The 72089-nt window shown below is 39.7% G+C and overlaps 2 protein-coding genes and 2 long non-coding RNA genes across 5 annotated transcripts; 2 read left to right on the top strand and 2 right to left on the bottom strand.

Moving 5' to 3' along the window:
* The first annotated feature begins 23186 nt into the window (after nucleotides 1-23186).
* LOC133830890 (uncharacterized) lies at nucleotides 23187-27836 on the top strand. 2 transcript variants are annotated; one of them, XM_062260997.1, is made up of 5 exons: nucleotides 23187-23306; nucleotides 23599-23817; nucleotides 23898-24738; nucleotides 25029-25195; nucleotides 27321-27836. In XM_062260997.1, exons 2-5 carry the CDS (start codon nucleotides 23627-23629, stop codon nucleotides 27526-27528), a joined length of 1407 nt encoding a protein of 468 aa, XP_062116981.1. In that variant the 5' UTR covers nucleotides 23187-23306; nucleotides 23599-23626; the 3' UTR covers nucleotides 27529-27836. The 2 variants fall into 2 exon arrangements, with proteins under 2 accessions (XP_062116981.1, XP_062116980.1); XM_062260996.1 differs by lacking the exon at nucleotides 23187-23306 and having other exon boundaries at nucleotides 23418-23817.
* LOC133830893 (uncharacterized) lies at nucleotides 25202-26518 on the top strand. The gene is made up of 2 exons (XR_009892266.1): nucleotides 25202-25433; nucleotides 25512-26518. It is a non-coding gene; the product is annotated as an uncharacterized LOC133830893 (long non-coding RNA).
* An 875-nt stretch (nucleotides 27837-28711) lies between the features above and the next one.
* On the bottom strand, nucleotides 28712-29983 carry LOC133830892 (NDR1/HIN1-like protein 6). The gene has a single exon (XM_062260998.1). The coding sequence runs from the start codon at nucleotides 29631-29633 to the stop codon at nucleotides 28890-28892; it is 744 nt and encodes a 247-aa protein (XP_062116982.1). The 5' UTR covers nucleotides 29634-29983; the 3' UTR covers nucleotides 28712-28889.
* Nucleotides 29984-30472: 489 nt separating this feature from the next.
* Nucleotides 30473-32253, bottom strand: LOC133829217 (uncharacterized). Its single transcript, XR_009891623.1, has 4 exons — nucleotides 32075-32253; nucleotides 31904-31971; nucleotides 30886-31308; nucleotides 30473-30769 (listed from the first exon to the last, which is right to left on the bottom strand). It is a non-coding gene; the product is annotated as an uncharacterized LOC133829217 (long non-coding RNA).
* Between the last annotated feature and the right edge of the window lie 39836 nt (nucleotides 32254-72089).

The following is a 72089-nucleotide window of genomic DNA, read 5'->3' as shown; positions in this document are numbered from 1 at the left end:
CTTAGGCTGTTCCAGAGGGGAGAATGGCACCTTACCCCAGCTGTTAAGGCCATCATTTTTCCCTCATCGCGCACTGTTTTAGCTCCAGCAGTTGCTCGCATAAAACGTTGGACGTATTCCTTTAAGGGCTCTCCATCCTTTTGTCATATCTCGACCAGCTGGTTGGCCTCAGTGGGGTGTACGCGACCTGCATAGAATTTTCCATAAAATTCCTTTACGAACATTTCCCACAATATTATACTAGCAGGAGAGGAACTTAAAGAACCACTCCTGAGCAGTGTCAGATAGGGTGGCAGGGAAGATCCTATAGCGGGCATCATCTGACACTTTCTGAATATTCATTTGTATCTCAAACTTGTTTACATGAGATACTGGGTCCCCGTACCCATCAAAGTTTGGTAGTACTGGCATTTTGAACTTGCTGGGGCTTTTGCCACAGCAATCCTCTGCACAAACGAAGTGCCTCTCCTCCGATCGTATTCAATGTGGGACGTCCGGCTCCCGACCAGCTGTTGTACTTCCTGATTTAGAACATCAATTTGAGCCTGAACTGCATCTGGGATTGCTGGGGCGACTGGTGCCGGAGGACTCATCGTGCCTCTCGCGCCTGTCATTGAGCATGTCCCTTAGGTCATCATCTCTGCACCTTTGTTCGCTAGCGCCTAGTCGATCGAAGATATTATGCTGTCGGGGCTACCCCCCAACATTATGGCTCGCAAGCCTATTTTCTCTCGGTGGGGGGTTTCTATCTCCACTTCTTTCCTCACGCCCTTGACCAGCATTCCTCTTGCCGGAATCGACCTCATTGTAGTCACGACCATCCCTAAACTGCAGTTGACTTTGGCATGACCGGCTAGTCACACTATTTCCTCTTCTGGCTGGGATCTCCCGAGCGTCAGGGGGAGGCCTGCGTTGGTCGGTTGGTCCCCGTGCATTATTATGTCGTGGGGGGCCCCTGATCGCAGAGCTTGACTCATTGTGTCTTCTATTAGCAGAAGGACGCTACCCCCTACTCTGTGTGTAATGACCCACTAATCTAGACTAATTGGACCATTATCGAAACTATACATAAAAACTTACATTTTACGAAAATACCATAATTTATTGAGTAACTTGAAAATAAGAGTTATTTACAAAGAAACAGAATACTAAGAAGGATTTTGGGATCCCATTGTCTTTAAAACAAAACAAGATTTAAAATAAAAGACATTACATAATAATGCGGAAAATACATGTAAAACCATAAAAAACATAAAAGGAGACTACATCCTCGAATCGATAACGCTCGGCCCCTTGACTCCATTCATCATCGATACACATCCTCCCAAGCATCACGAATCTTACCGCCTCTAAGCTTATTTTCCTGCACATAAACAGAAAGGAGTGAGCCTAATGCCCAGCAAGGAAAAACCTAACACATAGTCATATACACAATTTCATAAGAAAACATAAAGACTTAACATAATACATATAACATACACTTATTATAATGGCCATTATTACTTGGGGTCCCATAGACTAAACAAGCATATGCCCATGGGGTTAATGGGGTCCTACTAGCTAAGTAGGTCATATGCCCATAACCCATTTGGGGTCTTGTTAGTCATATGGGTCATATGCCCAAGCCTACATACACATATACATATCATAACACTTTTAATAACATAAACATATAGATAACATAAGCACATAACATATTAATTCTAGCCTATTTTCCTTACCAAAGTTACCGGGATAAAATGGACTGAGTTAGGACTTTTGGAACACTCCTAAAACCACAATGAACAAGGGTGAGTCTAAAGAAAGGAGATGAAATGAAAGAGAATAGGAAGACTAAACCATTAAACGAAAATATGCTTACCACCACTTAAGTGCTTAAGAACTTGGATTCCCTAACCAAAAATAAGAATAAGGTTAGGGGACTGAGTAGAAGGTTTTGAGAAAAGAAATAACATAGAATGCAGAAAGGACTAGAGTTTTGGGTTTACCTCAAAGATTGCAAGATCAATCTAACATCCACCGAAATACTATAGCACTCACTTACTTCCCAAGTGTTTGATAAGCTTATGATGTTTAAGCTTATAGTTTTTCCCCAAACCAAGTGTTTACACTCTCTCACTCACTTAACACTAGCAGCCTCTGAACTTAGAGCAAATGGTGAATAATGGCTGGGTACTAGGTCCTATTTATAGAGTTTGGGAATGAAAATATCTTGATTTTACTTGAATAAAAATAATGGCTTTTTAGGTGAAAATCATTTGAATAATCGTTCAGCAGAGGCTGAAGACTCGTTCAGAAGATGCTGGACTGTTGAAGGAGTTTGAATGGCTGAAGGGAAAAGAATTCAAATGTATTTGAATTCATGCTGGTGGAGGCGATATATCGCCCCCTATAGGCGATATATCGCCTGGACCTTTGTTCCCGAGGCGACCGTGCATCGATTCGTGTTTTCCGTATCTACGTGCTGCGACATATCGCCCCCTATAGCTGCGATATATCGGCATACGCTGAACATTTAAACACGAATTTACACATTTTTAGCTGAGTTTGAATGGAGTAAACAGCCTTGACTAAGCCCTCAACGTGCTCAAAGCTGCTGACTGACCCTATACATTCAAACTTTTACCCTTATTTAATTTAATCCTCAAAAATATTAAATCCTTAATTACCATTCAAAACATGTGCTTAAAATCCTATTGGTTGATGTCTAAACCTTATAATATAATAATATATTCCTTAATATCAGACACATTAATCAAACCTTAGGTTATACTTAATATTCTTAAACTATAGGTTAAACTTAGAAAATCTATAAGTACTACTATGAGTGTCCAAATAACTCCCGGTCTGAACCAAAAATCCAAAGTAACAATGATAACACTAAACATACTATAATACTACTAAACAATTAGCTAAGTAAAGTTCTTGGACTCTACACTGTGGATTTGGTTCATCGTCCCCTGGGCGTCTAGGGCTTCGGGGAGGTTGCCCGGCCCTATTCTGCCTCTAGCGCTGGGGATTGCCGCGACTAGCTTGAGAGGGTGGCTATTGCTCAGGATCCTGAATGGGGACATCTTCTTGAGCAACAAGCGGTTGCTCCGGCCTTTGAGGGCTCGCTGGCTGAATAGGAGGATTCAGATTTTGGGTCCGTTGCGGTGGTGCATTTGGTAGTTGATCGGGTTAAGAGGCCAGCGCAGCTTGTCCTCGGGCCAACTGAATGGCTGCTTCAAGAGCAGCCGTGGCATCTCTCTATCGATGGTCCATGTCTGTTTGCCGCTTGTTTAGCTCCTGACGCTGGCGCTCAATCTCCCTCTGCTGCAGCGCCAAGGTCTCTGCTGCATTTTCCTGATTGGCCCTCAGATTGGTCAACTCGTCCTGCAACACACTCAATGTTGTCCTCAGTGTCTCATAATCCATTTCTTCCTCCTCAAAATCCAAGTGGGGCTCATTTTTAGCCACATTTGGAGGATGAGGTTGAGAGGATGCAGCGCCAGTAGTCTGTCCATCTTTCTTGAATGTCTTCGCCATCTGATCTTCTTGAAGTCCTTAAGTTCAACTCTCAATGAAAGAACCAAAATGTTTACCCTTGATTTGGTCAACGACATGGAGTCAAATAAACGACAAAGAACAAAAAAGGAAATCAAGAAAAGAATCAAATGCGAAGAAAGTGACACAAGCAATTTATAGTGGTTTGGCTCCAACTAGATGGTAATGTCCCACGTCCACTTAGTGTTCTTGTTGATATTGAATCCCAATACTGTGATCAAAGAACTAGGGTTCTTGAGTTTGACAAGCCTTAGGAGAATTACAATTTTTTATGGATAATCACACTATGCTTTACTCTCTGAATACAAAGATTAAAAGTGAAAAAGTCAAAAGTCCTCCCTTCCTTGAGCCCTTTCATTCTTCTTTATAGGCTCAAGAAGGTTACATGGGCCAATGATCTTTAATTATAATTAAGATCAGCATATCAAGGTAATAAAAGGAAATATAATAAATATACTTATTACAAGATTGCGAATCTCAAAGGAAGTAAATGGAAGCGTGCGACCAGACTGGTCGCACCTAACCGGAAGACTTGACAAACCAACAATTATCTGGTTTATGACCGAACAGGATCCCCTCATTCAGAACTACCACGTGCCAACCACGTGTAAGAAATCCTTGCCACATCATCAAGAGCCATTTTTGGGTAAACAAGGCTGATACATTGAAGTAGTTCCAATGGAGTTCTTGAAAAGCCCGAGTATAATTGGAGAAATTGTGGAGGTCAGAATGATTGACATAAAATCGACTTGGATGACTCCTATAATGGAGTACCTCACGCAAGAAAGCTACCTGATGACAGAAAAGACGTGAGAAAGTTGCTTTATCAAGCTCCGCGGTATGTAATTGTTGAGGGAATCCTATATTGGCGAGGGCATTCGTTGCCCTTCCTGTGATGTGTTCTGCCCGAGGAAGAAAAAACTATTTTACAAGAGATACACGAAGGCTTCTGCGGATATCATGCTGAGGGGAAAAACCTAGCTCTAAAGGTATTGAGACAGGGCTATTTTTGGCCTACTTTAACAAAGGGCTCAATCTCATATGTGCAAAAGTGCGACAAATGCCAGCATTTCGCCATAGTTTCCTGAGCTGCTCCAATCGAGCTAACCATGATTTCATCCCCTTGGCCATTTGTAGCATGAGGAATTGACTTGATAGGCTCCCTACCAATGGGAAAAGGAGGGGTTCGTTATGTAGTAGTGGCGATCGATTATTTCACGAAGTGGGTAGAGGCTGAACCTTTGGCAACCATCACCTCGAAGAGAGTCCTGGATTTTGTTGTAAAGAATATCATATGTCGATTTGGACTCCGTAAAAAGATCGTGTCAGACAACGGAACGCAGTTCGATAGTGATCTCTTCACAGACTTTTGTGAAAAATATGGCATAACCAAGAGTTTCTCATTGGTAGCATACCCACAAGCCAATGGGCACTTCGAGGCTGTAAATAAGACCCTAAAGGCAAGCCTGAGGAAAAAATTAGATGAAGCCAAGGGATTATGGCCTGAGCAGCTCCTACAAGTACTCTTGGCCTACCGGACCTCGCATAGAACCTCCATGGGACATACCCCATTTTCCTTAACCTTTGGAAGCGAGGTTATGCTTCCAATTGAGGCAATGGTAACGACTCATAGAAAAAGGACATTTGATCAAGATCATAACAGCAAGCTACTTAGTGCATCCCTCGATCTGATTGAAGAAAAACGAGAGGCATCGCAATTAGAACTCGCCCATTATCAACAAAAGATCACTTGTTATTTCAATTCAAAGGTCAAGGGATGCAGACTCGGATTAGGCGATCTGGTTCTCTGAAGGGTCTTTTTGTTAAATAAAGATCCCAAGGATGGTGTGTTAGGCTTGAACTGGGAAGGACCGTATCAGATCATAGAGGTCCTGTGCGAAGGAACTTTTAAGCTAGCCCTACTAAGTGGGGAAATAGTGCCACGGACCTGGAATGCCCTACATTTAAAAAAGGTATTAGCAATAGTATTACCATTTATGTAAGGCTTATTTATAAAAGCCATTTTCATTCAATAACTTGGATTATTAAATAACCACTTCTTTTTTAAAAGTAACCAAGAACGTTTATACGTTATGGTTCCTTAGGGGGCACATAACCGATGAGAGTTTTTGAGAAAGTTCGGCTTACTCGGATAAGGCTTAAAAACTTAGAATTTGGAGAAATTGATTATTCAATGGCTTTAAAAAAAAGCTCGAATTTTCAATAAACCTAACGCAAACTAAGCTTGAGAAATCTCTAAAACCCTTGGATATAACCAGGTTCGAGGCTTGATTCCTAACAGGTTTAAAGCTATTAAGCCTATTAAAAACCCTGGATATAACCAAGTCCGAGGTCTGATTCCTAACAGGTATAAAGCTATTAAGCCTATTAAAAACCTTGGACATAACCAGGTTCGAGGCCTGATTCTTAACAGGTATGACGCAAATAAGCAAGCAAAATATTAGATACAACTAAGATATCGATAAAATCTATCTCGATCTAAAAGTCAACCCCTAAGATTTTGAATGTACAAGAATCTAAGGATTCATAAACATGAAAAAATAATATACTAAGGGAAACACAAATAGATCACAATTTATGTAACGACCCAAAAACGCTAATAGGGCATAATTGGATGTGTAATGACCCAAAATTGCTAATAGGGCTTAGTGCCTTGGTTGGCGTGCCAGGAGGGCATATTGAATATATGTATGTTTAATTGGTTAAATGTGTGATTATGTGGCATGCATGATTAATATAATTATATAAATGTATTATATGCATGTGTTATGAGTAATAGATAGGCATGTGAGCCCTTTATAACCTATAAGAGCATATTTATAATTTTGACCCGTTGAGGGCATAAATGTGATTTTACGTGATATATGGTTGAGACCACATTATTATGTGGATATATTTGCACCACATGGCTCGAGACGGTCCTAGTGAGCGGATTAGTGAAATAGTCACAGCGGGGTTTAATACCCGGCTCGGGGGGAGCCTAGGGGTATTTTGGGAATTTAGAGAATATTTTGGGATTAATTGGGTAATGAATAAATAATTGGTAATGAATTGGACACGACATAATTAATTGGTAAATGGTAGGAACACTTGAGGAATTATCAGGAATCGGAAAATGACTATTTTACCTCTAGAAGCAATTAGAGGCTGGGAAAGCTTGAGGGTAGTTTGGTCTTTTTGGATTAAGGATATACACATAAAAAGTCTTAGGAAATGATGAGAAACATTATTAGGAATGCTCTCAAACCCTCCTTTTCCCTTACACTCACGTACTCTCTCTCTCTCTCTCTCTTCCTCTCCTTGTATCTTGAAGTTGAAGGAAAAACTAAAGGAAAGTTTAAGGTGATCAAGCTAAGAATTAAGCTGGAAATCAGAGGGAATTCAAGCTGGGAATAATCAGAGAAATTGCTGAGGAATTAGGCTGCCACTTGAGGTAAGAATTCAGGATAGAATCTCTAAATTATGTTGATACTATGTTAAAAGTTAGAGTTTGCATGAGTTTTGGTTTGCTAGCTGATTTTAGGTGTTTGATAGTGTAAGAAAATTGTTATTGGTTAGTTGTGATGGTTGGGACAAAAGGATAGATTTTCTGAGCTCAGTTTTGAAATTCGCTGAGGATTTAGGGTGTGAATTTGAGATTAGGTTCATGGAAAACGTTGAGAAAAAGGTGGTTTTCTGGGTATAGAGGCTCGGGTCGTAGCCCTGTTCTTTAGGCATCGCGACCCGCATGAGTATTTGGATGCTAGGAGCCTCTGTTCGCTAGGCTCGTCGCAACTCGATGAGGGCAAGTCATGACCCATGTCCCCCATCAGGGGGGAAATAAGCCTCTGTCCAAGGGGCGGACCGCGGCCCTCAAGGGCAAGTCGCAACCCTAATTAGAGAATTAAGGGGAAAAGAGGTTTAAGGCTCGAGAATTCAAACCTAGGCCCTCAAGATGATTTTTACCACCCGGTTTGGTAAAAATCGAGGTCACGAAGGCTAGCTATTGTTTTCTAAGTATTTATTTGGATTAGAAATTGATGGTTACCCATTGACACTGTGACTAGGATTATCGCCAAGGCTCAAGACTGAGGATCGTGCTCGGGACCGTTCTGTATTCTTTGCTCGGGATTCGAGGAAAGAAAACTGCACCCATGTGGTTGTGTTTGGGACTAAGGTTCCCTATATCTAGATATATATGTTATGTAACTTCTTTATTTGCACTATAAAGCTGACCTATAACCACTGAGAGACTAACCTTGGCCTCTACCTGGGTCAAGGTGAACACCCGAGCTGGCGTCAAGTTGTCCACCTTCTTGGGCTCTTCCTTTCTGACTTTCGGGCAGTCCTTCTTCAAGTGTCCCACACTCCCGTAGATGAAGCAGGCCTTCCCCCGACATTCCCCAATATGGCGCCTTCTGCACTGAGTACATTCTGGGAATGCTTTCCAGGTTTCACCACCACCCTGGCGGCCTATTTGTATGCCCCGTGGCCTTCTATCTGTCCCTGGAGCTGAAAGTATATCTAGAGTCTTTCTCTTTTGGTCACTAGGGCCTCCGCCAATATCAAAGCCTACAAATGAAGGTCTCGACCTCCTAGAATCCCTTCTGACCGCATTCTCACGCTAGATCTTGTTCTCTATGCTCTCAGTTGTAAGCGTCTTCTCCACAACCTGTGCATAGGTAGTCACTCCCGGCACAGTAGTAATACGAACATCCCGGGCTATCATAGGTTGTAGCCCCTGAAGAAACCTCTCTCTTTTGGTCCCATCACTGGGCACCAGATCCCCGGAAAACTTTGCCAATTTTTAAAACTTCAGAGCATAATCAATCACTGTCATGTTGCCCTTAAGTAACTTACTGAACTCTTTAGGCTTTGCAGCTTTAACTGCGTCATTGTAGTATTTCTCATTGAACAAAGTTCTGAATTCCTCCCATTCCATAATATTTACTGCCCTGGTCTGGGATACCACCTCCCACTATATTCGGGCATCCTCCCAAAACATGTAAGTGGAGCATGCCACTCTCGCATTACTACCTACCCTCATGAAATCCAGGATGGTGGTTATCATAGTCATCCACTGTTCAGCCTTCAGTGGGTCTGAGCTGCCCTAAAAAACTGGAGGGTGTTGTTTTCTAAACCTCTCATATAGGGGTTCCCATCTATCTCCCCCTGCCTGGGGCTGTACTACCACTGGTACCTCTGGCTGTAACACTGCTGGTACCGTGGACTGTAGGTTCCCTCCTGGAACATGTTGCTATCTCAAGAGGCGAATCTCATCTTCCAACCTCTGCAACCTGACTTGCATATCAGCAAGCACCTGTTTCTAGTTCTTTGGAGGTGGCGGCAGGGCTTGGCCCTGGTCATTCTCTTCCCTGGCACCTGCTTCTAACCTTCAAGGAAGCTAACTGATAACTATTCCACTCTGCAGTGATCAAATCGGTCGTTAGGTAAGTAATAACTATACCTCTTGTCGCCTGACGGTCCAAGACCAAACAAACAAACATATGCAATGCTAATAAGCATGCCAACACGTAATACATTCAATCATGGTGATAATAAGCACTTCCTGATATTCATCAACAAATAACAATGCTTATAAGCATTTCTGGCATTCATAAGAAATTAACGATGCAAACAAACATGTTCAAGCATTTATACATGTATAGCAATGCTAATAAGCATGTTCTTTAATCTCTTCCAGTATTAACAATGCTAATAAGAATTTGCCTATATGTAATAACAATGCTAATGAGCGTGTCTTAACCTACATGTCCATATAACAACGCTAATAAGCGGTTCCTTTGCATTCACAGGCAATAACGATGCTAATAAGCATGTTCTTTATCATTCATGCAACAATCAAGGGCCAGACCCTATCAGAATATCTCATGCTCCCTAATCAGGCATGCAGATAAGGCATATACATTTATTTAAACATTTAAACACTTAATCACATAAGTAGTTACCAAACCCTGAGTCGAGCTTGTCTTTGGTGGTGAGTGTACATACCCGACCAGTCTTTAGGAACCCTTAAACCTTGGCAGCTCTGATACCAAGTTGTAACGACCTCCTAATCCAGAACTGTTACACTGTGTACTTTAAATAGTGTTAGACTTGCTAATCAAGTCATTTGGTTATAAACCTGTAACTATGGTTAATGTCAAGGGTTAGGGTTGAAAATTTTGGTCAAAGGAACCGTTGACATTTCATTTAAAAATTTAAAACATACATGGGATCCCAAAATGTTACAAACAGATGTTTAAAAAGGTATATACAAATCAAAAGTTACAACCAGCCGGCCTAAGTGGGAAAATAAGGGATACAACCCTAGTTCCTTTGAGATATCCTCGGCCGTGGTGGACGAGCAGTCGCATATGTACATGACGCCACCGAAGCTCTTCAACTCATAGCTGGTCTAGCTTTCCTTTTCCCTTAACTGCACCACATAACACCCATGAGCCAAGGCTCAGCAAGAAAACCTAAACATGTGCATGAACAGTAAATACATATCTAGCATGCCCAACAGTAATAATCTAGTCATGCATGCATACAATTACAAATAAATGATCATTGGATCCTTTTGGGGCTCGCTACCAAGAATAGATGACCATAGAGTCCACCCAGGGCCTTATGCCCTAGCTATGTGACCATAGAGTCACCTGGGGCTCTTGCCCTTAGCTCTGAGTAGCTAGCCATAAAGCTAGCCAAGTGCTTTTTTTTTTCAACGACCATAGGGTCGGCCAACGTAATAGTACGTCCCTGATTGGGCCTAAGCCTCTCGACCAACGAGCTATTGCTGCCCTTGACTAATAATCAGATACAGATACAGATAAGCATACTTCAAACAATACAAGTATGCATACATATAAATCATGGTATCTTAACCAATCAAGCTCAAACATAGTAATAACCATGTTCCTTAACGGGGCTGAGCCCTACCTATGCAAGCATTCATTAAACAATTATCCAGATATAGAGCATTCAAGCATAACATAATTCACATTCATTCTCAGGGGCCGAGCCCTATTCATAGTTATAATCAACAATTGGGCCAAGCCCTAATCACATATATCACGTATTGGGTGCAGTTTTCTTACCTTAGGTCTGAGTGCAACGTGTATTAAGAACGACCCTCGAGCACAATCCTAGTTCAAAGCCCCTAGCGGTAACCTAGTCACAACCAATAGAGAATCTCATCAAAACGAGCGAATAAAGGCTTTTGGACCGAGTCCTAGCCTCCGGGACGTCGAATTCTACTAAACCAGGTAGTAGGATCGACCTCGAGCCCTTAGGTTTGAGTTTCCGCACTCAAAAACCCTCCCGGGGCTCAAAACCCTTCAAGCACCGCGACTCAAAACATAGGAGTCATGACCCGCCCAATTCAGAGAGCCCAAGGCTCTCCTCTATTCCGACACGTGCCGCAGCGCGCCCCTACTGGCGCCGCGGCTCAAATGGAGGTTCGACACCTCCTTCTGCTTCCTGTTCATGAGAGTCGCGGCGCCCCAAGAACAGGGCCGCAGCTCGCCATGAAAACTCAAAATTTCCTCGTTTTCTTCAAGCAAAAACCCACCAAAAATCTATCCCAACATAGCTAAAACTAAAATCCCAAATCAATTTAGTAGCTCAAAACCATCAAAACCCAAGCTAAAGCTTGGCCAAAACCCCATCATATTCCCAACTCATAACTGAGTTTCTAAAACTCCAAAAACTTAAGTAAAACCATAAACATAAAAAGGGCTAGAAATCATTACCTATGTTGCCCCAATCGATGGTAAGTCTTTCCCCAAGCTATCCAGAGCCTAAGCTAATCTCGATTCACTTTAAACCGTGAGAATTCCCAAGGAATTTGAGGGAGAGAGTGTGTAGCCGAGAGAAAGAGAGAGAGAGAAGGGGAACATGTTTTTTCTTCTGTTTGAGTGTTTGTGAGGTTTACTTAGATTCTAAGTAACCTTAAGCGAATCCCGATGCTCAGGGTACCAAAAACGTCCCCGAGGGAAAAATAGTCAAAACTCTCGGAATTCCCTCCTAATCTCACTAATACCAAATATATCCTCAAATATTCATCCCCATTACTTGATAACCTGGTAATGTACTAGATACCCAAATACCCATTGACTCGCCCCGAGTCGGGTATTAGGTCCCTGTAACGCCCTGGATAGCCAAGACCGCTACACTGTGTATTTATAAAGGTGTGAGACTTGCTAATCAAGTCGTTTAATCAAAACATGTCATTAGCTAAAGTGTTCTAGGGCTAAAAGACATTTTGGCCTCAAAAGATACATTTTATAAGTTATAAACAGTTTACAGAAGGGATCCCCAAAATTTGCAATGTTTAAAAGTTGGTTTACAAAATTCAACAGTTAAGAGTAAACGCCATACTAAGGCAAAATACAAGGTTCTGGTCCTCTTGTCCCTGTAATCTCCTCAACCGTGGCGGTTAAGCGGCCTGACATGTCCATTCACCCTGCAGAGCTCTCCAATCAAGGTTGATCGATCTTTCCCTTGCCTTTACCTGCACCACGCAGCACCCGTGAGCCAAGGCCCAGCAAGAAAACAACATACACAGCATAAACAATATTATAAAACAGACATTCCAATAAGCATGTTCAGATATTCAATCCACAACATATAAGCACACTTCAAGGTACAAATAACCTCGTCTATACTCAGATTATTCAACAATCTCATTAATCACATTCATAGCCAAATATAATAGTCAATTAACACAAATACTAGGGTCGGCACCTTAGGTCGCACCCTCTGTTTAACCCACTGACTCCGGCCCGCTTAAACCGAGCTCAATGCATAATAAGCTGTCCTCGGACACCAGTGTCTGAGCCATGCCAAATGCACAAGTTAACCGTGGCACGCTTAGGCTGTTGGTTTACAATTTACATGGCTTAATACCATTCTTTCAATCATGAATATCAGGGAGCCCTTAGTCCCGTTCAAATATTCAACCGGATGTAGTTTTCTTACCTTTAGCTTCTAGATGAATTAGCTACTGGCGATACTCCTTGAGCGCGATCCGATCCCCGAGCCCTAGCTTAACACCTAGTCACAACCATGATGAAAGATACCACTAACAATCTTAAATGAGTTTCCAAACCAAGTTCTAGTCACCGGATCATTGAATTTCACCAAATATGGTAAAAGATTCAATCCCGAGCACCCTAGGTTAAATTCCCAAGCCTAAAATCTCAAAATCCCAAAATCCCTTAAGTGCCCCGGCATAGGCCACCCATGCCGCGGCATGGCCCCCAAACAGAACCATCTAAGGCACAAAAACAGGTAAGGGTCGCGGCATTGCTTGGGCCATGCCGTGGCCCGCCCTCCTTCCTCAGCATGCAACAGCCTCGAAGGGTCGCGGCTTACCAAGAACCATGCCGCGGCCCGACCCTTCGAACCCAGAAAAATCCACCATTTTCAATCTCTAAACCTCACCTTAAGCCATCCCATAGCCCCCAACTCAAAACCAATTAATAACAACATCATTAGAATGATTTAAACAACACAATCCAACCAGCCATGAAAACTCTCAAATTCACCCATCAAACTTTAAATTAAACCTTACCTCAGTTGTAGAATCGTTTCTCCAAGGATCCCCTGGCCTATCTTCAGAGTTTTAAGCCTCAACTCCACCTTGAATGTCCAAACCACAACTATTAAAAACTCAGCCATTTTTCCTTAAATTTCTAACCTCAGAAACGAAAATGAATGCTTACCTTGGCTCTAATTCAACCCTTGATTAGTTCCTTGAGCTAATCCTCTGGTTCAGCCCTTCAATTCCCCCAAGTTTCAGTCAATTTCCCTCTTGAAAATCAAGGTTTTGCCTTTGCTAAGAGAGAGAACAGAAAGAAGGAGAGAAAGGTCGGTTTAAACTTGTTTCTACTGTTTTCTAACATATTCCTTAAGTCTATCCTTAAGTTATCAAACTAATCCCAAGGCTCGAGTTACCGAAAACATCCCCGAGGGCAAAACGGTAAAATCCCCCAATAACCCCGCCTAGACATCCTAACCTCAAATATATCTCAAATTATTTAGTTTCATCACCCGATAGTCTAAATCACTACCCAATACCTAAAATACTCCTTGACTTGTCCAAAGTCAATTATAATGTCTCGTTGTGACTTTTCCCGCTATCTAGCCCTAAGATCGCCTCGAGTCGCCGGCTGCAGAATTATCCACATAATAATGTGGTTCTCGCATATATCTCATACATATATATCACATCATCATATAATATCATCAATTATCATAAGCACATTATTAATCATATAACTACACATTCAAATAAATACTATTCACTCAAATCTCATTTATGCCCTCCTGGCACACTAATCAAGGCCCTTAAGCCTTATTAGCGAATTTGGGTCGTTACAAACCCGATGTGACTTTCCAGCTAACTTGCTCCCTAGGATCGTCTCATGCCGAGTAATCCAAATATATCCACATAATAATGTGGTATCACACATATATTCCAAATATACTCATAATAGGTTAAATTACAAAAATTACTCTTCTAATAAGAAACATGCCCACATGCATATCTAGTCATATTATCATATAACTCACATAATCACATAATTACATGCATATATATATATATATCACATAAACATATAATTTTCATAAATTGCCATCATGACCCCCTAATCAAGGCCATAAGCTTTATTAGGAAATTTGGGACGTTACAATACCTCTAAGCTCACCCCGAGCTGGGTATTTGACCCCGTTATGACTTTACCATTAATTTGCTCACTAGGATCGCCTCGAGCCAAATATCACAAATTTATCCACATAATAAAGTGGTCTCAATCACATAACACACATAATTACAATTATACCATCAATGGGTCAAAATTACAAAAATGCCATTTTTAACGAAAACGAGCACACATGCATATTTAATACACATAAACATGCATAAGTATTCATATCACAATATAATTCATATATGCCACATAATCACACATATATTAATTTAATTTCACATAATTCGCATATAAATCCAATTATGCCATCTCGACATACTAATCAAGGCACGAAGCCTTATCAGCAAATTTTAGGATGTTACAAATAAATTATTCGCTAGTGAATTAATGATACTTAAGGATCAAGAGGTAATTAGAAGGGTAAAACGATAATTTTGACCAGCTCTAATTAACTAACCAATATATGGAGGATAAAGCTACATTTATTTATTACATCAATGAACTACAAGAGAAAACTCTGTAAATATAATTCTATAAATACTTATAGTGCAATTCCATATTTATAGTGGAGTAATAATGGAATTAATAAATAAGATTATTAGATTAAAAATTTTAATTAATAATTTGGCCTATTAGAGCTTCGTATTATAGGTTCATAGTCCCTAAGTCACCACTGTCCTATACTGTTAGGGTAAGAATGCCTAAAGGAAGATTTTTAGAGAGAAAAACTTATTTGCAAATGAATTAATTTTTCTGGGCATGTAAATAATTATGTAATAGGCAATTGATTAATTAATTATTTAACTATATAATTTTTATTTTGAAAATTTTTATATTAATCATGTTTGGATTAATATAGAGAGATTAATAATTATCTTATTTATAATAAAACATTTATTTAAAATTAATATTTTATGATAAAATTAATTTTGAATGAGTGATATTTATTTTGGGATAAATATTATCTTAAATATATTTATTTTGGGATAAATATATTATCTATATCAATTAAGGAAAAAATCAGTATAACCGTAGTGGCTCACGCCACAGCGTACAATGAGTGAGTTAGCACCCATGGATATTTTATTTTAAAAAAGTACTTTCAATTAAGTTAAAAAAAAAAGTTTTGATTATCGTACACTCTCTCAATATATAAATGATAGAATACAATCTCCCAATACATAAATGATAGAATTTCCTTCGCATGAAGTCCTAGAAATTTCTATAGATAATTATCTTTATAATCCTGGAATAAGCAATACTTTCAGATTATGCAACAGTGTTTTTACCATGTCTTCGTACTTGCAATCTATGAGTATCAATTCTCCATTGACTTCAAGATCAATATAATTTTTATTTTCATTCCAATGACCGTTGCTCTTTATCATGATGGAGATTGACTCCATTTAATGAAAGTAAACAAAATAATTATTTGTAATGGTTATATCTCAGTTTCTCAAAACGTCACAACAATGCAACAACAATATCATCGCAACCCTAGAGCAATAGTGAATATATTACATATTTTTAACACCATTATTGTTGATATAAGGGAATACTACCCAGAATGCCAACTTATTTTATAAGATTTCTGTTAAAGAGACTACTTAAGAGCATGCTAATTAGTGTTTATTTTCTGTAATATGAGATTACTCTTCAGTTGTATTGTGTGCAGAGGACACGTGCTGTGTGTGGTCCCTCACAATCTCTCTATATATATGCTATTGTACTCTTCTTTTCTTTTTCAAGGAATATACAACTTTATTCAATTCCTTCTCAACATTTATCATGGTATCAGGCCTTTAACAGCTCTAAATGGCCTCTGCAAATAGCCCTCCCGATTCCTCTTCTGCCTCCCATGGAGAGACCACCCCTACCCCACCTGTTTCAGATGTTTCCCCACAAACGACCATGGCCACGGTTTCTGCCCTTTCCCCACAACCCTTACCCTCTCTTCCTTCTGTCAATCAACCCATTGCTGTCAAACTAGATGAGCACAACTTTGTTGTTTGGCAAACCCAAATGCTCAATATTATCATTGCTAATGGCCTCGAGGACTTTGTCAATGGCAATCGTCCCTGCCCCGTCTCTAACCCAAACAACCCAGCTGACCCAGTAAATCTGGAGGTTCAAACTTGGCACAGGTATAATCGGCTAGTGATGAGCTGGATCTATGCCTCCATCAATGAATCCATGCTTGGCCAAATCGTTGGCTATCATACGGCAGCTGAGATTTGGCTTGCCCTTGAACATATCTATGCTGCTGCTTCCATTTCCAGGATATCTGAGATACGTACCCAGCTTCAGAATCTCAAGAAGGATGGACTTACTGCCTTCGCCTACATTCAGAAGTTCTGCGGTCTCTGCAACATCTTAGCTTCGACGGGTGAACCTGTCTCTTACACGGATCAACTGATTTATTTTCTCAACGGTCTGGGTCGTGAATATAATGCGTATGTCTCTCCGATTCAAGCTCGGTCTGATAAGCCTACCATGGAGGAGGTCTTTAGCTTCTTGCTAAACTTTGAGGCTCGTCTGAATCGGCAAAATGCGGTGGATACCCTCAGCTCCCTTCAAGCCAACTTTACCAATTTAGCCTTTGATAAACACAAACCCAGATCTCCCACACAACATCTGTAACGCCCTACTACCTTAGAGCCATTACTAAGTGAGTTTAAAATAGAAATTGTGCATTTAATTGACTCAAAGTGGTTTCTAAAACCAAAAGTGTGATTAAACCAGAGTTTAAGGCTGTGTTCTTTTAAAATGGTCAACTTCATTGAAAACGTTAAATATAAAACATCTGGGATCCCAAAATAAGGTTTACAAAATGTTTACAACACAAAAATAGATTTACACTTGATCAGCTATCAAAAGAATGGTTAAATACAGCCATATACAAAATGCCCCCAACCAAAGCAGTCGGGCAGGCCGAACATGTACGCGCCGCCCCTACGCTCTCCATACTCATGGCCGGTTGACTGACTCCTTGCTTTTACCTGCCACACGGAGCACCCGTGAGCCGAAGCCCAGCAAGAAAACCCAAATAACACATAACATATGCAAAACAAATAGCTGGCAATAATTCACTGACACAAAGGAAAACCATCATAATAAACAAGTACGGCCATGCCGCTCCCAAGACCTTACCAAAGCCTGGAGTTTCGGTTCTCACCGCGAGGATAACTCATGTATCCCTTGGGTCCCACCCTGAATATAAGCATCCCATGTGCTGTGTGTTACTTTCGGCCCCACGGCCGCCCCGGCTTACGCCGTACCCGGCCTTTGCCGTTCGTTTCATCATAATCACACATATAGTACATCCAAAATAAACATTCACACACATCACGGTTCATTTAAGGTTAAGCATTTGCGCGTAATACAATCCGGGGCCATGCCCTACAATCACACAGTGGGGCCATGCCCTAAACTCGGGTGTTACGGTTTTCTTACCTGTATCCCGTGCTTTCCAAAGTACCACGATCACGAGCACGGTCCACAAGCACGAGCCTCTCCCAAAATCCTAGTCACAAAACACAAAAGACACTTTTAACAACCTTAAATGAACTTCCAGGCCAAGTTCTAGTACTCGAAACGTTGAAATTCACCAAACATGGTAAAAGACTCAACCCCGAGCACCCTAGGTTAAATTCCCAAGCCTAAAATCCTAAAATCCCAAAATCCCTTAAGCGCCGCGGCATAGGCCACTCATGCCGCGGCATGGCCCCCAAACAGAACCCTCAAAGGCCCAAAAACAGGTAAGGGCCGCGGCATTGCTTGGGCCATGCCGCGGCCCGCCCTTCTCCATCAGCATACAACTTCTTCGAAGGGCCGCGGCTCACCAAGAACCATGCCGCGGCTCGACCCTTCGAACCCAGAAAAACCCACCATTTTACTCTCTAATCCTCACCTTAAACCATTCCAAACACCTATCTCAACCACAAAACTCAATTCCAAACTTTATATGAACAATCTAACACCCTATAAACACTAGAATCAATTCAAAACATCAACACACCCAAGATCCACTCCTATGATTTCAAATTTCATCAACTAACCCCAAAACCCAACAATGTTTAGTTTAGGCATTTAAATTCCTTAAATCAAAACAAAATCCATACTTAGATATGTATAAAACCTTTACCTCAAATGAAGAATCCACACAAGTCCTTGATCCCCTCCTAGACTCCCACTTCTCCTTCTCTTCTTCTTCTTCTTCTTGCTTGCCCTAGCCTTTCTCTCCTCTTCTTTTCCTTCTCTTCTAATTTTATCAAGACACTCAAATGCCCAATACCCCAAACCGTGCCCCCCTATATCCCAGCTGCCTTTTGTCTATTACCCTTGCCAAAAGACCATTTTACCCCTTCTTAATAATCCTTCCTAACTAAACCTTCAAGGGCACTTAAGTCTTTACACTTCTATTTCAATTCTATCACTTTCTATCTTAAAACTTGTTACCCACCACAGTTACAAATGGTTACCCAAGTTACCCAATAACTAATCACTCGTTCTCAACTCAACTTATAAGATTCCCGAAGTACCCCTAGGCTCCTCCCGAGCCGGGTACAACATCCCGTTGTGACTTTTAGACTAACTGGCTCACTAGGACCGTCTCGATGCGTGCATCCTGATAAAACATCACACTCACATGGCACAATTCACATAGTACAATTATCACAGATATGCCCAAACATGGCCAGATTACAATCATGCTCATTCTAAGACAATCAGGTCTACATGCATACTAATTCACATAGTCGTGCATCTCAATTAATCAACTAATCACATAACGTGCAATAAATCGTAATCATGCATTAAGCTCATTAAAGTCACACACAAAATCCCATCATGCCCTCCAGGCACACTTCCCCAGGCCCTTAAGCCTAAACACTGAATTTGGGTCGTTACAACATCGCCCTCCCCCTCAATATTCCCCTTCCTCTCGCCCGTATACCCCTTCCCCGGCTGGTACCCCTCGACCGCCCCATAGCTGGTCTCCCTCACCCTCATCCCGTCGCCCCAACTCTACTGTACCCCCACCTCGTCCTCGCTGCCAGATTTGTTTCAAAGTTGGTCATACCGCCACGGTTTGCTACCATAGACAGAACCTTTCTTATCAGCCACCTTCTTCACCTATGCGCCCTTTCAATGCCCTCATCTCTCAACACAACCCAAATCCTCCTTCCCACAATACCCATTCACTCACCACCGCTACTGCCTCTGCTTACTCTGATCCGGCTTGGTTCTTGGATTCCGGTGCCTCTCATCATTTTACACCTGATTTGAATGTCCTTGAAGGAGCTCAACCTTATACTGGATCTGAACAGGTGACCGTGGGTACTGGTAAGGGTGCTTGTATTGCTCATGTTGGTTCTGCTACTCTTCCTGCCTATCATTCTGCCTTAAAATTATCTCGTGTCTATCATTCTCCTGCTCTCTCAAATAGCCTTCTCAGTGTCTCACAACTTTGTGCTGATAACCATGCGTTTGTTGAGTTTCACCCACATTGTTTTTTTGTCAAAAATCAGGTCACCAAACAAACACTTCTCACGGGTCATCTTGAAAATGGAATCTATAGAGTCTCCCCTCCAGCTTCGTCTCCTTCGTCTGGCTTGTTTCCTCTGTTTTCCGCCTCCACTTCGGATCCTAATCTGTGGCACTCTCGGTTGGGTCATCCTGCTTCAGATGTTACCTGTCATGTTATTTCTTCTTGTAATATTTCGATTCCTAGGAAGTCTGCATTTCATTTCTGTAAAGCTTGTCATCAAGCTAAGGCTCATCGTTTGCCTTTTTCTGTATCTGTATCCAGGGCCTCAAAACCCTTTGAATTAATACATAGTGACTTATGGGGTCCTTCCCCTGTGTGTTCCATTTCTGGTGTTCGTTATTTCATTTTGTTTATTGATGACTTCTCACGCTTTACTTGGTTATATCTTCTTAAAACTAAGGACGAAGCGTTTTCTGCTTTTCTCACCTTTCAAAAAATGGTTTCCACCCAATTCAATACTACTATCCAGCGTGTACGTACCGATTGGGGTGGTGAGTTTCGCTCACTTCACTCCTTTTTTGCTCGGCATGGCATTATTCATGAGTTATCTTGTCCTTATACGCCTCAGCAAAATGGGCGCGTTGAGCGCAAAAACCGTCATCTTGTCGATATGGGGCTTGCCTTAATGAATCATGCCTCAATTCCTCTTGAGTATTGGCCGTATGCCTTTACCGTTGCTTCTTACCTCATTAACCGCCTCCCCACTCGGGTTCTCCAAATGCGTTGTCCTTATATGGTCTTGTATAACAAGCTCCCTTCTTACACTCACTTACGTGTATTTGGCTGTGAGTGTTATCCTTTACTTCGGCCATACAACACCCACAAGCTTGAGCTTCGTTCTCAATCTTGTGTTTTTCTTGGCTACAGTAGCCATCACAAGGGTTATCTCTGTTTACATCACCTCACAGGCCGGTTATATGTTACACGCCATGTCGTTTTCAATGAACACAACTTCCCTTTCCAGCAGGCTTCAGTTCCTCTCTCGCCTTCTCGAGTCTACCCTATTATTCACTCTCTTCCTTTTGTACCTTCTCCTCCTCCCACTTCCACCATGTCGCCAATTCCTGTCTCATCTCCTACTCCTCCCCTCTCGGTCAGTGCTTCCTCCCCGAGTACTTCTTCTCCTTCCTCTCCCTCTCCTTTTCCATCTCCTATTCCATCCACCCCTATACAGTCCTCTCCTATTGCCCCTCTTATACCACAAAATGTTCATCCCATGCTCACCCGTGCAAAGCATGGTATTTTCAAACCTAAGGCATTTCATAGCACTCTTGCCAGTGTTCCGGTTGAACCTTCTACCTTTTCCGAGGCTGTTAAACATATTGAATGGCGTCAAGCCATGGATACCGAGATGTCAGCTCTTCATTCACAGGGTACTTGGCAGCTTGTTCCTCCTCCTTTACATGTCAAACCGATCGGATGTAAGTGGGTGTACCGGGTCAAGCTCCATCCCGATGGCACTGTCTCTCGGCATAAGGCCCGTTTAGTGGCCAAAGGGTATCATCAGACCCACGGCATTGACTTTCATGATACATTCAGCCCGGTGATTAAACCCACAACGATTCGACTCATTCTCAGTCTTGCTGTCTCTCGTCATTGGGAGATTAAACAATTGGATGTCCAGAACGCTTTTCTTCATGGTGATCTCACAGAAACTATCTATATGACTCAACCTCCTGGTTTCATCGACAAGACTCGCCCTCATCACCTCTGCCTTTTACAGAAGTCCCTCTATGGTCTACGCCAGTCTCCACGGGCTTGGTTCACCAAGCTTAGTACGACTCTCTGCAATTGGGGCTTTCAAGCATCTAAGGCCGACTCCTCCATGTTCTTTTATGCCTCGGGTTCCATTATGCTTATCATTCTTGTATATGTGGACGATATTATCTTGACAGGTTCATGCTCCTCTACCATTACTGATTTGTTGGATTACTTACAGTCTCACTTTGCCATTAAGGACCTCGGCCCGCTTCATTTTTTTCTTGGCTTGGAGGTACATCGTTCCTCTGCTGGATTTCATTTGAGTCAGACAAAATATTTTGGGACATTCTTTCCAAGACTGGTATGTTGGATTCCAAACCGTTATCCACTCCTATTGCTTTGGGCTCTCTATCACTGTATGATGGCACTCCTTTGTCCTCTGCTACTGAATACCGCAGCATTGTGGGTGCTCTCCAGTATGGCACACTCACGCGGCCCGATCTTGCCTTTGCTGTCAACAAGTTATGCCAATTTATGCACTCTCCCACGGACGTCCATATGCAAGCTGCCAAACGGGTCCTGCGATACATTAAGGGCACAGGTCATCTCGGTTTACTCTTGCAACCTGATTCTTCTCATCTTTTACATGTTTATACTGATGCCGATTGGGCCTCCTGCCCGGACGATAGACGTAGCACTAGTGCCTATTGCTTGTTCCTTGGCTCCAACCTCATTTCTTGGTCATCTTCCAAGCAAAAAGTCGTCTCTCGCTCCAGCACCGAATCTGAATATCGTGCATTGGCCAACGGAGCTGCTGAAGCATCCTGGATTCAATCCCTTCTCGCCGAACTGGGTCTACCTCTGCATCATCCACCAGTCTTGTATTGTGACAACTTGAGCATGCTTCATCTTGCCTCGAACCCAGTTCTTCACGCTCGCACTAAACATGTCGAGTTGGACTATCATTTTGTACGCGAACGTGTTCTTCACAAGCATTTGCTTCTCCGTTTTGCTTCCTCTGCTGACCAGCTGGCTGACTGCTTAACAAAACCACTCGTTACCTTGCGGTTTCAGGAGTTACGTACCAAACTCACTGTCTTGCCTCGCCCACTGAGTTTGCGGGGGGATGTTAAAGAGACTACTTAAGAGCATGCTAATTAGTGTTTATTTTCTGTAATATGAGATTACTCTTCAGTTGTATTGTGTGCAGAGGACACGTGGTGTGTGGTCCCTCACAATCTCTCTATATATATGCTATTGTACTCTTCTTTTCTTTTTCAAGGAATATACAACTTTATTCAATTCCTTCTCAACATTTATCAATTTCAAACTTTGCCATACTTTTAACTTATTTTATATGCAAATATCATTGAAATTTTAAAAACACACCACAACACTATCAATTTGATGAATAAATTATAGATATATATATCAAAAATCACATACTTGATAATTTTGTTTGATTTGGATTAAAAATAGTGAAGCAATTCCTGATCAACAACATTCTTGCTTATTTCAAGTTGTTCTACAAGATGAAAACATCCATTATAATCTGTATAGAAGGTTTGTTGATTCCATTTTGTGAAGCTTTATTTTTGGGTTTCAGTTGCTTACCTATTTCTGTACGATCAAATTTTTGGAGATTGAATGTTGTTTTTCAGTTTTGTATGCAGATCTTTGGTGTTGTTGCCATCAGATTGAAATCGCCGATAATTTTTTTGTTTTTCTGTTGCTTGTGATTGGCACCGTGGGTTGTAGGAGAAAGAGGAGAGCATTCCGCACGTGAGAGGATGGTGAGGAGCTGCAAAAAGCAAATTGTATTTTTGCTATTAAAACTTCTTTACCGTATAAAAGTTAATTATTCCGTATGATAGTAAATTTGTTATTTTTTTAATAGTATTTGGTTGTACTAAAGAAACGAAACTGATAGTAAATTGCATTTATGAGTTGTTAAAATTAGATGTTTAACGTAGTAGACACTAATTTTCAAAAGTAGATCTTGATTCATAATCGATTGGGAGTGCTCTTAGTCTTCAATTAACGCAATCCAACTGTTGAACCGTCTAAAATTGCTGTGTGTTTTAGGGTTTGGCGAGTAAACGAATGATAGAGAATGAAAGAGGAAAGGGTGAATGGCGAGCAATTGGAATTAGCAAAGAAGCGATGCAGAAATGTGATAGAGAGTGTAAGTTCGATTTCCACCAACAAAATCACCCCTTCTTCTCAACGCACTCTCCTCAAATTGGCCCGCTCTGAGCTTGCCTTTTTATCCCGTTCCTCTTTCTCTCTTCACACACTCCGTAGGTCTGTCTTTTATTATCATCATCATCATTACCATCATCATAATTTTATTTATTTAGGCATTGTTTCAATCTGACAAACAGTGTAAACATTGGGCACATTGAAGCAGTTGTCCACATTCTCCAACAGCCTTTCGTTACTGGAGTTTCACGTGTATGCAAGTCAATTTCTGTTTCATCCATAAGTGGTCAAAAAACTGCTGATGTTGTATATGTTGATATAGTGTGTACTCTCAATAGGAACCCAGTTTGGATTATTGTTTCTGACAGGAACCCCAAGTACATCTCCTGGAATGAATCCCACTCAAGTAAGGGCTTAAAATTCCGAATCGAGAAACTCCTGGCGGTTGCAAGGTCTTCTGTTGCACTTAAACCTTCTTCAGTTATTCTCTTCTTCTCAAATGGTCTCAGCGGCGTGATATATGAAAAACTCAGAGAAGAATTTGGGGCTGCTGAGTTTGGATTGGAGTTTACTGTCTTTGATTGCGATTTCTCTGAGGATTTGGAACAAGACTGGGTTAATGTATTAGCAAGAACTTATAGAGAGGCATCCGTACTTGAAATTAGGGTTAATCCGACAAAGGATGATGGTGTTTCGAATTTGGATTGTGCTGAAGACACATTACTATTGGAAGCTGCTGAGCAGCAGCAAGGGTTTACAAAGGATCAAATGGTACGCGAAAGGGATGATTCCTTCTTGAATCTTATTTCCAGAATGACGTTCCTCTCGTCGGAAGCGAAGAATGCAGATAGCAATACTCCACGAATCCTGTTGCAAGAATGTGAATATATAAATTTTGACACAACACCTTTGATTGCTGTTGTCTCGGAAATCAGTAATGGTGGTTGTGAGAAACTGTTGGTTACCCCAGAAGCTGAGTTGAGAGAAAAATATAAGGGTAATTATGAGTTTGTGATTGGACAGGTAAGGTTTTGATCTTTTTGTTTTGTGATGATTTTGAAGTAGTGGAATGGTACAATATGAAAATGCTTAATTCGGAGGTAGCTTTTTATATAAGCTTTCATTTTCATTTTATATATGCATCCCCTTTAGCTCATTACATTGACGGAGACATCAGTAATGGTTTTGGTGAACCCAAGGATTCTTACAAATTATGTTGTTATTTCTTGAATTTTATTTCTACTTATTTTCACTTCGTTTTTTCTCCTACACTAGCATCAAATGCCATGTTACATATTTTTATTGTTTGCTAGGTAATGTCTGAAATTCAGAATCCAATTCATGTGGATCTAGGCAGTGTAATATCTGGAAAGAGAGGTATGATATGTCAAAGTGTTTGTTCAGAGTTCAAGGAATTAGTATCAATGTGTGGAGGGCCGAATGAGAAATTCAGAGCTGATCTCTTACTTAGATGCCTCAAGTGAGTTTCCATAATTTACCTCTTATTCCCTGTATTACTCTACCATGCAGTTGGTTTATATGTTTTTTCTGGTGAAGTCTCAACAATGATAGGTGGGTCGTAGCTTTTTGTTTCATGGGAATTGGGAATAGTGACCACCCAAAACTCTTGTTTTATTTATGTATTTGTTCCTAAGTTAGGACAAGGACAAGCAGTAGCAGGGCAGTCGGCCATGCTGGATTAAGGAAGTTAGGTGGCGGTAAGTTGTTATTTCAGATGACATGTTAGGGATGGACTGGTGGAATAGTTTAAAGTTAAATTTTAGGGATTTATGCAGATTGTGGTAGCCTGTGATCGGTGTGGGTTAACAAAGGACTGGTGTGAATAAATGAAAGACCACGATTGAGAGGGAGTAAGGTGTCTATAGAAATTTGTTTTGAGGTATTTTGTAGAGCCTTGGCTCAAGAATAATACCATTCGGAAGAATCACGTGTCTTAATGCCAACAAAGAATGTAAGCCCTGGTCCCTAATCTTATTGAATTAATTTATTGCCCGAGGAGCCATAAATTTTGTCCAGATTTGAAAGGTAGAGGAATCTGGTTGGGTGATTCAATGAGATGTTTTCCTACAAGTCAGTCTTTAAAATGTGGTTGGAGATGTTCCTAATTAACAGTTTTCATGAGCAAGAGTGATTTGGAAATGCCCTATGCCCTCAAAGGTCCGAGTCTTTCTTTGCTTGTTGTGCTTAGAATGTATAAGTGTCCATGATGCTCTTCAACGAAGGAAGCCTTATGTTACGCTCTCCCTTGGATAATGTGTATTATGCAAAAACAGTGGGGAAGACTCTTCCCATCTCTTCTTGCATTGCTCTTTCACCAGGAATATTTGGTCTAGATTTTTGAAGGAATTCAGAAATTAGTGGTGCATGCCAAAAAGTTGTGCTGAGTTTGTCATTCAGTGTGTCAGGAAAGGAAGCTAAAAAAGTGTTATGGAGGACTGGGGCAGTGGCTGTTTGGTGGGCAAATTTGGTTGGAAAACAACGAAAGACTATTTGAAGGTGTTGACGATACTGCAGAAGCTACTTGGAATAGAGTGAAACATTAGTCTTTTCAATGTGATAGAGTTTAAAATTGTGTCTATCTGTTATTTATGTAGAGAGAGACTGGCATTCTCATTTTTTTTGTTGAAAAGCTTAGTTCTTAGTTCTGTCTTTTACTAGGAACTTTTATTTTATTTTCCGCCTTTCAGGTTGTACTTTGGGGTGGTACGGTTTATGTACTCCCTTGCATTCCTTTTTTATATTCTATATTATTAATACAAGTGTTGATGTTTTGTTCTGTTTCTTTTAAAAAAAGTATGCTAAGCATCGCAGTGGCATTCTAGGATGTAAATTTAGATGATACCCCATCATCTTTATCAAAATATCTTTTCTTTCCTATTAAAAAAAACATTCATCATAATTTGGGGAAATTATAAATTAATCCTAATAAAAATCATTTTGAAGATCTGTTAGGCTCCTATTTGCTATTAGTTTTTAGGTACTTAACCAATTTTTGGTCAATATTAGGATGCTTAAATAAACTAATGTTGCTAATTTTGACACTCTTCCACTTGGATAATTTATTATTTCTTTTTTATTTCTTTCTAATACAAGTCTTGTTTCTTATCAAAAAGAAAAATATGTAGATGCTTTTGGCATGGATGAATTCGTGAAATTATATGGATGATTCTTTTCTTTTATTGATAACAACCGGTGTTTCTTGTATTAAAAAGTAAATAAATAAATAAAGAAGGAAAAGGGAAATAGTATTCTTAAGATGTACAGAAAAATTTCTTGGCTCGTATTGATATTTGCTGAAATCTAGACAAGATGTTATAATTGAATGTTTTAGTTTTATTTTGTAATGTCTTTCCCCACCTCTAAATGATTTTTCCATCCAATGTTAACCTGATCAGGTTATATGATGTACCCCATCTTGTTATGTAAAATAGAAAAAGAACATAAATGATTTGCCTTGTTTATATCTTTAATTATTTTGTTTTTATGATTAATTCTCATAGTAACACATCCATTATATTGGCATAGAGCTATATCAATTAATTAATTTTGCTATTCCGTATCAATAACTTTTAGAACTGGTGCAGGGTTGTAGCTGATTGTCCCTCAGAGCGTATGATGAGCCTCCCAACCACTAGAAAGCTTGCAATGAAGAATAAGATTGTTTTTGGTACTGGTGATTACTGGCACGCCCCTACTTTAACTGCAAATATGGCATTTGTGAGAGCAATTTCACAGACTGGGATGTCTCTGTTCACCATTGGGCACAGACCACGAGCTCTAACTGGTGATTAGTCACGTGTTTTTAATAGTGTCCTGATGCTTTGATGCCTAATACAATATAGGTAGAGGGATGTTCCTTCAATTATTTGGGTGGATTTGTTGATACTTCTGTTAATACTCACTTATACTATACCACGTCATGAAGGTTTAACATTTCTATCTAATTCAAAACTACGATGCTGACACAATGATAGACCTACTGTCCAATTTACTATGTACGTAAGAAGTGCTTACTTTTTAGTTGAGCCAGGTTTTTTTGTTAGTGTCTTGTGTACTACTTTCTATATATGGTTTTGTGCTGATATGGCATTGAATGTGTATTCTGTTGCGGCTAAGGGGCCTTGTTGGAACTGTTAGTTTCTATGTGAATGTATATAAACAAGAAAGAGTAGAGGATTAGGGATTAAGCAGTTGAATTTTGTTATTCTTGACTGAGGGAGACGGAGGCTTTAAGGTTTGATCTCTGGCTGCCCAAATTTTTCAATGAAGTCTATTTTTACTGGATCTCTCTTTAACCGTATTTATCTACTGGAGATTCTTGGAAGTTCCTTAAAATCATAAAACCTTATCACATAAAGTTTGATAATTTTCTCTGTTTGTACTCTCTCGAGACGTAGGTATACATTTCTTAGAAAGGTAGAATGACTCGCAAAGCCAAAAATAAAGAACTTTACTCAAATTCTGGCAGACTATTTAGAGAATTCTTTTTAATTGCTTTCTTCGTTCACGAGTTGGCATTGTGAAAACAGACAAATGGAAATCTCAGCAGACTACGCTTTGGTTCTTATTGTCAATCTTGTTTGTCCTAAAACCTTCCTTACAGAGTAGAGCGCAACTTATTTACAAAACTGGGGTAACGGTAGATTTTTTAACTTGTTTTAAATTTTGACTATTGAATTATGCAAACCAGAGTTTAGAAAACAATCTGAAATCATTATTTTTGTGAGTATTGTTTGTTCTCAAGTTTGATCCTTCTACTCTTAAAATACATTAATAATACAGGTACCAGGTCGTCTGTAATAGTTTCCCACCAATCATTTTACAATTGTAATGCGAGCAAGGAAGCAATTCTTTAAGTGCTCAGTTAAGTGTAACATGTTCCTTGGTGTTGGCTACTCTCTTAAAAGATTAATGTATGCAAACAAAACACGAAGATACCAGCAAGACATATGTATACAGACACACTAACAGAGAGTGGAGAAATGGACCATTTCTGCAACTTATTGCATCTCACATTAAAGAACAATCCTACTTTTCCACCGAGTGTGTGGAAGTGAGAAAACTAGTGGGAATATAAATATGAAGCCCTGGAGTGATGACAAAAGTATAGCAAGTTTTATCTTGCTTGGACAGAATGAAAAACTGGTAAGAACTCAAAGCCTTAATCTAAACTTGCAATTACTAGCTTTAATGCTAATTAAATTGTTTGTGGCTAAACTGTCCACCACCAATAGGCACCCCCCAGTGACTTGCACCTTCCTCAACTTCAGCTTCCCAAGTTTAACTGCTACAGGTGCATGAACCTTAAGATCCAATGGAATTCGTCCAGTTTGCTGTTGTTCTTGCAATGCGGTCATTAAAGTATTCCCATACTGGGTTTGGCCTGTCAAGGCCATATTGAGCACTGTTTTGTTCTGATGACCTTGGTAGAAATTTGGCAGTGACCCTTCACAGAGCTTAGTTTTTGTGTACCATACACTCAGCTTACCTCCTTTCTGGTAGTAAATCCCAATTTTCTTGTTTGGATTGTTGGCTGTAATCTTCACATAAAATTTGGCGTAGAGTGTCATGTCGAAATTGAGTCTTAGGTCACTTATCTGTAAGCTGTTGATTGAATAGTTGGGGAGTTTTGGCTGGAAGACCAGGTAAAGAATGCCTGCAGTGGCTGCAATGATTATCAGCAAGAGGACTAGAAGGCTTATTGTCCAGCATACACACTTGCAACAACAGTTTCTCTTTTTGGCAGGTGTTGGTTGGATGGCAAGAATGAGGCGCTGTAATGGAGGGTGGTGCTGAACTGGACTCCCTTTTTCTGATGGTGTATCATGGGGGACCAAAGGTGCTGTTGGAGGTGCTTCAATATCTGCTGCTGGATGAACTCTCTGATTTTCCGTCATCACTACGTTCTAAAGATGGTTTGTCTTTGTTCAAATTTACATTTCAAATGCCAATGTTTGTGTTTGGGAGCCTATGTATAATCTGACATAGGTGGATTTTCTTGCCAAGTTTCTCTTAAAATGGGTTTAGTGGGATATGCTGAGTTGTCCTGTGTATAAGGTTGTTTCTGGGATGTAAAGTCCTCACCTTCCTTACCTAAACGTAAAATATAGGTCAGGAAAGTGCGGGTAGTTCAGCTAAGTAACGGGTATTCACTATTATCTGGAGAGCAAGGGATTTTTCAACATTTTGTATCTTCAATTGGCGCATCATAATAATTTATGCTATATTACATTAACGGGGTTTTAGCTTAAACGTTCTCTAAATTTTGAGATTATTCACTATTGTCAATTTAGTCCATAAGATTCTTTTTAATTATTTAAAAATAATAGCAATTAAGTCTTTCTAATTAATTTTTCTAACAATTTTTTTATTTAAAAAAAATTATATATCAATTTTTTTAAGCATCTTATGCATGGAATTTTAAAAAAAAAATTATTGGAAACAAAGAATTTTGTGAAAAATAAATGACTTAATTAAGGAAAAAATGAGTTTATATGCATAAAGTGGCTCCCTAATTCAAATATATCCCCTTCAGCTTGCACATAAAAAAAATATGCTGATTTTGACACATTTCCTAAAATAACTCTTATCATAATTTCTCACATTTTCTCGATTCTCTCTCTTCTTTCTCTATTGATTTCTGTACTCAGTCTGACCTCGAAGCACTACACCTAGACTGTAACGCCCTACCTCCTTAGAGTCGTTACTAAGTGAGTTTTAAACGTGCGTTTAACTCGCTAATCGAGATTTTTAGGTCAAAAGTGTAATTAAATCATGAACAGTGAAATAAACTTTGAAAATAATTCCATTTACTACAAATCGTTGAGTGTTTGACACTTGGGATCCCAAGATACTGTTTAGAAATATTTACAACATAAAATTTACAAGTTTGAGTCGACTAGACGACAAAATCTAAGTTTTAATACAACCGTCTCCCAAAATCACTGGCCGTGGCAGCCAGGCAGACCAAACATGTACACGCCGCTTCATGCTCTCCATACTCATGGTTGGCTGACTTTCCTCTTGCCCTTACCTGCACCACAGAGCACCCGTGAGCCGAAGCCCAGCAAGAAAACCCTCACAAGAAGATAACACATGCACAACAAACACTTAGCATATAATCAGGCCACCAACGGGCTAAACACATACGGTCATGCCGTCCCAGGCGCTCTACCAGGCCCTGGGTTCGCGGTCCACACCGTGAGGATATCCCAGGTATCCTTTAGGGTCTCACCCTGGCAGCTCGCACTCCACGTGCTCAACGCTGCTTCCAGCCCCATGCCGTACTCGGCCTTGCTCTCAACGTGCTAAATGCCGTTCCCGGTCCCCTGCCGACCTCGACCTGCGCCGTTCCCGGCTCTCGCCGAACGTTTATGTAATCGTATTCACAGCATAACAAACATATAATGATGTACAAATTCAATCAAAGGGCTACGCCCTACAATTCAAACATATTGGGATCAGCCCTGCATACAAGCTCTGTGGGAACAGTGGTTTTCTTACCTGTATCCCGAGCTTCCCGATGCACCAAGGTCGCGAGCACGATCCTCTAACTCGAGCCTCTCCAAGGACCTAGTCACAACACATATAAACACCCTTTAATGCTAACCAATCCAAAACCACTTCCCGGGACCAATCCCACACTCTCGGAATCCCCAAATACCTAAAGCAATACATCGGAAACATCCCCCGAACCCCCGGAGCAAAAGCTCAAAATTGCAAAATTCCATGTCCTGAAAATAGCCTAGCGTCGCGGCGCTGCCCTAGAGGGCCGCGGTGCCCAGCAAGTCAGAGAGCATTTCCCCTTCCTAGAAACAGCCTCGCGCCGTGGCACCCAAGAACAGGGCCGCGGCGCTCCTTCGCGAAACCCAGATTTCTGGGTTTTTCCCTGCGTTTTCCCCGAGCTAAAACCATTCCAAATCATTCCAAGCAAGTACCTAAGTCCCAAAATCATTTCAAAACCCCAAATAAACCCTTTAACAACCTATAAACATCATAAACAACCCCAATCACACAATCACACCCAAAATCCCATCTTGAGTTTCAAATTCCTAAAACTTAAACTATGGCTTCCAAGACTTAAACCAGAGCTTGAAAACTATAAATCATGCCTCTAAAATCTTAAACCACACCAGATACGAAAATTAAACATGCTAAGGATTCTTACCTCAATCAAACTTAGCTTGAACTCCTCCCAATTCCAGCTCCAAGCCCCTTTCCTTTTGATTATCCTAACTGAATTTTCCAAGTAAAACCAGCCATATTTCCTTTAGGTTCCCACACTTATTCTCTGTAAATTCAAGCTTAATTTCAACAAAAACAGAGTTCAAACTCTTACCTTTGATAATTCCTTGCTCAAATTCGAGTTTGATTCCCTCAATTCTCTTCCTAGGTCTCCCAACCTCAATCTTCCTCTTCTTCCCTTTTCTTCTAGCTTTCTCCCCAAATTTCAGCATAAACCCAATTGCCCAAATGAGAATAACGTGAATCACTTCTTCCCTTCAGCTCAAGCTTATCTCTTCTTAGCCAATGGACCATTTTACCCTTCCTTAATTATCCCTTCCTAACTAAACTTCAAGGGCTCTTTTGTCATTTCTTATCTATTACAATTCTAACATTCCTTTCAACCAAACTTGTTACTCTCAGTGGTTACTAGCAGTTACACAAGTTACCAAATTACCAGTTACCATTAACTCACAAGAACTCAATTTACAAAATCCCCAAAGTACCCCTAGGCTCCTCCCGAGCCGGGTAGTTAACCCCGTTGTGACCTTTAAATTAACTAGCTCTCTAGGACCGTCTCTGCACGTGCATCACATTAATATCACCACACTCACGTGGTACAAACCACATAGTACAATTATCACATTTATGCCCTCAACGGACTAAAATTACCAATTTATCCCTATCATGCAAACGTGGCTCACATGCACATTTATATCACCTAAACATGCATTCTAATCACATATTCATTTAAACTCACATATTATCATATTAATTCACTTATTGCCCTCCAGGCACGCTAATCAAGGTCCTAAACCTTATTAGCAAATCGGGGTGTTACATAGACCCTAAAGTACCCAGACTGGCAATGCACCCAGACCCCAAAGCACTACGTTGGGGACCCAAAACCCCGAAGCACTGCCTCCACACCATTGATGCCAACCCCCGATCTCCGCATTAAAAGCATTTTACAGCTAAATCTAAAGATTTTTTGTTGTTGCATTTAAATGTGTTTGATTGGATTTTTTTGGTATAGGTTGCTTCATCTGTAAATCTATAATTTTTTTTATTCAGCTCAATGATGCTCAATAGGTTAGGCTCGATACTTATGGATGCAATTCAATAGGTATATATGAATTAGTTCGATAAAGCTCAATATGGGGCTTGATGGGGTTTGATGCCATGCTTAGTAAGTTCATATTTTTTATTAAGTTCGATGTATAGCTAGATAAGGGCTCGATGGTATCCGATGCTATTCATAGTTAGTTCTTTTTTTTATTATTATTTTGTTCGATATAGCTCAATGTCGTTTGATAGTGGCTCGTTGGGGGTTCGATGGCATGCTCTGTTAGTTCATTTTTATTTTATTTTGTTCGATATAACTTGATGTCATTCAATAGTCTTGAATTGGGGTTTGATACCACTCAATAGTGGCTCGACAGGGGTTCAATGGCATGCTTTGTTAGCTCATTTTTCTATTGTGTTCGATTTAGCTCGATAAGGGCTTGATAGGGGTTCTATGACATGCTTAATTAGCTCATTTTTTTATTGTGTTCGATGCAGAAATCCAGTGGTGGTCTTAATGGCGGGGGTATACCGTAGGGATTGGTGCGTGCTTCGATGTCGAGATGGGGTCGTGGGTTTCATCGAGGCTGTGGGGCACGACTTTCGTTTGGGTTTTGGTGAGAGAGAGTAAGACAGAATAAGAGGGGTTTTTATGGAAATTTTAAAAAAATGGCATATTAAAATCCAACTTTGGCATTACACGGGATACTATTATAATAGGTGTCCCAAGTATATAAATTAAAATTTTCCATTGTTAATGTTTATCAAACTCAGATATAAAAAAATTCTTAATGTTCCAAACAAACATCCAAGTAATTATGTTTACACTTCTATATGAATAACTATTATCGATTACTTATGATATGATAAACACGTTAGATCTATTTTCTTTCTTAAGAAATATAATATAGTGCATAAATCAAATTTTAGATTTTTCAATGCTTGTATGTCGGAAAGTTAATGAATTTTTTTTGTTGTTTGTTTGTTGGTTGTTGTATTTTATTTTTAAAAAAAAGTATATGTAAGACAGTATACAAAATCATGTAATTTTCAAATGATATCCTAAGTTAGACATCCCACTATTTAACCTAATTAAAATAAGGGCCTTTTTCAGAAATAAACAAATAAAGAGAAAAAATTTAATTTATATGGTGGGTCAAATTTTTTTTTTCAATTTTATGGTTACACAAGAATTTTTCCTTTTATACGATCTCTTCTTTGAGACCCATGCTTCTACAAAATACTGCATCAGCCATCAGCCACGACAATTAACGGAAAAACTTCATCACCGGTGGTCATCAAGCTCCACAAGATCAACAAAAGTTCAATCTATAATCATCAAAATAACGTTGTGTCAAGGTATTGAAGAATGAAGGGAAAATAAACAAAAAAATCAATAAACAAACAAGTTAGAATATATTATCTAAACTCAAAACTGAAGATTCAACTCTTTTTAATTTAGTTTTATTTTTAACAAAATTGATCATTCGTAATTCATTAAAATGAATAATAGATTGCTTTTAACTTTCTTTTCTTATAATTCAAATCCAGATTATTATAGATGTTAGGTAAATTTACACATTTTGACCAAAAATACATATAGCATAAAATCTTAGGTATGTATTTATGAATAACACTTGATCACACTTATATTTGTTTGTTGATGTGCAATTAACACAAGCTCACCAAAAAGCAACAACAAATCAATAGTGATCTCTGATGTTGCGTTGCATTCGCATTGATGTCACTGAACCTGGGAAAAAAAATTGTATAATTCCCACTTTTAACGTTCTAAAAAAAATCTTGTATTATTTACTTTTTAGGAAATGAAATCAATATCAATTCTGATACAAAACAATGTACATTGGGATGACAAAATGAATCATGTTGATTTCAAAGCAAGTGGAGAATTGATGCCAAAAGATTGCATATATGAAGACCGAGCTCAAAAATTATATCAGCAATTGCATCGCAACCTAAAAACATCGAACATTCAATTACAATATCAAGTGAAAGAAGGCTAGCCACCCCTAAAATATAGTAGATGATGGCAACCTCCTTTCTTCCATGCAGCTGAAAATCAAATAAACATATTTCACAAGATATTCCTAATAAAATGTTTTGAAATTGTTTCCCATAAAATTAAGATTAAAAAAATCACGATGTTGAAATTTTTTTCAAATGTCATATTGATAACAAATGATTGCAAGTATGATAGCCAAATAAAAAAGATGTGCAGTCAACACAAAATCACCGCAAAATCAATATACATCAATCTCTAATGGTGGTTGCTGTGAAAAAGTGATGATGATGAAGAAGAAAGAATGAAAGAAATAGATGGAGAGGGAGAGGGAGAGGGAGGTGTTGGGCACAATACAGAGAAAATGAAAGTGAATGGGTTATGAATATAAAAATAAGAAGCTATTTTACCATTTAATTACACACTTATTATAAATATAAAAAACTAGCTATATGACTCCCTTTTCAAAATCTTGAAAATAGATATGATGTGATTCATCATGATCGTATGTCATATGTAACTCATAATGATGACTCATCTTCTCTAGCTAGGTAATAAATAGTTGTCTTTCTTTTATTTGTATTAAGTTGGAGTTGTTTGGCTCTTATTTCTTTCACAAACTTTTGTGAGAACACATATTTATTGCACATAAATATTTTATTATTATTATTATTTGGATATTAAGATGTTGATTAAATGATATTTACATATTTAAGTTATCTTTATTTTGTCTTTAGTGTGAGAACAAATATTTTTTGCACATAAATATTTTATTATTATTTTTTGGATATTAAGATGCTGATTAAATGATATTTACATATTTAAGCTATTTTTATTTTGTCTTTAGTGTGAGAACAAATATTTATTGCACATAAATATTTTATTATTATTTTTATGGATATTAAGATGTTGATTAAATGATATTTACATATTTAAGCTATTTGTATTTTGTCTTTAGTGTGACATATATGAAAGAAAGAAAAATTTTACTCGTGAAGAAGGTGACAAAACTTTTGAAAAGTCAAAGCAAAACATTTTGGAAGAATAAAATAATATTCTCTCTCTAGCTTTTGAAAAGAAAAAAAAATGATGAAGAAGCAGGAAAGTGTGAGTGATCTTGTGAGAGAGAATATATAGGGGAATGAGTGGTCTAATAATGAAAGGAAAAAAAAATAAAGAATAGGAAAAAAAAAGGAAAATGATGGATAAGAAGAATAGTTACAATAGAGTGTACTGTGTATGTGGGAATGAGTGGAGTGAGAAAGTGAAATTATTAAAAAAAAAAAAGAGAATAATGTAAAATAAGATGAGTTAGTATAATGTGCTATATAGAAACCGTATAATTGAAAATAAAGGTCTAATAAAATTGTATAAGAAAAAAATTGAAACAATATAAAAGAAAGAAATACCGCCCCATAGTAAAAATGTAAAAATAGGGATAATTTGAGTACTTTGTGTAAAATCTCTTAAAATAAACTATCCATAACTTATTTGAGTTTTTATCCTTAATAAGGGAATTAATTGTAAAATTTATGCTTCCATTTTGATAACCTCCAAAAATTTGCCTCAAATCTCTTTTTGGAACGAAATGTCCTTGAATTAAAATTTGCCACACTCATTCTCTCTCCTATCACCTTCTCAAGCACTCTCTCCTCACTCTCATTCTCGAAGTTCCTTGCCGGTCACATGTCTCTCCCTGCTATTCATGTTGTCTTTCTCTTTGCTGTCGTATCGTCTCTCTCCTCTCTCTCTCTCTCTCTGTCATCTCAATATTTCAAAAAATAAAACAATATACTTGTAAGTACACAAGTTTAACAAATAGTAAAATGGTTAAGAGATCGACATTGTCCCTCAGAGATTAAAAGTAATTTTAAAATATAAGTATAGCTAATATTCAATCATAATTTTTTTTTCGAAACAACCAATTTTGAATTATTAAACAAAAATACAAAGAATATATTAATTGCAAAAGAAAATGTAAATTAATTTGGAAAACGCAAGATATTCACAATCGTTAATGTCTGATTTCACTCTTAAACTATTCAAATCCTATTAATTGATGTCTCAAACTTAGTTCAATATTCTCCTGAATCTAGAACATTCTTTTATCTCTATACCTTTTCTCGAGTGTCACGTAAAGAATGTGTAAGTGCCATCTAGCATATATTTCTATATGACAATCTATCCCGACTTTCATTAAGTTTAACTCTAGAAACACTTCTAAATATTCTATCTCTCGATTTCACAACCTAAAATTAATTCGGCTACCTAGATGAGTGCTTATTTCTCAATCTCACACTACCTAAATTGTTTCACCCACTTCCAAATTATTTAAAAGTTCTCTTCTCGAATAATAATTCTCATAATCTAAATATAACTAAAATCATAAACATATAAGATAACTCACATGGAATATGATAGAAACATAAATTATTCAAGGTAGAACACAAGAGATGTAAAAAACAAAAATCAATTTCATTAACTCATTAAAATAAAAAATCGTAACAAGAGATCCATATACACCTAAAAAAATAAGAAAATTAGTCACTCATAATGTAGTTCACAGTCTTAATATAGTGTCAATAACCTGGAAAATAAAAGAAAAGTAAAGAAGAACATGAAAAAATGTTGAAAACTCGTCAAAGTGCTTCATTTGCTTCCTTAATCTCCCAATATGTTTCACCTCTCTTCCAATTGTATTTCTCTTCCCTAATATAGGTATTTTAGTCGTGCCCTAGCTCCTTGCACGTTCTTGTCCAACTCTAATTCAAATTTCAATTAAAAAAAAAACTTGTGAAAATTCCAAAACTCCCAAATTTTGTGGCGCTAGGCGATACATCGCTACCTGACATGTGACACATTGCCTCCTATTAGGTGATACATCATTTGTTATATGTTCTTGTTACTTTTTTTACTTTTCGGGAACACGTTGCTTCACGAAAGCGACATAACACAATATTCACTGTCTTAGTCATCCAAAATTACCCAAAAATCATCCAATTAATCTATTCCTACACACTCAAAGGCAACACATGAAATCCAACGAAAAACTTAAGGAAAACAAGTCAAAACAAAGAGTAAAAAATTGTAAATGAGTGCATAATGCATTCATCACTCACTTCTCTCCTCTCGTGTCGTTGGTGAAGGTGAGTTGCCATTGATTTTGATTCATATATATATTAAATATAAAACTGGAGTGAGTTTATATCAATCCAGGCTTAAAATTATGGGTTGTTTAGATTGATTTTATTTAATATTCAATAGGATTTCGATTGAGACTGGATAACATTTATATGGTTTTCACTAGGACTCGATGACATATGAGTTAGGTTTTCAATAAGTATAGAAATGGAAGAAACAATGGTTTGATGAAAATTGATAGGATTCAATTTACACTTAATGATAGGGATAAATTTTGAAAAGACAGTGTTTCGGTAGACTTTAATGCAAATTGTTGGGGTTCGATGGTGTTGACCGGTGTTTTGGTCAACGACACTGAGTCATTTTATATAACATGATTAATAAAATGAACTGAAATCAAGTAAACGACACACATAATTTTATAGTGGTACGACCCCAAGAGTTGGTAATGACCTACGTCCCCTTCCACTTTTATTAATAAAAGAAGTCTCAGACTCAAGATCAAGAAGAAACAGGGTTCAAATGAGTTTCTCAAGCTTGAGAGAAAGAGAATACAATTCAGTAGGGTTTTGTATTGCGCACAAATTCAGTTTAGAGATAATGACTGAGAGAGATCTCTATTTATAGAGTCTCTTAATGAGTTATGGGCCCTTACAAATTAACCTAGGCCTTACACGTGTACTGTGGGATTGTTATAACTGACTACAAATTCAAATGATTCAGAAATAATACAATTCAAATATCAATTACATAAATATCTTGGGATATGTTGCAGTATCTCGTGAAATTCGGATCTTCGGGTGAAAAATGTGTCGTAAATCGAGCAGGTCTATCTTCGAGCAACATCATATAACTGCTGGTATTAAATGGTCAAATCAAAGGTATGCAACGAAATATATGGACCCATTTTAATAAATATTAATACTAGCCAGGATCATACACATATGAAATATTAAATCATATACTAGCAGATCAAGGATTACCTCTTGTAGCCTATCAAGTGTCATTTAGTCTTTTTGTATATATCAACGATCTTCCTATCCAGTGTTTTGAGATCTCACACCCTGATCTTCCAGACCAATCCTCAAACACAAAAGACGTGTGTGTGCACGTAGGATTCAAAAGGTTGATTTATGTGACTCTCTAGATGTACTCAATACATGAGATCTATAGAGTTTTAACAGAGAAAATGTTTACAGTAGTTTTAAGGATTAGAGAAAACTATTGCTTTTTGAGAGAGAGTATATATTTTTATTTCTCAAAAATAATAACAAAGTCTTATTCTGAAAGTCACGTACTATCAGACTTATAAAGATATTTAATCTAATTAAATAATATTTATTTAATTAAAATATAATTAAAATTAAAACTAATTAGATATTACATTTAATTATTTATTTAAATCATATTTAAAAAAAGAATAATTGAATAACTGATTAAATAAAATTATTTAAATTTCAAAATTCAAATCACAGGGATTAAATCCCTGATATAAGAGCCACACATTGTACAATACAATGCCTAAGCTTGTATCAGGTATCCCTAATTTTCTCATTTGTTTATTTAATCAATCTTTAAGACAATATATATCAGTTAATTCAAAATTAACTTATCTTAAAATATCAATTTTAAATTAAATAAATAAATATCATATTATAAATAAGTATTTATTATTCTCTCTCTTTATATTAATCAAAACAAGATTAATATTAATTTTAACCTATAGTTTTTCAAAATAAAAACTATATAGTTAAATAATCAATTACCCATAATTATCACATAATTATTTCCTTACCTCGAAAAATTAATTCCTTTGCAATTTAGTCATTTCTCTTTACAAATCTTTCTTTTGACATCCTTACCCTTGACAGTGTAGGACAGAGGTGATCTGAGGACCATGGACCTATAATACGAGGCTACAATAAACTAGATTATTAATTAAAATATTTAATTTAATAATCTTATTTATTAATTCCATGATTACTCCACTATAAATATGGAATTGCACTCTAAGTATTTATAGAATTATATTTACAAATTTTTCTCTAGTAGTCCATTGATATAATCAATATATGTAGTTCTGTCCTCCATTATTGGTTCGTTAACTATAGTTGGTCAAAATTACCATTTTACCATTATAATTATCTCTTGATCCTTAAGTACCATTATTTCACTAGCGAATAATTAATCTATAATCTAATTATAGATTTGAGCTCAATAACTATTAAGTTCCAGAATCAACTCTTAAGGGAACCAATATTCGACCTGTTAGGAAAGCATGGATTCCATTATTGTAATTCATGTTCCTAGTCATCCATGATATTGAATCTCAAAAACAAAAGTGATTAGCCTCATTATTCTAAGATACATTAACGAGTGAAGCAAAATATCCAATAAACATAAACAGTAGTTCATGAATACTCAGGATTTAGACTGATCTACAAATGATTATCTTTTATGATAAGAATTAAATCTTTACGTCAAATGACAAGTTTATAAAGATAATTAATTCTCATCCGTCCTGTCATATATAATCTCTATTATATAAAACACCTTTACTAAGATGTCTATCCACATCAATAATCTGAATCTAGACTAGCCTTTTGTATGCTTAGCAAACCATACTAGTAACCATTCATTGAAGATTCCTTACTTTAATATGTTACTGACTATTTTATTCATTATATATGATCTTAATTCTCTCATACTAATACAATATCATATTCGCATGAATGAATATGAAATTTTCTTGATATTAATATATAATTAATTCAAAGAATAATTATAACATTCAAATATAATAAAATTATATATATTTTTTAAAACCATTAAAATATATTTACATGTTTTTAGGGCATTAATCCTAACAATCTCCCACTTGCCCTTAAAGCAAGTGAGACATCTCCCTTAATCCCATATTGCACACATGACCCATGAACGAATTTCCAGGAAGTGTCTTGGTAAATGGGTTAGCTAGGTTCTGTTCCGACGCTATCTTCATAACAGTCATATCACCTCGGTGTACAATCTCTCTTACTAGATGGTATTTCCTTTCTACATGCTTCCCTCTCTTGTGGCTTCTCGGTTCCTTGGAATTAGCTACTGCTCCACTGTTGTCACAGTACATGATTAGTGGCATATCCATATTTGGAACAACTTCCAGATCAATGTAGAACTTCCTCAACCAAACCGCCTCCTTAGCTGCTTCACAAGCCGCTATGTATTCTACTTCTAGGTTGAATCAGCGATTTTGGATTGTTTTATGCTTCTCCAGACAACAAATCCTCCACCAAGAGTGACATCGACCCAAATGTCGATTTTCGACTGTCTTTGTCTGATTGGAAATTAGAATCAGTGTATCCAGTAGGGTTTAGCTCACCCCCTGAATATACCAGCATATATTCTCTTGTTCTCCTAAGATACTTGATGACGTGCTTTACTGCAATCCAGTGTTCCAAACCAGAATTTGATTGATAACGACTTACAATCCCAATTGCATAACATATGTCAGGCCTAGTACACAATATAACATACATTAGACTCCCAACTGCTGAAGCGTAGGGATACTTTCTCATATCCTCTTCAATCTGAGGTGTCTTAGGACATTGTTCCTTGGAGAAAGCAATTCCATGTTTGGTCGATAACTGACCTCTCTTGGAATTCTCCATCGAGAATCTTTCAAGCACCTTATCTATATAATTAGCCTGAGAAAGTGACAAGAACTTGTTCTTCCTGTCCCTTAGGATTTGGATTCCTAGAACATAACTCGCCTTGCCCAAATCTTTCATTTGGAACTTTTCGGCTAACCACTTCTTCACATTTGACAATGTCTCTACATTGTTCCCAATGAGAAAAATCTCATCAACGTAAAGAACTAAGAAAACCACCACTTTTCCTTTGATGTATTTATACACACATGCTTCGTCAATATTTTGTTCGAAGCCATATGTTTTAATTATTTCATCAAAAGTAATATTCCAAGATCTAGATGCTTGCTTTAATCCATAAATGAATTTCAGCAACTTGCATACCTTTTTATCTTCCCCTTTCTTTATGAGCCCTTCTGGTTGTACCATATAGATAATTTCATCAAGATAGTCATTCAGAAATGCTGTCTTGATGTCCATTTGCCATATCTCATAATCATTGGTAGCTGCTATGGAGAAGAGGATACGAATGGATTTGAGCATGGCCACAGGAGAAAATGTTTCTTCATAATCAACACCTTCTCTCTAAGTGTAACCTTTGGCTACAAGCCTCGCCTTGAAAGTCTCTACTTTCTCATCTACACTTATTTTCTTGTATATCCACTAACACCCTATGGGTTTGACATCTTCAGGTGGATCCACATGTTCCAGACAGAATTGGAATACATCGATTCCATTTCTTGGTTCATGGCTTCTTGTCATTTCTCCTTTTCAGGATCATCCATTGCCTCTTAAAAGGTTAATGGATCATCCTTGTTTGTATCAGAAACAAGGACATATGCCTCATGTTCGTAGCGAATAGGTTGTCTCACAATCCTCCCACTACGACGTTGCACCAGGGTTTCTTATCCAGGAATCATGATTTCCTCAGTTTGTCATTTATAGTTTAATGATGAAGATGATTGTGAAGGAATTTTATCAGCTGTGAGTTTCTCCAATACTACCTTGCTCCGAGGTTTATAATTATTCATATAGTCATGTTCAAGGAAGGTCGCATTTGTACCTTTTGATCCTTGGGACTATAGAAATAATGACCTCTTGTTTTTGGAGCATAGCCAACAAAACTGCACACTTCCAACCTTAATTCAAGTTTCCCTGATTTAGGTCTAAGAACATGAGCAAGACATCCCCAAATGAGGAAATGGTGCAAACTAGGTTAGTTTCCATTCCACAGTTCCAATGGCGTTTTGCTAATGATCTTAGATGGGACTAGATTCAAAATGTACGTCGCTGTTTGAAGTGCATATCCCCAGAATGAGAGAGGAAGTGAAGAGTAGCTTAACATAGACCTGACCATGTCCAACAAGATCTTGTTTCTTCTTTCAGAAACACCATTTTGTTGTGGTGTTCTTGGTGTTGTGAGTTGGCATAGAATACCATGCTCCAGCAAGAAATCATTGAATTATAAATCCAAATATTCTTCACCTTGATCAGATGGAAGTGTCTTTAGAGTCTTACCTAACTTCTTCTCAGCCTGAGCTTTGAATTCTTGAAACTTACCAAAGGTTTCAGATTTTCTAAGCATTAGGTAAGTATGACCATATCTTGAGTAATCGTCAATAAAAGTGGCGAAATACTCATACCCACATCTTGCTTGTACATTGATTGGACCACAGGCATCACTGTGTACAAGCTCCAAAGGTTCTTTGACTCTATTGCCTTTCGCTAAGCAATGACGTTTGGTCATTTTTCCTTCTAGACAAGATTCACAAACTGAAAGAGTTCCAACTCTTAGTTCTCTCAAAGGTCCATCTTTTGTTAACCGTTTTATCCTATCTAGACCTATATGACCAAGTCTAAGATGCCAAAGTTATGTGTCATCCTCGTTTGAAACTTTTTGTCTTTTGTTACCTTGCGGTTTTGCCACTTTAAATAATTTTGAATTATTGAGTGTTCGTTCATTTGGTTTGAGAATATACAGTCCGTTATTATGTTCTGCTTGACATATTTTGAAACCATTCATTGAAATAACAATCGCATTATTACTAAAAGAAATATAAAAAAATTGTTCATGCAACAAAGATAAAGAAACTAAGTTTCTAGAAAATCCAGGAATAAAATAAACATTTTTCAAAACTAAATAATTGTTCCCAAAAATTAAATAGACTGTTCCCTTTGCTTTTACTGAGACGAGCGCTCCACTTCCAACTCACATGGTCAACTCGCCATCTGCCAGCTCCCTTGATGACTCAAGTATCTGCATGGAAAAACAAACATGGTTAATGGCTCCTTAATCTAATACCCAAGATGACATATCGTCTTCCACTACACAAGCTTCAAGTACAAGCAAATCATATTTACCTTTCTTTTTCAGTTCAGTGAGATACTTCTTGCAGTTTCTCTTCCAGTGACCTTCAACTCCACAGTGGAAACATTTTCCTTTTGGTTCTTTCTTCTTGGAGTTGTTGTCATTCTTGTTTTCCTTGGCTTTTGGTGCCTTCTTGCCTTTCTTAGATTTCTTGCCCTTTCCTTTATCCTTATCATTGTTCTTCTTTCTCTTCTTGGATTTCTCCTAAGAGTTTGAAGGTTTCTCCTCTACCACATTTGCTTCAGTCTCTTTTGTAATGGATTTGTTAAGAGACTCAAATTTCTGCAGTTCATTCAACAGCTATGTAAGGACCCGACTAACTTAAAGACCTCGGACCTTTAAAAAAAACTACTAAGACATACTACTATCTTTTGGATATATACATAAAATAATAGACTTTATTATAGAAAATCCAAAATACGGGATCCCATTGTTTATACATAAAATCATAAATAAAACGAAACCTTTATTTTAAATGTTCAAATACTAAATGCGAAAATCATAAATACATAAATATAAGACTCAAATATCAACGTCATCCTCGTTCGATTCAATCAGTCCATTCCTTTAGTCCTCTCCCAATACACATACCAAAGCCACCTAAGATCCATCCCGTCTTCCATGTTCATTTACCTGCACCATCTAAATAAAAAGGAATGAGCCTAATGCCTAGTAAGGAAAAACTACTAAAGGATAACATAAAAAATAAGACGTAAAAACAAAAAAAATAAAACATAAAACATAAAAATGGACTACAATATTAATGGCCATTAACTCATTACCATAGTATGTGATAAAAACCATCTACAGTCCTCTTGCTACTATTTAGAGGTAGGTTTAAACACAACTATAGTCTACGATAATGATAAAAATCTCAGGATTTGCTTATTTTCTATCTAAGCAACCATATTTCCCAAGTGACTACAAACATAAAAACAACATACATACTTACACAAAGCACATAGCACATAATCATAGTACATAAAATATAACTTATTTTCCTTACCAAAATCCAGGGTATTGGAGACAAGTGCAGGATTGGAAACTCCTAAAACCAAACAGTAAAACCATAAGTTTCCTAAAGAAAAGAAGATCTAAACCATCAAGATAGGAACTTACCGAAAACCTTAAGTTTCAAAGAAATTAAATATCTAACCAAAAGCCATTATAACAATTTAGGATTTAAGGTAAAGGAAAAGAATAAGAGGAACTGTAATGAACTAAACTTGAGGATTAAGAGTACCTTAGATAGCTTAGAACTTCGATCTACACCTCAATACCAAAATAACACTCTAGCTTACTTCCCAAGTGTTTAGAAAAGCTTAGATTTGATAGCTTTCAACCCCAAAACCCTAGTGTTTCTCTCTAGAACGAAAATAGTAGCTTGGAGGCTCTGAGAAGTGTTTGAAAGATTATGCAAATGGCTGAGTGAAGGGTCCTATTTATAGAGTTCAATGAGTGAAACTAACTCCCTTTAAAATGAATAAATAAATAAATAAAAATGGAGTTTTATGCTAAACAGATGCCCATACCTCGGTCAAAATTATTCAAGAGCAAGTCCAAGATGTTGAGGGCTGTTGCTAGCTCGGATTCCACGAAGTTTCAAAAATAGCTGAGGGAGCAGATATATCGCCTGCCCCATATTCACGAGACTCCGTGGTTTCGTTCGTGCGAAGTCGACGTGTTTTCCGTATCAACATAGGCGATATATTGACCCCTATAGCTGTGATATATTGACTTACGCTGATATATTAAACACGTTTTTGCACACTTTCATCACACTTGAAGCTGTTGATTGAGTAATACAAGATCCTAACATTTGAGGGAAGGTTCTAGACTTCCTAGGTTTATCCTTGATTAATTTATTCATCTAAAACCCTTATATCCTTAATAAACATACATGTGACAAATGTCACATTCTTAATTATTCTATCTAAACCTTAGGTTATAATAAATAATACTTCTAGGACCAACTTCAATAATCAAACCTTATGATAAAATTAATATTTCTAAACTATAGGTTAAACTTACAAAATCCATAACTATCTCTACGAGTTTTCAAATAAATCCCGACTTGAACCAATAACCACGAATACTAAAATACTATAGCACAAGCTACTACTATCTAACTAAACAAAATTCCGAGACGCTACAAGCTGGGTCATGTTGAATTCCAACTTATTCATAATATAGTTGGCGGTGAACACAGAAAAGGCAGGAGTGAGCGATTCCATCATAATGCTTACTTGTGTACGCTCATCAATGACAACCCCATGTATTTCTACTTCATGCATCACGTTAATCATGTGTAAAACATGTTTACGTACATAAACACCTTTCTTCTTCTTAGTAGTCATGTAGGTTCTTGTAGCCTCATGTCTACTTTGATCAAATTGCTGCCCAAATATGGCCTGCAGAGAATCCATTATCTCAAACGCAGTTTCCATGGGTTCATGCTTTGTTCTAAAAACATCATTCATGCTCACAAGCATGTAACACTTTGCCTTATTATTGGATTGAATCTAGGCATCATACTTGTCCCGAACATTCTTCGGGGCAGTGGCAGCTGGCTCTTCAGGACATTCCTTAGTCAGGACAAAATTGTGGTTCTCACAGATTAACATAAGATTTAAATTTGAATTCCTTCTTATAAAATTATCACCATTAAGTTTTTCAAGTGATAGTAAAGTGGTAATTGGATTGCCACCATTCGACATTACTGAAATAAATAAAATACAATAATATTATCATTTAAAAAAAATATCAATGTTTTGGAAAGTAAACATGGTGCATGAATGCAACAATTAAAACACATAAATGAACACTTACCTATCCATGATAAAACTACCCAACAAATAAAGTGTCGCCTTACGGTCGGTCAAGTTAAATTCAGATAGCTTATAAGACAATCTTATCTTTCTAATTTAAAACTTAAAATAACTTTTTATTTTCTCTTTTAAATATAAAGTTCCGCTTGTTTGGTCAAGGTGTAATTATCCACTGCAAAAGCTTAATTACATCTTTGTAAGTGTAACCTGTTATCCAATGAATTAGCATTTGTGACGTGGCAAATAATCTCTTGACACGTGGCTGACACCTGGAGCGTCTGCTAGAGTATCGACCAGGAGACACACCAGAAGCAGGACAGACCTGTTTTTACCACGACCAGACTGGTCGGTGGTTCCGCTGGCAATCAACATTTATGGAAAGATCTTATGTATCCCGAATTTATTTCATGCAATCTTCTGAATATCCCATGATTCAGGGGATAATATCTGTAACAGTATTGGGCAACCCTCCATGAGCCTATAAAAAGCAAGAGATGGCTCATGGGAAGGGACATTTTGGAGCCCGGAAATCATAGAGATTACAGAAATTATCTGTGAAAACTTGTATTGTTTATGAGGAGTGTTGAAACTCATTGAACCCAAGTTCTTTGATCACACTTTTGGTCCCATATCAATATCATTCTAAGTGGACGTAGGTCATTACCAGATCCTGGGGCCGAACCACTATAAATTACTGTGTTTTCTTTACTTTTGTCATTACGTTATTATCTATACATATTTCGTCTATATCATTCATATTTTGACTCTGTGTCAGTTGGCTAAATCGTGGGTCAACATTCTGGTGCTTTCATTGAGAGGACGACTCATCGTTGTTGATAAAACTAATGGCGAAAGCAGGGAAGAAAGCTGCTCAGACCGCTACCGCTGCACTGTCGAATCTGCCACCTCCTCCTCCCCCTGCAAGCATGGCGAAAGATGAGCCACAGCTAGATTTTGAAGAGGAGGAAATGGACGATGCGACTCTGAGGAGCACCTTGGGCACGTTGCAGGAAGAGTTGGCTAGTCTGAGAGCCAATCAAGAGACTGCGGCAGAAGCTATGGCGAGGCAGCAGCAGGAACTTGATCGTCAGCGGGCGGAGTTAAGCGAGAGACAAGCAGAGGTGGATCGCCGCCAGACTGAGGCCATGGCAGCCCTTGAAGCGGCCTTGCTGTTGGCCAGAAATCAGGCCGCGCCTGCCTCGCAGCCTAATCAACCGGAAACTGGGCCACCCCAAGGAGGTCCCAATCCTAGCCCACCAGTCCATCCTTCAAGTCCGCAAAGGCCTGAACAGCCCCAGATGCCCCATGACGACGTCCCACTGGACCCCGAGGCAGATCCACCATCCCACGCTGCTCGAGGTAATCCCCCGCAGCAAAGGCAGAATAGAGCCGAGCGACAACCTCGTAGTCCTAGACGCCGCGAGAATGATGGGCCACACCAAGCGAACAGGGGTCACCACCCTCCTGGTAACAGGAGAGACTCGGAGTTAGGCTCTGCGGTTCGTGGATCCCAACGGCATGATAATGCGCGGGGACATCGCGACCAGCGCAGGCCACCCTCTAACGCTCGGGGTGTTTCTGCCAGAAACGGGAATAGAGGGAACAACCAGTCTTACCACAGCCAGTCAAAGTTCAAAGATGGCCACGGCTACAACGAGGCTGACTCAGGCAAGGACAATGCTGATGGGAGGAACGGAAATAGAGGCAAGAGCAGGAGCCAAATACCTCAAGATGATCAACCAAATAGACACGATGCTGGGGGGCAACCCAGGCAAAATAATGTCTTCAACCGGCTCGGAGGTAGCGAGCAACGGAGAAGAGAGGAAGATCTAAGAGACATACTCAATGATCGTCGAGAGAAGCATGGTGAGAACATCCCCCCAGCAGCAGAGACCATAGCTATTCCTACTACGTTGCAAGCCCAGATAGACGCGCTAAATCAGGCTGTGCAACAGCTGGTCGGAGGAAGGACCTCTTACATCAATCACGATAGAAGAAAAGGCACTCCATTTATCCAAAGAATAGCCAACGCAGAAACTCCCGGCAAGTTCAAGATGCCTACGCTCCCAAACTTTGATGGATACGGGGATCCCGTCTCGCATGTGAATAAGTTTGAAATCCAGATGGACATTCAGAAGGTGTCCGAAGACGCTCGGTGCAGGATCTTTCCTGCAACACTTTCTGAAGCCGCGCAGGAATGGTTCTTTAAGTTCCCACCTGCCAGCATAGTTTCCTGGGAAATGTTCGTAAGGGAGTTCTACGGACAGTTCTACGCAAGCCATGTCCACCCGACCGAAGCAAACCAACTGGTCGAGATCCGCCAGCAGGATGGAGAATCACTGAAGGATTACATCCAGCGCTTTATGCGAGCGGCAGCCGGAGCAAAGACAGTCGGGGACGAAGGAAAAATGATGGCTATAACCGTGGGAGTAAGGCGCCGTTCGCCCCTATGGAAAAGTCTTCGTAAGGATGGGGTTAAAACCACCCAGGAGTTCTTAGATCGAGCTGATCGGTATATCAAGCTCGAAGAAGCCATTGCCGATGATGGAAAACCCTCGAACAAGGGTAAGAAGGCTGCCGAACCCGCCAAAGCCGCCAATGGCACCAAACCAAATGGCAACGGCAAGGGCAACGGAAACGGCAATGGTAATGGCAAGAATGGTGGGAAACGGCCACACAATGAGCCTTCCACCTCCGACAATAAACGAGCCAAGGGTAATCGTTATGAACCTAGATTCACTAACTACACTGCCCTCGTTGAGTCTCGAGGAGAGGTTTACCAGGCTACAAGCTCTAGTGTGCCCTACAAGAAACCTGGGCCCATTCGAAAAGACATTTCAAAAAGAGACAATACCAAATTCTGTCGTTACCATAACGACTACGGACATGACACCAATGAATGCAACCAGCTAAAAGATGAAATCGAGTTCCTCATTAGACAAGGACACTTGAGAAGGTACGTACGGGCCTCGGGAACTTCCCAACGAGAAGCTCCAGGTGGCAACGAGCAGACGTCCACACGCCAACGCTCGCCACCGTTACAGCCTGCCCCCGTAGCCGGAACACTTTTAACCATCTGTGGAGGCTCGCACCTTGCAGGGAATAACGGAAAGGCTAGAGAACGATATGCTCGAACTCTACACCACGACCAAGACATCGAGATGATGACTGTGGAGGACCGAGCGCCGAAAAAGGCCCGCTCAGAGGAGTGCGGGATAACCTTCTCTGAGGGCGATGCCCAACACGTCCGGTTCCCACATTCCGATCCGCTGGTCGTGGACATCCAAATGGCCAATATGATGGTAAAAAGAGTACTGGTCGATACAGGAAGTTCAGTGAACATCCTGTATAAATCAACGCTGGAACGCATGAAGCTGTCCGTGAAGGACTTGGAGCCCTGCAATCAAACCATATACGGCTTCTCTGGAGAAGGACTCGCACCAGCCGGAATGATCAAACTCCCAGTGACAACGGGTACAGCGCCTGCCTCAAGGACATTACTCGCCACTTTTGTAGTGGTCGATTGTCCTTCAGCGTATAACGCCGTTATTGGAAGACCCATACTGGTTGAACTGAGGGCCATTATCTCCATGTGGCATCTAGCCATGAAATTCCCAACAGACGCAGGGGTAGGATGCGTTTTGGGAAACCAAAGGGAAGCCAGGGAGTGCTATAACGCCTCAATCACAAAGGCAAAAAGTGGAGCATCGAGGAGCGCTACCCCAGAACGATTGCAGATGACGGAAAACAGACAAACCCAATCAGGTGGAAAAGTCACCAAATAGGGTGTTGCCCAAAGTGAGGATACAGATTTGGATCCTCGCTTTGGGGATTTTGAAGAAAATGTTGGACCCGTCGAGGACCTGGAGGAGGTCCAGCTCGATAAAAAAGACCCGACCCGAATCGTAAGGGTTGGGAAGAATTTAGAACCTACCGCAAAGCAGGCGCTGGTGGAATTCTTGCAAGAGAACCAGGGAGTTTTCGCCTGGTCACATAAAGACATGGTCGGAATAGATCCTACAGTGATCAGCCATGTCCTGAACATAAACAAAGTCTTTCCACCGGTGCAACAGAAAAGAAGGCTGCTCGATAAAGACAGATCAAGAGCCTTGAAAGAAGAAGTCGAAAGACTTAAAGAGAATGGGTTCATCAGGGTGGCGTTTTATCCATCATGGGTCTCCAATCCGGTGCTGGTCCCCAAGCCTAACGGCAAATGGCGGACCTGTGTGGATTTTACAGACCTCAATAAAGCCTGCCCAAAAGACTGCTTCCCACTCCCGAGGATCGACCAGCTAGTCGATGCAACTGCTGGGCATGAGATCCTTTCGTTCATGGATGCATATTCAGGCTACAATCAGATCAGCATGCACCCCCCTGATGAGGATCATACAAGCTTTTGGACCGATACGGGCTTATATTATTACAAGGTGATGCCTTTTGGACTAAAAAACGCAGGTGCAACTTACCAACGACTAGTCAACCACATGTTCAAGGAACTGATCGGAGTAAGCATGGAGGTATACGTGGATGACATGCTAGTAAAGTCCAAGAAGGCTGAAGGACATGTGAGGGATTTGCGAAGGTGCTTTGACGTGTTAAACAAGTACCATATGAAGTTGAATCCCCTCAAATGTTCCTTTGGAGTCGGGTCAGGAAAGTTTTTAGGGTTTATAGTGAATTCAAGGGGAATCGAGGCCAACCCTGACAAGATAAAAGCCCTGATCGATATGAAGTCGCCAGAAAAGATCAAGGATGTCCAAAGCCTGACCGGAAGGATAGCTGCCCTTAGTAGGTTCATCTCAAAATCAACTGACAAGTGCGTTCCATTCTTCAATCTACTTAGGGGAAATAAGAAGTTTGAATGGACAGAAGACTGCGAGCAAGCATTCCAGACAATAAAGGCTCATATGTCACAACCTCCCATCCTATCAAAACCAATCGAAGGAGAGACTTTGTATATTTATCTGGCGATTACCGAAGTTGCTGCTAGTGCAGTATTGATACGGGAGGAAGAAGGCGTGCAGAAAGCTGTTTACTACGTCAGCAAAAGGCTTATCAGTGCAGAATTAAAATATCCACCAATCGAAAGATTAGCATATTGCCTAATTCTAGCCTCCCGAAAGTTGCGACCGTACTTCCAAGCCCATCCTATCACGGTTCTGACCGACCAGCCCCTTCGGCAAGTCCTCCAAAAACCCGAGGCGGCTGGACGACTGTTAAAATGGGCGGTCGAATTGGGACAGTTCGACGTAACTTATTCACCGCGAGCAGCAATAAAAGGGCAAGCCTTAGCCGATTTCATTGCGGAGTTCACCGAACTCCCCAGTAACGAGCTGTGCAAACAGCCTGAAGCGCCCATGCTTCATGACAAGACTCCTTCGTGGAAACTATTCACAGATGGATCATCTAATGAATCTCACGCTGGAGCGGGAGTGATATTGATAACGCCCGATGGGCATCGATTTCACTGCGCAATCAGGTTTGACTTCGCAGCATCAAACAATGAAGCGGAATACGAAGCACTCCTCGCTGGACTGAGAATGGCCAGGGATATGAACATAAAAGCGCTCGATATTTTCAGCGACTCTCAGCTGGTCATAAATCAGGTCCTGGGAGAATATCAAGCGCGAGGGTTAAAAATGATGGCCTACCTTAACAAAACAAAAGATTTGCTAGCACAATTTACAAAATACACCCTCCAGCAAATTCCGCAAGACCAAAATTCGAATGCAGACGCCTTGGCCAAACTTGCAAGTGTTAAAGATGCTGACACCCTGAACATAGTCCCAGTAGAGAGATTAAGTGAACCAAGCATTGAGGCGGCCGAAGCCAGCATGGAAATTCGGGTAGAAGATACATGGATGGCGCCTTACCTGGAGTATCTGACAAATGGGACATTGCCAGCAGATAGAAACAAGGCCAGAACTCTGCAAAGACAAGCTGCTAGGTACATACTGCTCGACGGTGTTATGTACCGAAGAGGATACTCAATGCCACTGCTCAGGTGTATCACATCAGAAAAAGCTAAGGAACTCATGAAAGAAGTACATGAAGGCTTCTGCGGAGATCACGCTGGGGGGCAGAGTTTGGCGAAAAAGATTCTCCGACAGGGCTATTTTTGGCCAACGATGAACGAGGATTCAATGGAGTACGTACGAAGGTGTGACAAATGTCAGAGGTTCTCCAAAATCCCGCGAGCAGCTCCAAACGAGCTAAAGCAGATGCAGAGCCCGTGGCCTTTCGCAATATGGGGAATAGACTTAATTGGATCCCTACCAACAGGAAAAGGAGGAGTAAAGTACGTAGTTGTGGCAGTTGATTACTTCACAAAATGGGTCGAAGCTGAACCACTCGCAACCATCACAACCAAGAAAGTTCTTGACTTTGTCATCAAGAACATTGTGTGCCGGTATGGTTTGCCCAGAAAAATAGTATCAGACAACGGAACCCAATTTGACAGCGACCTGTTCACCGATTTCTGCGAAAGGCATGGGGTAATTAAGAGCTTTTCTTCAGTCGCACACCCCCAAGCGAATGGGCAAGTCGAAGCTGTAAACAAAACCCTCAAGGACACCCTGAAGAAAAGACTTGAAGAAGCAAAAGGAGCATGGCCAGAACAACTACCTGAAGTCCTCTGGTCGTATAGAACATCTCATCGAACAGCCACAGGACGTACCCCATTTTCCTTAGCTTATGGGTATGAGGCCATGTTACCCGTCGAGATAAATCCCCCCTCACATCGGCGTTTAACGTACGATCAAGAGCAAAACAGCCAGCTAATGCTGGAGTCCTTAGACTCAATTGATGAGATACGAGAAAAATCTCAACTCCGAGTGGCTGCTTATCAGCAAAAAGTCGCCCGGTACTTTAACTCCAAAGTTAAAGAAAGAAGATTCAACGTCGGAGACTTGGTGTTACGACGAGTTTTCTTGAATACCCGCGACCCCACTGCTGGCGTGCTCGGACCTAACTGGGAAGGACCTTACCAGATTGAAGAAGTCCTTCACCCAGGCACCTACAAACTTGCACGCTTAAACGGAGATCTCGTTCCACGTTACTGGAATGGAGAACACCTGCGCAAATATTACCAATAAACAGCCCTTCTTAAAGGACTGGCTTGTTCAAATTCTTCTATTAATTTTTACAAGTTTTGTAAAGAGGGTTAGCCACGGTGTATGGCTAACTGCTCGTATATGTAAGATTCTGTTTCAGAATCATTCGTAAAGACATGATTAGTCCATTTTTAATACGAAATTATAAGGGACTGTGCTCAGCCAGTCGTTCTTGCCAACCTTTGTGAATTTACATTTACAAATATTTGTTCACTACGTGTGTTGTTTTGCTGTATTACAAGTATCATTTTTTCGCACGAACAGGAATGTTCGAACAGGCCATGGTCAAGGCAAGTGACCAAGGACCTAAAGCTCCTCGATCACTTGGGGGGCATATAAGGCACATCGATAGCAAAGCATACTCTCAAGGTATGTAAACACATGAACAAAATGAGTGAAAGCATGCTTCAAGTACTTAGAGTATTTTTTCAAAATATATGTTTTGATAAATCATGACAAAGTACTATGCTAAGTTCGGTCATACGGACAAACGTTATAATAAGTAAAAATATTATAACACCAAGAGTTAAGCTTTTACACCGCAAGCATTGCTGCTTGGATGTAAGTAATTGTTCAAACAAAAAGATTTACTGCCCGTGCAGCAAAGTTTAAAAAGAAATTATTGTCTTTACATTGCGACCCGTGGGTCGCATGTTCCAAAAGAAAGAAAGACAGTTAAATAAATTAAGAGGCATGGGGGGTAGGAGGATCCTGGGCAACAACCTGGTCAGTCTCTTCCTCGATGGTTTCTTCGTCCAAACCAACGACGCTTGGGGTTGCTGGAATCGCGGCTCTTGCCTCCTCTTCAGCCAGTTGAGCAGCGCACCGAGCCAACTCCGCAACTCTGACTTCCTCTGAAAGGTAGCTAAAGTCAGCACCCTGATTGTGTTTCCAGAAGTTATAGAAACATCGGAGTGTCGTCCTCTTGTACTTTTCCAGATTCTTGGAGTTGTCAAGCTCCGACTGCTGCACCTTGCCCTCGAGAGTGGCAATAGTCTCGTCTTTAGACTTGACTACCCCCTCCAGATGCTTGATCTCGCGGAGATGAGTTTTGTTGTACGACCGGTACTCTTCCCTCAGCTTAACCGCTGCATCTTTTGCAGCTTCAGCCGCGGACAGTTTGGTCACCGCTGCATCCCTCTCTCGGGCCACCGTCTCCAACTCCTTAGCATGTTTAGCCTCAGCAGCCGAAAGCTCCTCAGCCGCCTTCACCTGATGTTTCTCGAGAACTTTAGCCTCAATCTGCTCAAAGTAGGCCTGGGCTCGGGTACGAGCAGTGATGGCAGAAAGTAAGGCCTGTAAACGAAAGAAAAAGAAGTCAAGACTTATCACGAGAATTGAAAAAACAAAGACTCGAGGAGCAAAGAAATACTTACGCTGGAGATCTCGTTCAGAGTCCTGTTCAGGATCTGGTCGACTGGTAGCTCTACAGCTTGGATCATGGCGGCCCCAACACGCTCACCTCTGCCAATACGTTCAATTCGATCCTTAGCGGATCGAATGGTATGGCTCACGAGCCTGGCCTCATGAGCCTCTTCGCGAGAAAGATGCTCCCTAGCAGGCACAGGTGGAGGCTTGGACCGAGCAGGGGTGTTTTGCTGTTCAGAAGGAGCTGGAGGAGGGGTAGGAGTTCGCCCAGTTGGCACAGGACTTTGCACGGTTGGTGAGCCCTGAGGAAGGTCTTCTGGTCGACTCTTCTTGGCTGAAGGGCCTCGACTGGTTTCACCAGTTCCTTTCTTTGACCTCCGCTGAAGTTGAGGGAATTCCTCTTCCTCTTCGGCCTGGTACATGTCAAAGATGTTGGGAGTCGACATATCTGCATGAAAATAAACATAAGAGGTTAGTAAGGGAAGAAAAAGGTGAAAGTAAGTAATACAACAGAAAGAAGATAATAAAGTGAATACCCGAGCTACAACTACTGGTCGCTATACTATTGACTCTATTAATCATATACTCATTTTCTGGCATGAAGAAGTTTGGCCCTAGATTTGGAGCATATGTAAAGTTTCCATCCCCGTCAAACATGTGACAGGGGATTGGCAGACCATTTAAAAGCGAAATAACGTTACCATTGTCATCAGAAGACTCTCCCAAGTCAACAACTGGTTCTTTGGCCTTTTCTTTCCCCTTGCCTTGGGGAGCAGAAGGCCTTTCTGCAGAAGGGCTGCCCGTGGGTTCCCTGATCGTAACTCCTGTTGGCCTCCTCCTTGGAGAGGGCACAGGAAGTTGCTGCTCGGGAACCCCCCCGGCACTGGATTCGTCCGTTTCGGACCCTCTATTGTCATGGCGAGGAGCCAGAAGGCCAGATGACCTCAAATTCTTTTCTAGTGTCAAGGTCTTGACACATTTGGTTGCGGCGGACATCTTGGCCAGAGTATCAGACCTCGACACCATGTCTGGTGTTGGGGTCGGGCGCAACCAGGGGCCTGAAAAGCAGATCGAGTTTGAGAAATGACGATAGGAAATACTATATGATAAAGTATCGACCAGGGCAAAGACAAATTTGTACCTCCTCTCGCGAAAGCCAAGTTGTCACTGGATATATCCGGAGTAAAGAAGTACTCCTTGTTGTAATGTCCCACGTTTGATATGTGGGTGGTGCCACTCAAAAACGTCCGGCCAGTTTCCTGATGGCAGAAGTGAAAAAAGCCCGTCCCGTTGTGTTGGGGATTGGACTTGAGGTCAAAAAGGTAGTTAACCTCATGAGGTGAAGGTTCTTGCCATTTGTTAAGTTTGTACAGGACGTAGAGTGCAGCCAACATCCTATATCCGTTAGGGGTTATTTGAAAGGGAGCGACGCCGAAATAATTGGCCACCCCCACAAAGAAAGGATGAAGAGGGAGATAAGCCCCCGCTTCAATGTGATACCGAGACCAGGCGCTGTTTGCTCCTCCTGGACGGTTAGCCCTCTGCTCCGCAGTAGGACGTGTAATGGTTACCCCCATTAGGGGGTATTTTCTGAAGCAGTTCGCGACCATCCGAAGGGTCATCGAACTGGCTGGAGGAGTGTACCACTCGACATCAGGCGTATTGCGATGACGAGGACGAGCCCTAGTTTGGATATTGGGGTCAGGTACAAGATTCTCTCGACCACTGGTCGAGGGAGCCCCCGCCTGCGAATCAGGCTGGGCAGAAGAAGGGTTACTTTCAGATTCGGGCCTTTTCTTGCCAGAGGATTTTGAACGGGCCATTGAAGGAGAAGGGTGCGGTCTAGAAGAGGCTCGTGAGAAAGGTATCTGATCGATGCAATCGGCTGGTTGTTCTTCTCCTTCGAGCAGTTGGGCGAGGAGATCGTCGTCAATGGGTCTCTCACCTCCCCACAAATCTGGCATCAAAATCTGCAAACAGAAGAATGGGGAGGCGAGGTCAGAGGAATCTAGGAGATTCTTAAAGTAACGCTGGTCGAGTATAAAAGCTAAGCCTTTATATAACAGCATTCTAACTAAGTCTCTCTGCGCAAACAGTTTAAAAAATGGACCAAAAGGGTGAAAGTGAAAAGTTTTTCTGAAAAGCTTTTTCGACTCCCCTCACAACGGGAAGAAATTATTTCCAACTGGTTTAAAAAATCGAAATGCTACTTCGATCCTACGTCCTAAAAGGCACTAATCCTGGGTTTTAAACCTACTCAAAAGCCTACTTTGCCTACAAAAAACATCTTATATACAAGCGTTCAAAAAAATCAGAAACCAAGAGATTCAAACAGTACACCGTTTAAAAGCATGCACCACGAAAGGTTAGAAGCATGGAGTTTCAGAGTAACTTACCAAGGAAAGTGGTCGTGAAGATGGAAGTGAGAGTTTCGGGAGTCAATGAGCCCACCGTCTGATCCTACAGCGCAAAGGAAGGTTCGTCGGAGAGAGTAAAGCTCTGGTTTTTAGGGTTTTTCGACAAAGAGATGACGTGCGTAAAAAGGAAAGAAGTGCCTCAAGTAACCTTATATAAGTTTCTCTTGGGTGTTCAAAAGGCGTGATCATTAGTTTTCCATTTTCGAAGTATGGGGAAGTGTAATGGCCGTCATAATTGTTTCTGGGAAACTGAAAAGCCTTGATTAAACAGGAGTGGTTTGCTTTTTTCAAGAACGCACGAAGGGCTCTGACACGTCAGGAGGGGTTACCGAAGGGTCGTTCTTTCAAAGTTTATTTACTGTTCGTGGTAAATAAACTTTGGGGGGCAAATGTTATCCAATGAATTAACATTTGTGACGTGGCAAATAATCTCTTGACACGTGGCTGACACCTGGAGCGTCTGCTAGAGTATCGACCAGGAGACACACCAGAAGCAGGACAGACCTGTTTTTACCACGACCAGACTGGTCGGTGGTTCCGCTGGCAATCAACATTTATGGAAAGATCTTATGTATCCCGAATTTATTTCATGCAATCTTCTGAATATCCCATGATTCAGGGGATAATATCTGTAACAGTATTGGGCAACCCTCCATGAGCCTATAAAAAGCAAGAGATGGCTCATGGGAAGGGACATTTTGGAGCCCGGAAATCATAGAGATTATAGAAATTATCTGTGAAAACTTGTATTGTTTATGAGGAGTGTTGAAACTCATTGAACCCAAGTTCTTTGATCACACTTTTGGTCCCATATCAATATCATTCTAAGTGGACGTAGGTCATTACCAGATCCTGGGGCCGAACCACTATAAATTACTGTGTTTTCTTTACTTTTGTCATTACGTTATTATCTATACATATTTCGTCTATATCATTCATATTTTGACTCCGTGTCAGTTGGCTAAATCGTGGGTCAACATAACCCATTATTTTGGAATTCATGGCTTAACTTAATGCAGTGCCCTAGTTAGCCATGACCATCACACTGTGTATTTAAAATAGTGCTTAATCTGCTAAACGGGTCTTTAGGCCATAAACGTTCATCTAAATGTGATTAATGGGACATGGTTAAAATCTTGGTAAAAAAGAATGGATATTTAAATAAAAAATTTAAACTGTACATGGGATCCCATAATAATGTTTACAAAGTTGTTTACATTCCAAAATGGTAATTACAACTCAAAAGTTACAATCCGCCGACCTAAGCGGAAAAAGTAGGGTTTAACCCTAGTTCCTCTGAGAAACCTTGGCCTTGGTGGTCAAGCAGCTGCATATGTACACGTCGCCACCAAAGCTCTCCAACTCATGGTTGGGTAAGCTTTTCTTTTCCTTTACTTGCACCACATAGCACCCGTGAGCCAAGGCCCAGCAAGAAAACTTAATACTGCATTCATACAAGTACCAATAAATGATCATAGAATCAAATTGGGGCATGTAGCCCTAATCAGATGACCATGGAGTCAACCTGGGGTCATTTTCCCTGAATAGATTACCATGGAGTCAATCTGGGGTCCTTTGCCCTTAATAGATGACCATAGAGTCAATATGGGGTCCTTTGCCCTAGCCGTGTGACCATAAAGTCACCCTGGGCCTTTTGCCCTAGCTCTAAGTAACTAGCCATAGAGTTAGTCAAGCTCTTTAGTTTTCTACGACCATGGGGTCGGATGAGCGTGTAACGCTCTGAAGATTAGATCTAATCATATTGACCAGTGCTCGATGCACTATTGACGCTCTTGATTCATAAGTCAATACTTTACGACCAGCGCTCAACACTATTGCCTCCTTCACTGATAAGTCAATGCTTTACAACCGACGCTCAACGCTATTGTCGTCCTTGACTGATAAGTCAATGCCTTTCTCAAGAAAGTAATGCAAACATGCATTCATTATACAAAAAATATCCATATATAGAGCACTCAACATGCTTCATCAATAATCATGTATGTCACATAATGGGTGCAGATTTCTTACCTCAAGTCCGAGCGTAAAATAACTTAAGAACGACCCTTGAGCACGATCCTGACCTTGAGCCCTTAGCGGTAACCTAGTCATAACCATATATTAAATCCTATTAATAATGAGCAATTTAAGGCTTCAGCCCAGATTCAACCAAAAACACTTCCAAACAATCCCAAAATCATAACTAAAACCCAGTACAACATTATCACCAAACCAACAATAAAACCCAAGCTTTAACACACTCAAAACACTACCAAAAACCCAAGTCCATAACCAAGCTTTCAAGCTTAAGAACAACCAAAACTATAAAGAAAACCAACCAAAAACAGAATTTGTAAACCTCACCTTAGTTATGGATCAACGCCTCCTACCTGCAACAATTCAATCTTAAAGCCTAAGCCTTAAATCCTCAAGCTTGAATCCTTAACCTTAGCCTCAAAACCAAACCGAGAGAGAGAGAGAGAGAGATAGAGAGAGAGAATGATCGAAGGAGAGAAGAGAGAGCCCTGTTCTGTTTTTGCTTCTTCAGCCAAAAGAAAAAGGTAACTAAGTCGCCAGATTTTGCCTTAAATGACTAAAATGCCCCTAGGGCCAACCTTCTCTCTCAAAGCCCCTCAAGGGGAGTTTCGTCATTTGCCGCCTACCCCGTTAATCATAATTATCATCTCACAATTCCCATAACTCCCAATATCCTCAAATAATTACCAAATAATTTCCCATTACCCTCTCAATCTCGGTAATGTACTAAGTACCAAACTACCCATAGGCTCACGTCGAGCTTGGTATTTGACCCCGTTATGACTAAACTGCTAACTTGCTTCCTAGGATCGCCTCATGCCGAGTAACTCAAATATATCCACATAATAATATGGTCTCACCCATATATCACATACATGCACATAAATATACAAATATACCCTCAACGAGCCAAAATTACAAAAATGCCCTTCTTATAAGAAACGACCCCACATGCATGCAAATACATCCATATAATAATACAACGAACATAATCATGCATATAATCACATAATAACACATTAAACCAATTATTGCCCTCCTGCCCTCGTAATCTAGGCACTAACCCATATTAGGGAATTTGGGACGTTAGAACTATCCTCTCCTTACAGGAATTTCATCCTCGAAATTTTACCTGAACAAATCGGGATACTGACTCTGCATATCTGACTCCAGCTCCCAGGTCGCTTCCTCGACCTTGCTGTTCCTCCATAATACCTTAACCAAAGGTATAGTTTTATTTCTCAGGTCCTTGTCCTTTCTGTCTAGTATCTAGATTGGCTGTTGCTCAAAGGAGAGATCTACCTCAAGCTCCAAATTCTCGTAACTCAACACATGAGTCACGTCTGACACATATTTCTGAAGGGCCAAAATATGAAATAAATTGTGTACGACCAACAGTGCCGGTGGTAAGGCCAACCTATAGGCCACCTGACCATTCCTCTCCAAGATCTCAAATGGTCCTACAAATCTAATGCTCAACTTTCCCTTCTTCCCAAATCTCCTCACCCCTTTCCATGGTGAGACTCTAAGGAAGACATAGTCTCCCACTTGGAACTCCATGCTCCTACGTTTGGGATCAACATAAATTTTCTATTTGCTTTGAGAAACGAGCATCCGAGCTCTGATATTCTCAATGGCCTCGTTGGTTCTTTGAACTTCCTCAGGATCCAACTATCTCCTTTCTCTTGTCTCATCCCAATGAATGGAAGACCTGCATTTCCTACCATACAACATCTCAAAAGGAGCCACCCCAATTGTTGACTGATACCTGTTATTATAGGAAAACTCTATCAAAGGCAAATACTTTACTCCAGGACCCACCAAAGTCCAGCACACATGCTCGCAGCATGTCCTCTAATATCTGAATGGTCCTCTTAGATTGTCCATCTGTCTGAGGATGATAAGTAGTACTGAACTTCAACTGTGTACCTATGGCCCTCTGCAAACTTCCCCAAAACTTGGAAGTAAATGTGGGGTCCAGATCTGACACGATCGACTTCGGTGTCCGATGAAGGCGCACAATCTCTCTAACATAGAGATCTGCGTATTGATCAACTGTATAAGTTGTCCTCACTGGTAAGAATTGATCTGATTTGGTGTATCGATAAAAAATAACCCACATCGAATCATATTGACCCATAGTCCTGGGTAACCCCACCACAAAATCCATCATGATGTCCTCCCATTTCCACTATGGGATGTCCAGAGGCTGTAATAGCCATGCTGGTCTATGATGCACAACCTTGACCTGTTGACATGTCAAGCACTTAGCCACATATTCTGTCACATCCCTCTTCATCCCAGGCCACCAATATAGCGATCTCACATCTTGATACATCTTCGTGATGCCTGGATGCAAAGAGTAAGGAGTAGTATGAGATTCATCCAGAATCTCCCGTCTGATAACAATGTCCATCGGAACACAGATCTGACCTTTGTATCTCAACAAGCCCATATATGACACTGTATAGTCCCTAGACACTCCGGTTAGGAAGTCCTCTCTGATCTTGGACAGTTGTGAATCACCCAACTGAACTTCCTTGTAACGACCCAAAATCACTATTAAGGCTTAAGGGCCTTGATTAGCGTGTCGAGAGGGCATAGTTGGTTTATGTGTGATTTAAAAGATTAAATGCATGATTATGTGATAAGCATGCTTATATGATTATATGGATATGTGAAATGCACGTTATGAGTATTAATATGCATGTGGGCCCTATTTAGCTTATAGGGACATATTTATAATTTTGTCTTGTTGAGGGCATATACATGATTATTTGTGGTAAATTGTTGAGACCATAGTATTATGTGGATATATTTGCAGCATATGGCTCGAGACGATCCTAGTGAGTGGTTTGGCGAAATAGTCATGGAAGGGATTTATACCCAGCTCGGGGGAGCCTGGGGTTATTTTTGGGAATTTAGGAAATATATTGGAAATTATTAGACATTGGGTAAATAATTGGTGATTAATTGGATGATGAAATTTAAGTGGTAAATATTAGAGACACTTGAGGAATTAGTGGGAATTGGAAACAAATGACTATTCTACCCCTAGATAAGTTAAAGGGTTATTTTGTTTGGGAGGGAAAAATGGTCTTTCCTATGTTTAAGGATATGTTTAGCCTTTTTGTTAGAATAAGGCATAAGGGTATAGACGAATTAAGGAAGGAAAGAAGGAAAAAAAAAAGGTCCTAGCTCTCTCTCTCCCATGCCTTCACGTTTTCTCTCTCACTCTCACTCTCCCTCACTAAAGTTGAAGCTAGGCTTGGGCTGGGGAATTTTCAAAGGGAATTGAAGGAGATTCAAGCTGAAACTAGAGCTGGAATTCAGAGGAAGAGTTAGAGGATTTAAGCTCAAGAATATTAGGTTGGAAGCTGGTGGGAGATTCAAGCACAATTAAGGTAAGGTTCTGAATTTGTTATCCTTGAGTTTCTAGTTAGATATAGGTAGAATGATGGCGGATTGATTGATTCTAACTTAGGTGATTATGGCTAATGATATGAATTGATGATTGATGTATAATTGCTAAGTTTTTGGGTGATTAAAATGTGTAATTTAGTCTGGATTCGTAGTTGGAAATTTGGGGTGGAATTGGGGAAAATTTGAGAAGAATTATGGGATGTGTTTGGGTGTTCTTTGCTGGGAGAAGGAGGAGAAAACCCAGGTTTTCTCTAGGTTCGCAGGGCGTGCCGTGACCTAACCTAGGTGCACTGTGGCGCGTGTGGCCTTTCTAGCCTAGGGAGCTCTCTGACTTGGGGGCGTGCCGCGACTTGCTTGGCCAAGTCGCGACCCGCCTCCCCTTTGGCTTGGGAGCTTGCTCTTTGACTTGGGGCAAGTCGCGACCCGCCTGGGAATTTTGGCCTTGGAAGTGTTTTAAGAATTGTTAGGGCTCGGGGGTTCGATCTAGGTGCTCGGGACAATTTCTACTACCCAGTTTAGTATAAATTGAGGTTCCGGAGGTTAGTTTTGTTCCCTAGGTATTTTATTTCTGATTGAAAGTTGATAGGATATCAATGACCCTTGTGACTAGGTTTATTGCTAGGCTAGAGGCTAAGGACCGTGCTCGGAACCAATTAACTTTCTCTGCTCGGAATTAAAGGTATGAAAACTGCACCCGTTTGTGGGGCTATGTTGGGACTAAGGGTTCCCTATACTTGTTTACAATGCTGTATGATTGTGTTATGCCATGTGAGCATGAAATAAACAGCCTAAGAGTGCCGGAATTGATATGTGCGCATAGGATGCAGCTTAGCCACTGGCAGCTGAGGTTAACTATATAATCATTGAGCTCGGCCTAAGTGAGCCGGAGTTAGTGGGATAAACAGAGGGTGCGACCGAAGGGCGCCGACCCTGGGTATTGTATGATGTGTTTACTGTTATTAATCTGATGATTATGGCATGTTGATTACCTCCTATGATAGATTATTAATTTACTGATTGATATCATCGATTATGTGAACGCTATGATTTGTCGAATATCTAGTTAATGTTTTGTGAATTATTTGATTAATGTTATTGGTTATGCTCTGTATTATGGTTTTCTTGTTGGGCCTTGGCTCACGGGTGCTACATGGTGCAGGTAAAGGCAAGGGTAAGCTGGAACAACCTTGAATTGGAGAGATCTAGGGGCAGAATGTACATAGTCAGCTGCTCGGCCGCCACAGCTGAGGGATGGATAGGGACAGGAGAAATAATGCCTATTTTGCCATTAGAATGACTGGTGGTTGTATATAACCTTTGAAATTTTGTAAACTGTCCTTTAAACCTTGTTTTCGGAATCCCGTATATCAAACATTTATTTAAATAAAATTTATCTTTTATGACCAAAATATTTTAACCCTAGTCTGATTAGGGTTTAATGTCACCTATTAAAATTAAATGACTTGATTAGCAAGTCTTGCACCTTTGTAAACACACAATGTAGCGGTCTTGGTTATCCAGGGTGTTACATTCCTTTATTCTTTCCAACATTGTAGACTGCAACGTAATGTTGGTCAACTAGCCCACCAACAACTCTATACCAGCTCTGGTCATATCCTTTGCCAACTCTCTAGACATCTATCTTGCACTGTAAATGTAACGACCCAAATTCGCTAATAAGGCTTAAGGGCCTTGATTAGCGTGCCAGGAGGGCATGATGGGATTTATGTGTGATTTTAATGATTTAAATGCATGGTTATGATTTTAAGCATGTTATATGACTATTTGTTTATCTGAGATGCATGACTATGTAAGTTAGTGTGCATGTAGGCCCGGATCGTGTTAGAAGGGCATAATTGTAATTTTGGCCATGTTTGGGCGTAACTGTATTGATATGTGTTGATTGTTGAGGCCACAGTGGTATGTGGATGTATCTGTGCTTTGTGACTCGAGGCGATCCCAGTGAGTAGGCTAGCGGAAAGTGTTGTCAGGAATTTATACCCGGCTCGGGGCGAGCCTGGAGGTATGAACAGGAATTCAGAGAAATAGATTGAGATTTATTTTGATGATGGGGGATAATTATTTGGTGATTTATCAGGCATTGGGAAGCAACGGGAAAATATTAGAGACACTTGAGGATTAGCGGGAATTGGGCAAATGACTAAAATGGCCCTACTTGGGTAAAAGGGTTTAGAATTAATAGGGAGGGCATTTTGGTCAATTGGCTTTTGAAGATAGAATAAATAAGGCTTTATACACTTAGTGGATTTTGTAGAATAGAGTTAAGGGGCTGAAAAAGAAAGGAAAAAGGAAAGAAAGAAAAGAGAGAAAAACAGATGGGTTTTGAAGGGATCGGTTTGGGGTTCTAGCACCTCTTCTCTTCAAATTTCTTGGGGCAAAGCTTAGTGGAGAGCAAGGATAGGCTGAGCATCAAGGATCTTGGGTTAGACTTGAAGATTTGGCAAGAACACATCAACTCTTGAGGTAAGTTCTTGAGGATTTTAGTTTTAGGGCTTTACTGGTTTTGAGCTGTGTTTTTGAGCTAAATGGATGGGACTTTTGGGGAAAAGCAGGTCAAGCTTTGATGATGATCAAGCTAAGGAGGCTTAGGGTTGAATCAAGGTCGAAATTGCATTAATGGTACGATTTCTAAGACTCTATCTTTGTGGTTTACTTGAATTTCTGGTTTAGGGTTGTTCATGGTAGATTTTGAGTTGTTGGGTTGCTTGAGCTTGGGATTGAGTTCTTGGGATGCTTGGGATGAGTGTGAGGTGTGTATAAGTTTGTTTTTGGGCTTGGAAAAGGTTTGGGCAAGTTTGGGGTTGAATTGGTTGAAGGAAATCGCAAGATGCGATTTTCGGGTTCTACTGGGCTGCAACTAGCGCTACAGCGCTAGTCAGTGGGCGCTGTAGCGCTAGTCCCTGTTTCTGGAGGGGCGTTCTGCTTGTAGCGCTACAGCGCCCTCTTTAGAGCGCTGTAGCGCTGCACTGTTCACAGAGGTGAATTTTTGGGTTTTTGATGATGGATTTTGACCTAGGGTTCGGGGCTTGTTTCCGCCACTTTGTTTTGGGGATTTGGGACTTCCCGGGGGCTCGGGATTGGTCCCGAGGCTAGGTATTCGGACTTGGGATTCGGTGTTGACTTTGACCTATGTTTGTGCCTAGGTGTGCGCTAAGGCTCGGGTGGGATCGTGCTCAAGGAGTCAGGTGATCTAAGCTATTGATTGGAAAGGTAAGAAAACTATAACACCCGTAGGATAGGGCGTGGGCCCATAGTGTGATTGCCGGGCATGGCCCTATATTGCATGTTGCATGATGAGATGATTGCAGGGCATGGCCCCAGATTGTGTTGTGTGCAAATGTTTAACCTTAAATGAATCATGATGTGTGTGAATGATTATTTTGAATGTACTATATGTGTGATTATGATGAAATGAACGGCAAGGGCCGAGTACGGCGTAGGCCGGGGCGGCCGTGGGACGAAAGTAACACCTAGCACATGGGATGCTATATTCAGGGTGGGACCCAAGGGATACATGAGTTATCCTCGCGGTGAGAACCGATACCCCAGGCTTCGGTAAGACTCTGGGGCGGCATGGCTGTGTTTGCTTAGTCTAATGGATGACTTGTTTATTTGTGGATTATCTGATATGATTAACCATATATATTTGCATATGTTATGTTCTGCATGAGTTTTCTTGCTGGGCTTCGGCTCACGGGTGCTCTGTGTTGCAGGTAAGGGCAATGACTGAGTCAACCAACCATGAGTACGGAGAGCGTGAAGCGACGTGTACATGTTCGGCCTGCCCGACTGCTTTGATTGGGGGTTTATTCGAAAATGGCTGTAATAATCTATGATTTTATGATTTCTTAACTGTAACCTTATTCAAAAATGTAATTAGCTTTCAAACCTTATTTTGGGATCCCAAATGTTTAATAATAGAAGTTCTAATGAAACGACGCATTTTCAAAGATTACAGCCTTAACTTTTAATTAGTCACACTTTTGTTTCAAAACCTCGGTTAGCGAGTTCATTGCACACTGTTTTGTCTTAAAAACTCACTTAGTAACGGCTCTAAGGAAGTAGGGCGTTACAGTAAATCTATCCCGGACCATTCCGGCTTAAGTCATCTACCACCACATTGGCCTTCCCTGGGTGATATAGGATTTCACAATCATAATCCTTCACCAACTCCAGCCAACGCCTCTGTCTTATGTTCAGGTCTTTCTGTGTGAAAAATCACTTCAGGCTCTTGTGGTCAGTATAAATCTCACACTTCTCTCCATAAAGGTATTGCCTCCATACCTTTAATGCAAAGACCACTGCTGCCAACTCTAAATTACGAGTGGGGTATCTCCGTTCAAACTCTTTCAACTGGTGTAAGGCATAATCAATCACCTTTCTTGAATGCATAAGAACACAACCCAAACCCTGATGTGAGGAATCACAGTAAAGCACAAACTTCACCTGATCTGTCGGGAGACTCAGAACTGGAGCTGTAATCAACCTTTACTTCTATTCCTGGAAGTTGTTCTCACACTTGTCTGACCAGACAAACTTTTGATTCTTGCGTGTCAGTTTAGTCAATGAAGTAGCAATCTTTGAGAACCCTTCCATGAAACGCATGTAATACCCTGCAAACCCAAGGAAGCTCCTAATTCTGAGGCATTCCTTGGCCTTGGCCAATCTCTGACTGCCTTGATCTTGGCTGGGTGCACCTTGATCCCTTCCTTACTGATGATATGACCAAGGAAAGTTACCCGAGGTAACCAGAACTCACATTTCTTGAACTTTGCAAACAACCTATGCTCCCTCAGTCTCTGTAGAACCAACCTCGGATGCTACTCATGTTCTGACCTTGACTGAGAATAAACCAAAATATCGTCAATGAAGATGATCACACACCGATCCAAGTAATCCTTGAACATCCTGTTCATCAGATCCATAAAAGCAGCTGGGGCATTAGTCAACCCAAAGGACATGACTAAGAACTCATAATGCCCATATCTGGTACGAAAATTAGTCTTCAGTATATCTCCCTTCTTGACCCTCAGCTGATGATAACCAGATCGAAGGTCTATCTTTGAGAATACCATTTTACTCTGCAACTAATCAAACAAATCATCTATCCTTGGCAGAGGATACTTGTTCCTAATTGTTAACTTGTTCAGTTCTCTGTAATCAATACACATCCTCAGAGAACCATCATTCTTCTTTACAAACGTGACTGGTGCACCCCATGGTGAGAAATTAGGTCTAATAAAACCCAAATCTAACAGCTCCTACAGCTATACCTTTAGTTCTTTTAATTCTACTGGGGCCATTCTGTAAGGTGCCCTAAACACTGGCTCTGTCTCTGGTGTCAGTTTAATCACAAATTTAATCTCCCTGTGTGGCGGCAACCCTGGTAAATCTTCTGGAAACACATCCAGAAACTCACAGACCAACCTGGTCTCCTCTGGTCCCACTGGCACGACCCGAGTGGTGTCTACCACACTGGCTAAGAATCTTATGCAACCACCTTGCAATAGATCTTTAGCCCTCAAAACAGATATCATGGGTAACAGGGGTCCATGCACAGTGTAAACAAATACAAAAGGATCCTCACCTTCAAGCTCAAAGGTTACCATTTTCCTTCTGCAATGTATGGTTTCCCCATACTTCACTAACCAGTCCATACCCAGAATCATGTCAAAGTCGATCATAACCAAATCTATCAAATCAACTAATAACTCTCTGCCCTCCACTGTCACTGGTAGTGATCTAACCCATCTTCTAGATACTACTAACTCCTCAGTAGGTGATAACTCTACAAAATAGAGTTATTTTACCACTTTTTATGTGCTAATTGTTGCTTAATTCTTGAGTTTTTAATTGATTTATTAACTTTTTAAGTAATTTTGAATTTATTAGTCTTATTTTGATTTTATATATTTTTGTGTGTTTTTATAGTTATTTTGTTGTAAAATATTGTAGTTAATTATTTGAATTATTATTGTTTTATTAGTGGTAAAAAAATGTTGTATTATTGAACTTAAATGTAAAATATAATTAAGTTATAATTAATATTTTCAAAGAATTAAATTAATTTATTTTATAATTGAAAATATTGTATTATGATTTATTTTATATTTATTTTGTAGGGAATTTATGCTCTTGAAAAGCAATGAAAATGATGAAAAAAGATGGCATTTTTGTGAAGAATAGCAAAGGAAATTGGCATTTTCCCAAGCAATTTGGGCCCATCAGCACAAGGCCCAATGCCAAGCTTCTCCAAGCATCTTCCAGCCCAATTCATCCATCAGCTTCCCACGTAAACCAGCCTTCATCACTCCTCCCATGCAATCAACCATTTCAGCAGTCCATGCCATCCTTCAGCTGCAACCCACGCCTCCTGCCAGCTCTCTTCCAGCTGCTTCAATCACCAACATTCGGCTATCACATGAAGCACCAACACACCTCCTGCAGCCCCAAAGCCTCTCACCCATGCATGCCACTTTTTGAGCCCACAAAAATGCTTTTGTACCATTTGTCCCCTATGACAAAAATACCACTTTTTACCCCACTTTCTACACTTTTTACCCTAAAACATAATTATTACACCCTATAATTTATCCCTATTTTCCATATTATTATTAATTAAATTAATTTAATCAATTTAATTATTTTAAATTGATTATTTTAATACCTCATTTTTGGCTATAAATAAGGGATTTAGGGTGTCCATTTTGGAGAAGAGGGGTTACTATACCATAATTTCTACACATTCAAAACCTCTAAATTCTCTTCATCTTCATCTTCTTTTTGGTTATTTTCTATGTATTTTTAGAGGAAATATTTGGGGGTTCATCCTCCAAATTTTCCTATTTATGTTTGTAATTTTTAGTTTGTATTTGCTATTCTAGTTATGTGTTTCTAATCTTTTTAAGATTATTAAGGTGATGATGAAACAATATGTAACTAGATAGTATTTATTTTGTATGTTGATTTCCCATTTTGTGCAACAAAGTTTATGGAATTTTCTTCTTCAAATATCTTCTTTCATCTTAAATATCATGTATTTTGGATTGTTAGCACATATTTAAACTTTGTTCTTCATTAGTGCAAATACATAATATTCTTTGTGTAAGATGTGTCATTAAATTGTACACATCCATGCTTAGAACAAAAATATTATGTTTTGCCTTATAAATAATGTTCATTGATTTATTTGTTATCTCATTAGATTGATTTACACTAAATGCTTTGAAATTATAACTTTGAAAAGTGAAGAAAAATCATATCTTTTTAGAAGTAATTTGTGCTTAAAATTATAAATATATTTGGAAAATGATAGCTTGATTTATTTTAACTATCACTAAAACTTGGGAATCAATGTACTTATAAATATTATTGAACTTATATTTTGTGGATTCTAATCCTTAATAATCTTATTTTACCATCTTCATTTCTATTATTAATTTATGTTATTTATATTGTCTTTAATTTCTTTATTATTATATTTTATTTTATTTTTATTGTTACAAATTCTCATCAATCTTTGGAACTAGGTTAGAATTTATTAATTTTGGTTTAAAATAGTTTCTCTTTTCGATTTTAGACAACTCCTTTGGGTTCGATCTCGTGCTTACACGAACACTATTCTATAAATACGATTCGTGCGCTTGCGAGTGTAAATATTTAAAACATACCCGTTTTGGGTCTATCAGTAGGTAATAAGGTCCTGAACCCCACAGCATAATAATCACATGGTCTACACATTCTATCAATAATTCTACTAGCAACAAAAGAATGTGTAGAACTAGAATCAATCAAAACAGTATAAGGGGTTCCAACACTAAAAAGCTGACCTATGACTACTAAGGGATAAGCCTCAGCTGCCATGAATCCGTCCCGCCTTCCAAGCTCATTTTCCTGGACCATCTAAAATAAAAAGGAATGAACCTAATGCCCAGTAAGGAAAAACTACTAAAACATATCATAAATCATAAAACGTAAAAACATAAATCATAAAACGTATGACGTAAAAACGTAAATCATAAAACATAAGACTACAAATTAATGGCCATTAACTCATTACCACGGTATGTGATAGAAACCATCTTAGTCCTCTTGCTACTATTTAGAGGTAGGTTTAAACACAAATATAGCATATTATAAACCATCTAAGTCCTCTTGCTACTATTTAGAGGTAGGTTTAAACATAAGTATAGTCTACGATAATGATAATCTTGGGATTTACTTATTTGCTATATAAGCAACCATATTTCCCAAGTGACTACAACATAATACATACATACATACATACATACATACATAATCATAACACATAAAATCTAACATATTTTCCTTACGAAAAACCAGGATATTGGAGACAAGAATGAGTTTGGAAACTCCTAAAACCAAAAATTAAGATCCATAAGTTTTCTAAAGAAAATAAGATGAAGAGAAGATCTAAACAATCAAGATAAGAACTTACCGAAAACCTTAAGTCTCAAAGGAAATCAAACACCTAACCAAAAGCCATTATAAAAAGTTAGGATTTGGAAGAAATGAAAAGAATAAGAGGAACTATAATGAACTAAACCTGAGGATTGAGAGTACCTTAGATAGATTAGAGCTCTGATAAGTGCTTGAATGATGAAGCGAATGGCTGAGTGAAGGGTCCTATTTAAAGAGTTCAAGGAGTAAAACTAACTCCTTT

Source organism: Humulus lupulus, chromosome 4, assembly GCF_963169125.1.
Source record: "Humulus lupulus chromosome 4, drHumLupu1.1, whole genome shotgun sequence".
Lineage (NCBI taxonomy): Eukaryota > Viridiplantae > Streptophyta > Magnoliopsida > Rosales > Cannabaceae > Humulus > Humulus lupulus.
The sequence above is the reverse complement of the archived record's forward strand: the minus strand, read 5'-3'. Positions and strand labels throughout refer to the sequence as shown.

What these genes read in the sequence shown, in the direction of transcription:
- LOC133830892 (XM_062260998.1), bottom strand. Translation starts at nt 29,633, where the DNA reads ATGACGGAAAATCAGAGAGTTCATCCAGCAGCAGATATTGAAGCACCT.
- LOC133830890 (XM_062260997.1), top strand. Translation starts at nt 23,627, where the DNA reads ATGAAAGAGGAAAGGGTGAATGGCGAGCAATTGGAATTAGCAAAGAAG. An exon ending in TCTCTTCACACACTCCGTAG is followed by an intron (nt 23,818 to 23,897) that starts GTCTGTCTTTTA and finishes TCTGACAAACAG; the next exon opens with TGTAAACATTGGGCACATTG. An exon ending in ATGAGTTTGTGATTGGACAG is followed by an intron (nt 24,739 to 25,028) that starts GTAAGGTTTTGA and finishes ATTGTTTGCTAG; the next exon opens with GTAATGTCTGAAATTCAGAA.